The following is a 72,089-nucleotide window of genomic DNA, read 5'->3' on the forward strand; positions in this document are numbered from 1 at the left end:
TGAACCTACACATTTCATAAATGAACCTACACACGATAAAAAAATACACACACACAATTCAAATACTAGATACACAATACATATATGAACCTACAAAATAAATTATTTTTTAAATTTTTCATATTATACTACATATAATAAATAGCAAATCATGTTAATAGCCTATAATTGTAAAATACGCATTCGTGATTCCATCTTCACAATATGCATGTGTTTATAATACATAAATTTGTGTAGGCAATATATAATATTTAACGCATTTGAAGAAATATGATTGAAGATATTATAGTATTTTATTAAAATTATATTTGTTTAACATTACTTTCATTAATAACATCAATTAAAAAATAACAATTAAAAAAATTTAAAGGTAACTTTCAATTAGATAGTAATAATAACAAACTAATGTTATTAATGACTTAAGTTTCACTTTGAAAAGTCAAAAAAACAAAAACTAAACTACCCTTTTTAATTAAAATATTAGTATATTAATATCTTCATAATTACAAGTTTGTCATGACTTTTCTGACCCATTGATTAAACATAATCAATGGTCTAGATTGATTTCTCGCACTTCTCGCTGTAACTTCACTTCTCGCAAAATCCATCCCCTACATATATAATATTTATATGTTCATTATCGTAATTTCTTTGATAAAAAAAAGAGTGTATGTATGTAAGAAAGGTGTGTAGTGACGCATATATATAGTGTATAGATGTAAAATATAGTGATGCATATATATAAAAAGAGTAAATGTCGCAAAGATCGACGATTTTGACATATTCTGTGCCTATGTGTTTATGTGTTATTGATATCTTGCTTACCTTACTATTTGATTACGATATTAACAAATCCTTTCTTGTATGTAATTCAGATGTCAAATGAAGCTAGTTCTAATCACGAAAACAACCATAATCACGAAAACGAGTGCAATCAAGAAAATGAGAATAATCATGAAAATTCCAATCAAGAAACTCATCTGAATATGAATGCTATTGAAAATATGATAGCTTAGAAAATCACGGAAGCAATTCCTTTAATTGCCGATGCTATTAAGCAACCCATTTCTATAATTAGGCATAAGACCGAGAGTAATATGCGAAAGTCTAACACTGTGGCTAGTAACAGTGTGAATAGAGGAGGTAGAAACCCATTACCCAAAAAGCAAAAAGTTCGCGGTTGTACTTACAAGGATTTCTTGGCTTGTAAGCCAACCGAATTCTCTGGAAATGAAGGATCAATTGCAGCATTACGCTGGTTAGAAAAGACGGAAGCCATTATAAGAATCAGCAAGTGTGCTGAAGAAGATAAAATATTATATGCTTCTAATCTCTTCGTTAATGAAGCAATAGAATGGTGGAACACAATCCTCCAGTCAAAAGGAAACAACGTTGTTTATACTATGACATGTGAAAAGTATAAAGAAATAGTAGAAAGGAAATTTTGTCCTCCTCATGAAAGATAAAAGATTGCTACTATGTTCTTAAACCACAAGATGGAAGGGGTGAAATGTCGTGAGTATACGACAAAATTCTTCGAATATGCAAGAATGGTACCGGCTTTGGCTTCCCCAGAGTCAGTACTAATTTCTCGTTATATTTAGGGATTAGTAAGTGAAATCCGAGATCTGGTAAAGTCAGCTAGACCTCAGACTATTGAAGAAACAGTTGAGCTAGCAAATAACATGACAGACGGATTAGTCCAAACTCAGGAAGAAAACAAAAAGAAAGATCTAGCCAAAAAATTACATGGGATGTGACAATAACGCAATATGTGAAATTACATGTAGGTTCCCGGACGGATCACACGAGATATCCCGATATACACAGGTGCGGAATCCCTGTGTAGATCGTTACGGACGTAGAATATTAGCTCACGAACACACGTACACACGATACGAACAAAACTCACGTTATATTGATAACTCACACCGATATGCTTACAGACTCACGTCAATAGACTCACACGTAACTGAACTCGATCAACCAAAACTCTAAAATGACCAACACTGAAACAGTAACTCGTAGGTTACTTAAATACACGACAACTTCGCCTCAGGCGAAGTTGTCAATAACTTCGCTCGTTGAACAAGTTCGCCTAGGCGAACTTGTCAACAACTTCGCTTGATTAACAAGTTCGCCTAAGCGAACTTGTCAACAACTTCGCTGTTACACAAACAATTACATAAACAATATTACAGACTCGATTACAGACTTTATACATATGAACTACTGACATCTATGCACCAACAGACTCCCCCTTGGCAGTAGCTTCATATCTTGATCTTTCAGCTCTTGTCTTGTAATCCTGTATCTTCATGCGTGCACTCCTTCTCTCACACACACCGTCACAACTCGTTGATACTTTCTTGCTTCATCCTTCCAAGCTGGAATATAAAAGATCTTTTTCTCGTTGAGCATCTTCAGATCAGCTTGCGATAAGTTGACAAGATGCATCGGATCGTAAATTCTAAGTATCTCTTGTTCATCCTCATCTTCCATCACAGCTTCAGCAGTCTGGCAATCAACGTACCACCATTTTAGATTCTTCAACACATCTTGAGGCATATTTTTCATTGGAACCTCTTTGATGCATCGGATCGGCTTGTACTTCATCACCATCCATGGTTTGCCATCTGCTCTCAATCCTCTCTCTGTATCCTCCACGAGCTTTCCCTTCTGTGGCTTTAATAGTTCAAACTTCTTTTCTTTTACGCCTTCTTTCCACACAATCTTCTCAATCATTCTTGCCATATTGTTGTTACTTCTGTTTATCAGGCCCAACCTGCCCAAATCTTTCACCTCGCATTCCGGCAACGTGTTGAAAGATCTCAACATTCTCTTGAAGTATTGAATGCCATCATAACGTTTTACCACAAATAACTTAATCTGTTCATCATAAATCCAACAGATGATTCCCTTCTTCGCCTCAGCATAGCCTTTAATGTTATAGCTTTTCTTGAACATGGCTGGAACAGCAGGCTTCTTGGTCTTGATAAACCAATGAGCACAGCCTTCCTTCCACCTAGGCTGCTCCTCCCACTCAGTAGTCTCATCCATCTCAGCCCTCACATCGGCTTTCTCAACCTCAGGGATCTCGTGTTCGACATTTTCTTCCACAATCTCTCATTCCTCTATCACATCCTCAACAATAATTTCTGCACCAATCTTTTCAATCTCACTGATTGGCAGAACATCTTCATCAAATAATACATCGTCGCTGAACATGTCATCATCAAGTTCCTTCAGCGCATCGATCACGTCATCATCACCACCAGCCGCTTCGGTAGACTCCCCCTCAGCTGTGGAAGCCCCAAGAGCTTGTGAGGTTCTTGGCAGCTCACCACCTGCACCTTCCGGTGCATTGGGATCATCGTCTCGGTCTTCTCTACGCTTGGTCCTCAACTCATCTCCTCTACAGCTCATCTCCCCCTGAGATGCCAAGAACTCCTTCAAGGCATCTATTATTTTTCCGTGCTCAGCCAGGAGGGATGCCTGCAGTTGATTTGCTTCCACTAGGCTTTGAATAGTCTTTGACTGCTCAGCTACAATCCGCTCTAGTGAAGCTATCCGTTCCGAGTCAGAACCGGGCGTGTCCGCAGGTGGTACCGTACCCGATACTCCTGCAGCAATGGTGACCGTAGACTCAACAAATCGTGCTACTACCACCGGTGGAGTACGCGATTGAGGTGGTAGAGACACAATTTCTGGAGCCGACGTCTGGACGGCTGTGATCTGTGGAATGGCAGCCGACGATGTAGCCACTACGGGAACACCCGTAGCGCTTGTACTCGATACCTGCACAGAGGTAGAAACAAGGGACATACCAGACAAGGCAGGTGGAGCAAAACGTGCAAACCTTGAAGTCTCTCCGGCTCCAACACCCATACCTGTCGTTTCCCTTCTTGAGCGCTTTCTCACCAGCTGCACAGCCTCTTCTTCATCATCTTCCTCATCGTCGTCATCGACAATTCTCTTCTGCTTACCCACCGTTCTCTCATGTCTCACCATCATCTGTCTGGCCTCTTCCATCACCTCATCAAAATCTGCTTGTGGACCCGAGACTTGAATGTTCTCATGTGAATCAAACCGGTCCATATCAAACAACCCTTGCCCGCCGAACATGGCGTCAAGATCAATCTCAGAAGCTGGCACAGCAGCAGATACAGCAGTAGATACAGCAGGTGCAGCTGATACAGCCTGGGGTGCTGCCGCCTGTTGTTGTCTTGGGTCTCTGAACTCGTCCCCCGCCGCAGGCACATACTCTGGGTTTATAAGATACCCAAAAAGCGGAGTATGCCTGGGAAGCAGCTCAGGCTTGCTTCGTGCGCTAGACGTGCGACACTGAGCAAAGATACGTTTCGTCACACATTCCACGTATCGAATAGGGCGTCTTTGAGGTAGCGACAGAGCCACATGATTTAAAATCATCTGTAGGAATCGTGGATACATCGTAAACCGCTCACGCGCCAAAGCCCTCCTCTGACGATCGATCTCGTAAAAGATCATCTGACTAAAAGAATATCTTTTATTGTAAGTCAGGGCAGTCATAGCAGACTGCATCGTCGCACCCATTCCATCAGTGCCCGCCTTCCGTCCCGACATACAGACTATCATGACATGCATTAGGAAGCGCCACTGATCTAATAAGAATCCTTTCCTTCGCTGTGTATCTTCTAAGAGACCTGAATACCCCATCCTTAGGAACGCACCATCACGAAAAGGAGCAACAAACTCCGTGGGGTCATCTCTTGTTTCTTCTCCAAATTGCAACGCCACCCGTATGTGTTCAGAGGAAAACTGAACAACTTGACCATTAACGGTGGCTCGCATCACCGGGGGCTCAACCCGGCAATCATACTCTACCGTCTGCCAAAAGTCTTCAATATTCGGCAGTGAAATAGGCAGGGTAGTTGTGATTGCGTGAAAAATTCTTGAGCGCAGGAGAAAGGTGATTATCTCCCTGTAGTCCTCCACTCCTTTTGCATCTGGATCTAGAGTGATGAACTGGTTATGAGCTGGAAAGAATTGCCTCTGATCGTCACCGTCATCACCACCAGCTCCTCCAACAGCAGCCATATCTGCACTAAACGAACCAAGTTAGATAACCATTAAGCAACTCACAAGTTCGCTTTATACCATGAGCGAAGTTGTGATCAAATATGTATAGGCGAAGTTAAAGGTGAGGCGAAGTTGGGAACAACTTCGCTTCATCTGTAAGTTCGTCTAATTAATTTTAAGTAAAATGATCTAGGCGAAGTTGATGTCAACTTCGCCTCATCACAACATTGCCTAGGCGAAGATAAGAGTTAGGCGAAATTAAGCTTCAGGCGAAGTTGCGGATAACTTCGCCTCAAGCGAAATTAAGCCCCAGGCGAAGTTGTGGATAACTTCGCCTAAACCATAACTTCGCCTTCATCTGAATCGGCGACTGTTCAGATTCAAACGGCCAAAAATCCGATGATTTCACACGATTTGACGATCCAGGAGAGAAGAACACAACATATTAATGTTATTAAGACGAAAAGTTCGTCCATGAACACGTAACACAAGTTTGAAAAACTCGGTTTTGAAGGTCCGACGACCCGAGGTCTCGAACCGGGTAAAAACTTCTATGAAAGAACATGTCAGTGATGTATATCGACAACACGTACCCTCAACTGATAATCGAAACTGGAAACGAAGATCGAAATCGAATAGGAATCAAGTTCGCCGGATAAATCTTAAGTTCGCCGGAAAACTCGGAGCTTAAGTTCGCTGATAATTTTGAAAATAATGAAATTTACTGTTTGAAAGACCTTATATAGGGTCAGTGTAGTTCAGGCGAAGTTACGGATAACTTCGCCTAGGCGAAGTTAAGCACAAGTTCGCCTGATTCAACAACTTCGCCTATAATTTCAAAATCAAAACTTTAAGTTTGAACATTTTGCAATTAACATTTGAAACTTCCAACAAGAGTTAAACAAATATGATCATGTCTAAGTAACCAGTTATAAAATAATACAACTACAAAAATAGGAAAAACTTATAAAAATTTAACAAATAAGGGATCAAATTTCAGTCTAGTCAGGGACACCACGTTTTAGAAAAGATCCTAACAGGAATCATACTAACTACGTGACTGTTACATAGATCCGTGTTTAGCTGTATTATGACATATAGAGACAGGTTGTAAGCAGGTAATATACTTAAGATGGTTTTCATTGTTTCTGTGATACGAGTTAGGTTCAATTAATCCTTAAAATTTAAGTAGGCAACAACTCAGAAATATTGATGTCTCCTATCTATCCTCAAAGCGTATTTGGCTTTCCCCAAGTCACCCCGAATTGACTTCGACCCATAGTGTCTGATTAACTTGTAAGTATTCTATGTCTGGATCCCGTATTCATTCTTACTCCATGATTGAGAAGTCTCGATATCTTGAACTCTCTAATGTTACAATAACTTCATAAGTACTATATTTTTTTTTTTTTCGAAACATACTTATAGGCTTCAGAGTAATGAATAACTGCAAGTCCCGAATCTGGATCACTGCAGTGTCTTGAAACGCTTTCTTCACGGGAATCAGAACACTTACGGGCTCGTGTATGACTGGGTAATCACTTTTCTGCCTATCATTCGGAAAGATATACATGAAGACACACAAAACTCTTAAGGAGTTTCCACATAAAATCAAGTAAAATTTAATTTGTATCACATCTACTTTTACGCACCATAAAAATTACCATGACATACAATGATTGTCCTAAAGCCTTTTAAGCGTAATAACTTCACCAGTTACGCACACAAAGATAGTAAATATATCATTTTCCAAGGTTGGATCGATTTTCTGTTAAACATAGCAAAGAACTTCTTTACGAAGTATTAGACTTGAAAAGTAATTTCATTTCCCAAAAAAAATTTTGACTTCAGTCACCCCGATCATGTCAAAGTCTTCAGGTAAACGGCAATCCTGAAGATCCCATGGATCAACTGGACCGACCACATACAAGTATGTGTCCTTCTAACTATGTATGACCGACTAATTTTCAGCGACAGAAAGAAAACACATCATAACCGCCCCGGTCACTTTCAGTCATCTGGTTAATGGCGACCCTCATTCTCTAAGTAGAAACGAGGACCAAAACATATCCGAGGATATGTCCATCAATCTGAGGTAACCGACTAATTTTAAGCAATAGTGATGTCTTTTTTTTTTTTAACAAATAAACACAAAAACATGGTTACTCGGGATTGAACATCCCGTTCAGCTCAATTAGGTTTTGAAATCTGGATTTATCAAACGCTTTTGTAAATAAATCAGCGTAATTTTCCAGCGTATCGACCTTTTCGACCTTGATCAGTTTCTTCTCAGCACAATCCCGTATGAAGTGATGACGAATGTCAATATGTTTAGTTTTACTATGCTTCACGGGATTGTTAATTACTGAGATGGCAGCAGTGTTATCAATTAAAATAGGAGTGAGTAAGAAATTCAGACCATAGTCGCGCAATTGTTGCTGAATCCACAAAACCTGAGAACAGCAGTTGGATGCTGCCATATATTCAGCTTCGCACGTTGAGATTGCAACTGACGTCTGTTTCTTGCACTGCCATGAAACTAATCTGCCACCGAGAAACTGACATCCTCCTGTTGTCGACTTCCGACTCTGATTGCAGCCTCCATAATCAGAATCTGTATATGCTACCAGTTCTACGTCTCCTCCCTTCGGGTACCACAACCCTAGCTTCGGCTTGCCTTTAAGATACCGCAAAATCCTCTTCACACCCTTCATGTGAGATTCCTTTGGGTTTGCCTGAAAACGAGCACAAAGACAAACAGCAAACATTATATCAGGCCTAGAAGCAGTTAAATACATCAAAGAACCTATTATAGCCCGATACTGAGTTGGGTCCACATCTGCGTCACCGTCAATTTCAGCTCCCAACTTGTGGTTGACGCAAATTGGAGTGTCAAATGGAGAAGAGTCCTCCATCTTGAAACGCTTGAGGACATCATGAACATATTTTGTTTGATGAATGAACATCCCATCCTTCTTTTGATCAACCTGCAATCCTAAAAAGAACGTTAGTTCACCCATAGCACTCATCTCGAATCTTTTCTTCATAACGGCCTCAAATTCCTGACACATGGAGACTCTTGATGCAGCAAATATGATGTCATCCACGTAGACTTGAACTAGCAGGAAGTCACTTCCTTCTCTCTTCACAAACAAAGTACTGTCGATCAAACCCCTTTCAAAACCATTTTCTAGCAAGTAGTCCGATAACGTTGAATACCAGGCACGAGGTGCCTGATGTAATCCATACAGCGCCTTGCTCAACTTGTATACGTGATCAGGAAAGTCTGGGTCAGGGAAACCCGGAGGTTGCTCAACATACACAACCTCATCCACTTTCCCATTGAGGAACGCACTCTTCACGTCCAGCTGAAACACCTTCATCTTTTCATGAGCAGCAAACGCCAGAAACAATCTTATGGCTTCCAATCTGGCGACAAGAGCAAACACTTCGTTATAATCAATCCCCTCTTGTTGATTAAAACCTTTCACTACTAGCCTCGCCTTGTTTCTTATAATGATCCCCTTATCATCTCTCTTGCACTTGAACACCCATTTTGTGCCTATCGCATGCACATTCTTTGGTTTTTCAACCAAAGTCCAAACTTCCATCTTCTCGAATTGAGCCAACTCTTCTTGCATGGCCTCGACCCACGAGCTGTCCTTTAAAGCCATTTGATAATTTTTCGGTTCAATCTTGCTTATAAAGCAGGTATACAGGCATTCATCGATTATTCCTGTCTCCTTAATGCTTGTATAAACACAGGTGTGTTCATTCAAGCTGCTTCTCGTTTGTACACCTGAGGACACATCACCAATCACATTATCCAAAGGGTGATTTTTATGAATTCTCGTGGTCGGAACAGAACCAACATGCAAATTATCTTCCAAATTAGAAGAGATCTCATCAAAGGTTGTTTCATGCTGAGAGTGAAAAGGATTGATAAATTCTTCTTCAGTTGAGGCAGCAGGGGTATCGACAGTGTTTGATGAGGAAGGTTGACATTTTTCAATCAGCTGTCTTTGCAATAGATTTTCTTCCTCATCGAGCATCATCTTCGTCGCAGCTCTTTCTTCTTCTTCAGAAATCTCCAAATCCGGTACGTTAAACGACTTAAAAAGCTTAACATAGTCGAAAAGCTCAGCAGGTCCATTGCTTGGTTTTGGCGGTTGGTAACTTGTTATGTCAGTGTTACATACCACCTCCACCTTGCAAGTCGAAGTATTGAAGACACGCCTGTTGGGAGTCCCAACAACATAACCGACTAAGATTCCTTCATCGGCTACTTCTCCAAATTTCGAATTTGTCTTCAAGATCGAACAAGGAGACCCGAATGGTTCAAGACCACTCAAGTTGGGCTTCCTTCCATGCATAAGCTCGTAGCAAGTTTTACCAAGTCTCTTAACGGTTAACACTCTATTCAGAACATAGCAGGCTGTAGCGACTGCTTCAGCCCAGAACATCACAGGAAGCTTCGAATCTGCTAGCATAGTCCTGGCTCCTTCAATTAAAGTTCGGTTCTTCCTTTCAGCCACTCCATTCTGTTGCGGAGTATACGGAGCGCTGTATTGATGTTCAATTCCTTTCTGAAGACAGAAGATCTCCATTTCAAAATTCTTGAACTCTGTCCCATTGTCACTTCTGATGAACTTAACTGTTTTACTCATGACGTTCTCAACTTTAGTAATCAAACTCTTCACCATTTGAGCCGTCTCATCTTTCGATTTCAGAAAATATACCCACGAGTATCGCGAGTAGTCATCAGTGATCACCAAGCAGTAAGAAGTACCTCCTAGACTTTTTACATTCACTGGACCAAAGAGATCCATGTGAAGCAGTTCTAGAGTACTGGCAATAGAGTTGACCTTCTTGGCGAGATGGGATTTCTTGTGTTGCTTTCCCTTCTTGCATGCAATACATTTGTCTTCAAAGTTAAAACTTTTCAAGGGAACGCCCATCACAAGCCCATTTTTGACAATGTGGTTCATCTTCCGAAGATGAATGTGCCCCATTCTCCTGTGCCATAGTTCGGATTCTGATTCGCTTGCTTTCGTCAACAAACATGATTCTCCCAAGGCCATTTCAGTAGACCTCATATCCATCACATACGTATTTGTCTCACGTGGAGCTGTCATCACTATCCACTCTTCTGGTATCTGAAAACCAGGCTTCAACACGATCGCCTCATTCTTCGTGAAGTGAACAGTATACTCCTTATCACAAATCTGCGACACACTCAGCAGATTGTGCTTCAGCTCTTCCACAAAATTAACATTCTCAAGTGTCATCTTCCCATTGGACACCGTTCCTTTCCCGGTAATTCTTCCTCCACTTGCACCAGCAAAACTAACTCTGGCTCCCTGAACCGGTTTTAAGTCGTGCAACAAGTATTTGTTGCCCGTCATGTGCCGGGAACAGCCGCTATCTACAATACAAAGACTGTGGGCAGCCCTGTTCAACTGTTCCTGCACAATAAAGCAAATGATTAGAATCTAGGGACCCAAGACCAATTGGTCTTGGATCTATACATCCCGTACTTCTGCTTTCCGAAGTTAGCATTTGAATAATTCCTGTCAGTCCTAGTAGGAAATCTCATTGGAGATTGAATGTGAGGCTTTCCAAACCTATGTGTATTGAAAGTATTATATCTTACGGTTTGGTGATTAGCATTGTAAAACTGAGGTTTGTTTCTGTGAAAACCTGAATTAGTTACATTTTGAAATTTTAAAGGGTTTTCATTTTTAACAGTATTAAAATTACCAGTAGACTTATGCTCAGTTTTAATAGGCCTCCCACCTCTGAATTTCGGCGTCAGAGGACAATCTGCAACAAGATGTCCTACCTTATTACACCGAAAACAACACCTATACTCCATTTTCTTTTCAAATGTTGTTTTGGATGTAGAGGCAGTGTTACCAGCCGTTCGTCTCACATAAGGTGGGACATACGGGTTGAGTGGAGTACACTTTTTAGTAGTTTTATCTTTATCTCCACCAGTGGGTAACACTACCTTCTCTTTTGTCTTACCCGATTCGGACAACTTATCCATATCCGATGAGACTGGACTCGTAACAGAAATATTTACACTTGAAACAGGCGAACTCGTTTCGCCACTACTAACGCTTGAATCTTTACTTGTAACCTTGATAGGAACTGTCTGAGGAACTTCAAAATCAGCAGATTTCTGTACACTAGGGTTAAAAGTGTAATTGTGGTTATACGGTGGTGGAACCTCGTGATAACCAATTCCTCCTCTCTTTGTAGAGGTACCTTGATCACTAACAAGGTGATCAAGAATAGCTGAGGAATTTCGGAACTGCTCCAGTTTTCGGTTCAGTTCCACCACTTTCACCTGGTGGTCAGCAATCTGCTTTTCACGTTCAGCAATCAGTTTAGTCTTTTCTTCTAAAACCTCATAACTAAGATCGATAACTTCAATTTTCTCAGCAAGTTTAGTTTTTAAGCTTTTAACATCTTTTTCACATGCTTTAATTTTAACTTTGTAACTGTTTTCTCTTGCTTTCGTAAAGTGATGATCTTCTTTAAGAGTTTTAAATTCAGCATCTAAACGAACATACTGATCAGTCATGGTAGCAAGTTGCTCAGACAAATTCTTACATTTAGTACAAAAAGATTTAGAACTTACCTCGGAGATTTGATCATTATTATCTGCCATGAAAGCTTTTTCCTCACCAGTAGCTTTCTCTTCTCCGGTAGTCTTCTTACGTTCTTCATTCTCAACCTTAGCCATATTTGCATGTTCATTATTTTCATTCAAATGCAGGTTCCAGTTGTATTCACCTGCTTCTCTGGACAGCATGGCATTGACTTCTTTGGCACTTCCAGTGTGCTGTGGGGATCGGCCCTGACCACGCTCAACTCTCTCGTTTCTGCAATCTTTGGCAAAGTGCCCGTTTTGTTGACAGTTATAGCACCTTACCTTGGACTTGTCGAACCCTGGCCTGCCACCTACAAACTTTCTCCCCGTCTTCCTCATGAACTTCTTCACTCGCCTCACTATCATGGCCATCTGCCATTGTAAATCCATCTCCTCCAGATCATCAGCATCGATCTGGTCATAGTCTTCATCTAGCATCGCCGGATCAACCACCTTTCCTTGAATATAATTTTCATAAGAAGCAATAAATGAAGCATAGAGGCCAAACTGCTCTTCAGCAGATTTGACGCTCATTGGCATCTTTGAGTAATTATTGCTTGAGGAACTTGAAGATCCACCACTCTGGCTTGCTGTCTGTTGAGTACCACTAGATCCACCCGCAACAAAGCAAACATCCCCATTTGAATTTACTGACACATGCCCCTCCTGTGAAGAATTGGCACCCGACTCACCTTTCGAGTAGTAGGCGGCAGAGTCAGTTTTTGAACTTGTATTGGAGTTCACTTTCGCACCATACATGCTTGGATCTTGAACCTGATCCATAGATGTTTCTTTCCTCACCATATTAAGCTCAAAAGTTCTGAGCTTGTTGACAGCGGTTTCAAGATCATAAGTAGAGAAGTCCTTGTCTTCCCTCATTAATACAGTATACATCTCCCATTTTGGTGGGAGAGCATCGAGAAGTTTTTCTGCAATCTCTTCTTCTCGGTAGGAAATGGAGTAGTTACTCAATTCAGTCATGAGATGACAATATCGAGTGATAATATCATCAAGAGATTCGTTCTTTAAGTACTTAAAGACTGAAAATTGAGTTTTAAGCAGCTTTATCTTTGAGGCCCGAATGCCTACATTTCCTTCGAATCTGCTCTCAAGAGCTTCCCAAAGCTCTCTAGCCGATGTATACTTTCTGAATGTATGGAGGATCTCCTGCGGAAGAGCCATTGTGATTGCAGCATGAGCCTTGCTTTCAGCTTCGTACATCTTCTTCTCCTCCTCTTCCATTTTACTGTATTTCTTTATTTGGTCTCGACCCTCATACTGCATGATTGGTGGAATATATCCATCTTGGATGCATACCCACATTTTTGCATCCTGGTACTTAACATACTGTATGAACCGATCCTTCCACGCAACAAAGTCGGTTCCTTTTAGCAATCTTGGGGCCTTTGTGGCTGACCCCGCTTCAACTTCCATCTTGACAAGCTCTGAAATGTTGATTGACGACATCCTTCTTGAAGACTAAGAAACCCGAATAAATTCTGAAATGGGCGAAGTTAGAAAAATTTCTTCGAAACAGTACTGTAGGCGAAGTTAAGTATAACTTCGCTTAAGTAAAAACTTCGCTGGATCCTTTGTAAATTCGCGTAAATGGACGAAGTTGAGAATAACTTCGCTTAGGATAAGCGAACTTAGAAAGTAAGAGAACTTGAAGAGAACTTCGCTGAACGAGGCGAACTTGAGAAGAACTTCGCTGAGTTAGGCGAAGTTGAGGAGGTAGGCGAAGTTATGAATAACTTCGCTTCTCCTTATATCTTCGCTGAAACCCTACGAATCCTGACGGCAACTTCGCCTGATGAACAGCAACTTCACCTGACGAACTTGAACTTTCTGCAGATCTGAAAAACGGATTTTAACGACGATTTTGACGATTTGAAAGCTTAAACACACTGGTAGGAAGCTAGAATGAGCAAAAACACCACAAACTCATCCCGGTAACACCCGAAATGAAACGAATTCTACACCCGCGTGAATATCCCGAACCTCACAATCGAGCAAAAGCTCTGATACCAATTGTAGGTTCCCGGACGCATCACACGAGATATCCCGATATACACAGGTGCGGAATCCCTGTGTAGATCGTTACGGACGTAGAATATTAGCTCACGAACACACGTACACACGATACGAACAAAACTCACGTTATATTGATAACTCACACCGATATGCTTACAGACTCACGTCAATAGACTCACACGTAACTGAACTCGATCAACCAAAACTCTAAAATGACCAACACTGAAACAGTAACTCGTAGGTTACTTAAATACACGACAACTTCGCCTCAGGCGAAGTTGTCAATAACTTCGCTCGTTGAACAAGTTCGCCTAGGCGAACTTGTCAACAACTTCGCTTAGTTAACAAGTTCGCCTAAGCGAACTTGTCAACAACTTCGCTGTTACACAAACAATTACATAAACAATATTACAGACTCGATTACAGACTTTATACATATGAACTACTGACATCTATGCACCAACATTACATGTGATGACGTCACCCTATAAACTATGTAAAAAGTATATTCGCTAGCGATTAAAAAAATCGACTTCAACTGAATTTAGTAGTTTCGATATGGTCGTCTTTGCACCGACCCGGTATGAGTTTAAATTGAGGATATATATATAATTGTTGCTATTAAGGAATGAGATATATAAATAGTTTTATAAGTAGTTCATTAAGGTGAAATATGTAATATATATATATATATATATATATATATATATATATATATATATCTAACTATCTATATAATTGCCTACCATGAAATCCTACGTGTCACTCTCAGGTTGCTCCCCACATTCTCTAGAGCCACCAGATTGCTTGATTTCTAAATAGAGACTTCTCATGCATTTGACCCGAAATCATGGGTATGGGTCTTACCAAACCCAGATAGTCTTTAGATGGGTTATAACATCTCATTTATTTGTGAAACTCTTTCATAATCAAACAATAATTTTTGCGGGTCATGGGTCTCACCAAACCCGGATAACCCTTAAACGGGTTATAGGATCTCATTTATTTGTGAAATAACCCCTTAATCATCAAAGAATAATTTCCACTAGGTTATGGGTCTTACCAAACCATAATAGCCCTCAAATGGGTTATATTTCATCATCAGACCCTAATCTAATTTATCTCTTTTACATGTTCTCCGTTGCTGGTCTATCATCTCCATCGCAGATTAACTTCTGATACTACCCATCATCGTCAACGTCCCCTTTTTCATTAGACAAATATTTGCGTTCATGTTTGTTCATTTAAAAAAATCAACATGCTCGTGTTCGTTTATGTTTGTTCGTTAAAAATCTAAAAAACCTACACATCTCAATTGAAAATACTCAAGCGCTAAAAAATATAATAACAAACTAATATATATGTGTTAAATCAAAACAAAACTGCGTTAAAAATAATATAAATCATCATAAAATATCAAAATGATTAGAAACAAAAACTTAAATAAACTCCCGTAACACGGGAGGATCAAACTAGTATATATATATATATGGGAGGGTTATTTTGAGAACCATGGTGAATTTTAAGAACTTTAAGAACTCAATTTTGAACCACACATTTAATTAAATGATATGAAATATGTGGCTGAGATTAAATTTAATTAAAAAATAAAGCAGGAGAGAGAATAAATATTTTTGATAATTACACAAGTTTAAACGTTAGTTACACATGTGTAAAAAGTTGATTCGGTGTGTAAAAAATACCGTAATTTTTTGTACATAATTTACACTTACGTATTACACATGTGTAAAAAAAATTCGGAAAAAAAAATTTGTTACGTTGAGTTCTTTCGAGTTCTTAAAACTCAAAGTGGTTCTCAAAAGAAATCAATCATAGATATATATATATATATATATATATATATATATATATAAACGAAAACATAAATATCCTATGTGTCGCGATATGGTCGCTTCCCCTTTTTTTGAGTCAACAGATTTGCTTGATTTTTAAATGGAGGCTTCTTATGCATTTGACCCGAAATCATGGGTACGGATCTTACCAAACCCAAATATTCCTTAAACAGGTTATAACATCTCATTAAATTAAAAATTATTTTCACCAAATTATTGATGTAAAAATCCTATAAAATAGAATATACTAAAAATTAATATCTTATTTATTTTTAAAAAGATATACATATTATTTAAATTAAAAAACCAATTTTATAGTAAAAAAAATAAACGAGTCTTGGGTCTCATCAAACCATAAGTATATTATTAACTTTCATAAATATTATTTATAATAAAAAAAACAATTTTGTATTAAAAAAATAAACGGGTCTTGAGTCTCATCAAAACCATATAGTTTTTAAACCGGGTTATAACATCTCATTTATTTGTGAAACAATTTATCATCAAACCATAAGTATGTTATTAACTTTCATACAATAAAAAAATATAAATTCAAAAATAAATAAATATTAGAACAAACAATATAAAACAACCCCCGTAATACAGGGGTTAAAAACTAGTATGTATGTATATATATATATATATATATATATATATATATATATATATATATATAGTTTAGGAAGAAACATATGCAATTGACTTTTGAAGGTTTAATAAATATATAATAAAAAAAACTTAGAAATATGTAAATGCCCCTTTAAATAATAAGTCATTTTAGTTATTCAGCGTAAGTTTGACCATATCGTATATGCTTGTGTACCAAAACAGATGAATTGGTTCAATACGATATATAAATACTCAAAAAGTTGGTGGGAACTCCCGCTTTCTTCTAGACGTTCTTTAAATTGAATGAAAATTTACAAAAATGGAAAATTTGTTCGAAACGCCCTGCTTGCGGTGCGCGCATATAATGTATATATGTGTGAACCCTCAGGTGGGCAAAAGTAAAATTGCACTAATTTTGACATTATTTTACTAATCTCATGAAAATAACGTTAAAAGTGGCGGAAGGTTAATCAGGCATCATATGGTGGCGTTGATAGCCGAAAGACAAGGGCACATGCACCAATCAGCCGGTGTCCCGATGATTGAGTGCTATGTGCCTTATGTCCAAGGCTTGATGCAAAACTACTATCGAGCCGGGGGTCTCACCGGAAGTAGTCTCTATATCCCTATGGGATAGAGGTAAGGCTGTCTACATCTTACCCTCCTCAGACCCTACCATAGCATTGCTATTGGTGGGATATACTGTGTACGATGATGATGATGATGATGATGAAAATTTGTTCGAATGAGTAAAGAAAATCTAGCTTAGCTAGTTGCATTCCATTTCTTATAAAGCATTTCTATGTTATTTTTTTCAAATATACTGCAAAAGACAACAATTATTACTGTATATAATTAAAGAGTTTGGTGCCGCAAGTGGCATACTAGGTCACTTTGCGGCACCGTATTAGTCGGTGATTTTTTTAGTTCAGTTCCAAAATAAACGTAATCAAAACCGACGAAACGTTAATTTTTTTTGTTTTAGTTATGGTACCAAAATTTTTTTGAAAAAAACCGACCGAGTTCGCGCAGACTCGCCGCCTTATATAAAGTCCATGACCGACAACGCTACCGACCGACACCCCCCCCCCCCCCGCCTAAAAAAAATGGTCGTTGGTTCACCTCAAGTTTTATATTTTTTCGTATTTTAGTTCCGGTACCATAAGGTACGTAATCAAAACTGATCGAATTAGTGTCAAGTTACTGCCTCAATGCTCAAGACCGACAACGCCTGAGTTTACCACCGTCCAGGTTTGCCAAACAAATAAGCATCGTCTTAATTATTTTATTTTCTTATATGTTAATTTGACGAATTAATTTTTTGGGTTATAACCCTCAAATTTTACCAATGGTGTCTATATTATAACAAACGCAACACCGACCGAATTCATGTTAACTCATCGTCATAACGCTCGGGTTTCAACGATGGGGTTTTACCAGCTGCCCCGGCGCAACGCGCCGGATTGAAAAACTCGTTTTATATATAAAGCATTTGATCTAGTGGTACTAATGTACTCTGATAAGCATGTTTATACACAAATGATAAACGTTTAGTACATATGTAAACAAAATGTATATTTAGAGATACACAAGTAGAATTGGACGGTGTAGGATTTTACCGTTTTAGAAAATTAAATAATTTCATATGAATTTATATCTTATATTTTTTACTATACTAGAAAAATGCAACAATATAACCTTCCAAAAGTTTTAAAAATTATATGAATATATAAACTTATCTAATACTTAAAAGGAGTTAAATACAAAATGTAGATAGGATGATTCAGTACCAAAGCTGTGCCCCGGTTATTTTTTCTAGCCGTTGGTTTGAGTTTCGTTCGTAACAAAATGTCGTGCATGAGCTGGGGGGTTTTACAGTATAGGGGGCCTTCAGGCGGTGGGTTTCCCTTGGAATTGATGGAGGGCCGGGACTTTAACGTTATGTAAGGCCCCGAACCCGGTAGCCTTACTTTAGCGTCGGATTTACTCATAAACACAGTTCTTACAAATCAGAGTTCATTAAAACTTTTGCGGAATATAAAAACTTTCATGAAACGTTACAACAATCCAAAACTTGCCTTAATTAAACATTCTTGTCTTTCAAAATAAACGTCAATTACATTAAAACATCTTGAGTCTTCAAATGCCAGTCTCCTATTCGCCCACCATGTGCCCGCTCAAGCTAGTTGTCTCATTCTACTCACCTGCGTGCATACTAAAAGTCAGCTACGCTGAGTGAGTTCTAGTTAATCGGACGCCATACAATACATACACATACATACATATCCGAAGATACATATCCATACCTAACTAGTTACCCTTCTGTTCTACATACATACTTACTACCATACATACATACATATCTACAATCACTGACCTCAGTCTACCGAGAGTACGTTCATAGTCCGCCATCTATACCTGTACTCAAGGTCGTGAACACGTAAAAGGTCCGCAGTCCTTACCTATGTTCACCATTTATGGTACGTGCAAGGTCCGCAGTCCTTCCCTATACCATCCTACATCCACAATACGTACAAGGTCCACAGTCCTTCCCTATGTTGCAACCTAAACCATAGCACGTACGAGGTCCGCAGTCCTCCCCTATGCTACCACAATACAAATACAGCACGTATAAGGTCCACAGTCCTTTCCTATGCTGATGCATATCTATAATACGTATAAGGTCCGCAGTCCTTAACTACGTTGTCGTCTATTATCTGTAACACGTATAAGGCCCACCGTCCCTATCTACGTTTACATCTATCATCTACTTTACATATAAGGCCCGCAGTCCTTAACTACGTTGTAGTCTATTATCTGTAACACGTAAGGCCCACCGTCCCTATCTACGTTTACATCTATCATCTACATTACGTATAAGGCCCGCAGTCCTTAACTACGTCATCACCAGCCGAGTCTATGTCCGACAAAAGCTAGAGGGATTTGCCATCCTAACTTACTATGTCGAACGTAGAACTCACATACCATTCGTGTACCTGTATACACATACTTCACATATACCATAATTACATTATAGCATAAGAACACTCTAGGCGTTCTTTACATCATTCATTTAACAACCATACATCTTGTCGATACGTGCAATATCCGAAGATCGTTCACGCCCCGACAAGTATTCATTTGTAATGTTCATACATCTTCGATATATAATATTCGTACCTTTATTTTTTACCAGACAGTACGCGCAATATCCGAAGATCGTTCGCGTACCGACAAGCAATCATTCATATCCATCACATATATCACATATGGCATACACTTATCACTTAGGATAAATGTATTAACAACACATCGAGTATGCACACAGTCCCGAAAACATAACACATAAATTGGGCTAGAAACTCACCTGAATCCTGTTACGCTCTCCGTTAATCGTTATTCCCTTCTTGAGCTGTGCACGGTTAACTGTATAATATTTACATGTATCAATTAACTACTACTACTCATGTTGTATTTCTATCTTTATACAACCCACAACGAACGGGGGTCCGGGGGCAGCGGGGTCTAGGGGCGGCAGCCCCTAGCAGGGTCCAAGGGGCAGAGCCCCTGGCTGGGGTCGAGCTGCCAGGTCAGCTTGGAAAAATTTTATTTACATTAACTGTCTTAACACATTTTCCATTAGGTTTTTAATTTATTTTCTAATCGAACTTGACTTTAGGCGAAGTTAAACCTTAGGCGAACTTAGCTTTAGGCGAAGTTAAACCTTAGGCGAACTTAGCTTTAGGCGAAGTTACCAGCTAGGCGAACTTGGCCGTAGGCGAAGTTAAGCTTTGAAGGCGAAGTTACCAGTTTGCAGGCGAAGTTATCAGTTTGCAGGCGAAGTTGCCCAGTTCGCAGGCGAAGTTGCCCAGTTCTGCTACGGGTTTGGTTTTTATCAAGCATTTTGGCGATTTTAATACCCTTGTTATGGTTCGACATCACCCACTAACGTTCCCTAACCATTTCGTTCGTATATATATCCCGTATATACTATAAAGCTTGGATCTTTAAGCTTAAGGACATTCAATAAAACATAAACTTTAAAGGTCAAGAACATACCTTTTGTGCTCGTTTGGATCTCGTTTAACTTGTTTAATCACAACTAATCGTTTACTCTCTCTCGGATCTTGCTCGTTTATCTCCCTCGGCCGCCGGCCGTATATGGCGGTGTGTGGTGTGTGTGTGTTTTGGAGTGTGTAGAGATTATGATGGAAATGAAATGAGGGTTTAGGGTTTTAGGTTGGTTTAGGGGATATTTATATCCCTTAAAGCCCATGGACCTAAAGCCCATTTTCATTTAACCCATCTCAATTAATCTAAATCCATGATCCGTTCTTTACTCGATATTAATTAATTAATAACGCGGAAATCACTAAACATAACTTTCTTTATTCAACATTATAAATTTTAGGATGTTACACGTTATCTCCGGTCATGGAAGTACGTGGGTAACCTTTGACAATTAGTATACCGGGATGACCAGACTTTGCTGATCGTTAAATAAAAAAGATTGAGGTGATTCAGTAAGTCAAATTTATGAATACATCCATTTTTCTGAATTATGGATTCGATACAAATGATTTGGTGCACTATGTTTGGTCCATAATATCAAGTCACTAACGAAAACTAGATATGGGATGTTAGGTCGATCTGAATCTACTATTTAACCTTTTTACTTATAAAATACGCATAGATGATCGAAACTTACTTTTGATTTGTAGTGGAAGTATGCTAATCAATGACGCAAGTTTAATTGTGTCAAGAACAAGATCGATGAATACGAGTAATTAAACATTTGACTTTGTTAGTTACAAATACCAATTTTTTTTCTTTACTAAAAAGGATGTACATAGCTAAATAATCATAGAGCTAATGACCCAAATTGCTTGTAAACATATGACAAAGTTATATAACATGTGACAATCATGTCTGTAGTCCTCAACGAGTTTCTTAGTGAGATCGCATATGGGTTTTATACTTTTATACATGAAACTACATATCACACACCCTTCGCAAAATATCATTCAATAAGGGTTACGTACCCCCAAAAACATTAATTTAATGGCATAATTAATATATAAAACTAGGGTTAACATATAATTTGATTTTTAAAAGACTAAACCCTTCATTATCAAGTTAACACATAACCATGGGTCCTTTCAATGTGGTATAGACGTATAGTGGTAGGAAACATGAGTTTCTTAATTAACGGTGTCTTTTTAACATTGGGCCGCCCCGTACGAAGTACCTATGCATTCTATATTTGTTGGTGGTTAAAAAAACACATGACCATGTGGTTATAATTTATACTCTCTAAATATCGTGAATTTGTCAACAAAACCCCAAATTCATTTTTTTAATAAATAAAATGGATTTCTGAATCTCCTACTCTAATAAAAGAATACTACTATGTGTCACTTGTCACTCTCTCAATCATCCTCACATTTTTAAACCCATTTTGCTATTTGGATCCCTTGTGGGTCATTACCCAACCCAAAATAGTCTTATTCTTATTTATACATAAAGCAAGTGTGTTAATGTTTATTTATTTCTTTATTTTTATTTTTATATTTTATCGTCATGTTTATCCTTAAGTAATAAAATGAAACAATTTAGCTATAGAAAAAGAACATTCCAAATGGGATTGAAGTGGTCTGAACATTGCTTTATTATTATTTTTTTTAGTATTTTCAGGTATATAAAATAAAAGTCAATTAAAATACTTTCTTCTTTAAAAGTTTTCATTATATACATTGACTACAATATCATAAATTTGTTTATCGACAAATTAACCATTTAAATTTATTCTTTTGGTTTGTTTTGGAAGGCTTGAATCATGTTCTTCTTTCTTAGCTATCATATATATATAAGTAGCTTTTATTCCTTGTAATACGGGATTGTTTTATATTATTCATTTCTAATATTAATATATTTTTTTGGATTTTAATTTTATTTATTGTAAGGAAGTTATTAATATACTTAGGATCTGATGATGAAAGGGTTCACAAATAAATGAGATGTTATAACCCGGTTTAAAAAAGCTATATGGGTTTGGTAAGACCTATGACTCTGTTTTTTTACTATAAAATTGTTTTTTAATTATAAATAGTATCTTTAAAAAAACCGGATACTAATTTTTAGTATATCACTATTTTATATGATTTTCATATAAAATATTTGATGAGATTAATTTTTAATATAATGAGATGTTATAATCGTTTATATATATTTAAGATTAAGATTTAATACATAATCTTGTTTTGTTATATATGGTTGGCTTGTACTTGAAAGAACCCGTGTTTTCACACGGACATCTATATCGTTTTGTCAAGATTTGCAGGCAGACATTGACTAATTTTGATTATTGATAAACTAGGTATATTGACCAACACAACCGCAAACGTATTGTACAAGTATTTTTTTCTTATTAGTAAATATTTGCGTAATGTTTTTTTAGTAATTCATATAATTTTAATATAAATTATAATTTTATTAACAATATATGATAATTGTGTTGTCGATTGTATTTTGATTAATGTTCAAATTTTAAAATATTCATCAATTTCCCGTGTAATACACGGGACTCAAACTAGTATGGATTATATAGTTGAATATACTAGAGTTTTTTTTTTATTTTTATTACATAGATAGCACAACTATAAGATTAGAAATGCATAGTCGTGACTTTTATGTTCTCAAAATTTTCCTCACAAAAATGCTATCCTTATAAGAAACATCACACGACCATGTGATTTGTGTTTCAAAATTTTAATCCACAGCCATGACTATATATAACTACAGTTACATATGTGTGTGTTTTATATCAACCAAATATATTTACACTTGTTTATCCGGTACCTAATTTTCAAACATTTTTCGTTAGATTTTTAGCACGTTTCTTTTCGGTCTAGAATCTTTGTAATTTGTAAACATAAGTATTTAGAACTAACTTTTGATCAAAACACACACCATTTATAGTTTTAGCTCCTTTTCCTTTTTTAAAAAACTTTAGTTACAATAGATTGGTTTTTTAATCCATATTTTAGCAACGTTTTCTTTAAACTATACCCGTAATATTCTTTTGACTTGTTTCGCTAGCCCAAGATCAATTGGGTTTGGTCCGCTACTTTCTATATAAAATGTCTTTGTAACTTTGTTGTTATTTCAAGAAATCGAGGTTAAGTGGGGATGTGTCCTATAATTATTATTCATCATTTTGCATAGACAAGTGCATTTCAGTTTCTTCATAGTATTCGTGTGACCCAAGTCAAACTCGGATTAGCCCGCTACTTAATCAGTTAATCATTCCAACAATTGCACATTTGCACCCATCCATGCAGTTTCATAAATGAGTAATTTCACCCGAATTAAGAATCACCAATAATCCAACCAGGTAACCCCATTATATATCAAAAGCTGACAGCGTAAAAGATTCGTTACAACGGTAGCTAACTAGGAAAGAAGAGAATGGGCCACTTGATAAGTTGAAGCTCTGTGTAGCTTCAATTGACCTTTCAAGGTTAATTGATGTGAAATCGCTAAAACTAAAACAAAACTACAAAGATGGAGCGCATGTGATGTGATCAACCTCTAAATGGAGATTGCTTAGTGTAGCGGCTGATTAGAGAGCATGGGGCAATTGGCCCTGAACTTTGCAGCCCTAATCTTACTTTCAACCAAAATTAAAGTTTTTCTAGCATGTTGCCAAATTACCAGCCAACCTATTCTTGGGGTGTTTCTTTGACCCGAGTTTTTGAGTGGTGTAAATACACTTTATGTAATTATAATTCTCATCACCCCCAAAGTAATAAGATTGTCTCGTTGGTTGTAGTTGTATACGTAGGTCAGTTTAGACAATTACACATAAACTATTATCAACTGATAATCAGAAAGATAACGAAGAACAACTGTAAACTGTTTACAGAATTAAGAAATTGAAACAAATAGAATACAAAATCAATACCAAAAGATTAGGGTTTATTACGAATGAAAAGAAATGTTTACAATGAATCAAGAACAAAGTGAAATGATACGGAAACAAGAAAGAATTGAACTAATTGATTACAAGCCCTAATCTCTCTTTTTAACAAACACAAACAGGCCGTTAAAAACTTCAGCTACTTTGTACAGATTTAGTCCTTCAGGTTGCACGAGATGTTCAACTTCAGGCATAACTTCTATAACATTCTAGTGAACTATTACCAAATGTTATAACTAGTCCCTGAACTTATTAATCACCTGTTGACTTTGTCTCACCAAGCTCATAACATCAACAATCTCCACCTTTATGGCTTGGACACACAAAACTATCAATCACCAAACTGTAATAGCTCCAAACAAAGATCAAACTTAAATCCAGGAACTACTTTGGTTAACATATCAACAACATTTTCATCAGAATCCACCTTTTTCACTTCTACCTCTTTAGAGCTAATGACTTATTTAATAAAATGCAACCTAACACTAATGTGTTTGGTTCTTTCATGAAACACATGATTTTTAGACAATTGCAAAGATCCTTGACTATCACAAAACACAATAGTCTTGTCCACTTTGAGCTTCAATTCTGCAACAAAACCTTTTAGCCAAATTGCTTCCTTAATTGCGAGCAATATACTCTGATTCAGTAGTGGATAAAGCAACTCTGTGTTGTAAGTTGGACTTCCAATTTACCAAATTACCATAAACATATACGCCTTTATACAAATCTTTAGCAAAATCAACATCTACATAACCTTTTATCATTACTTCTAATCTTGGATTATTCCCTAAAACCAACCCCATCTGTTGACTTCCATTCAAATACATCATTATCCATTTGACTACTTCCCAATGTATTAAACCAGGACATGACAAGAACCTACTGACCAAACTCACAAAATAACCAAGATCATGCCTGGTACAAAATTATAAAGTACATCAAACTTCCTACTACATTTGCATAAGACAGGTTTTCCATTATTACCCTTTCTTCATATATGTTAGGAGAATCACCCTTTGACTATTTAAAATGTGCACCCATAGGAGTAGTCACTGCCTTTGATTTATTGAAAACTTTGCAAGTATCTTCTTCAAATAAGATTCTTGTGACAACTTTAGGACAATTTTGCCCCTATCTGTAACATCCCAAATTTCGTTTAATATTTTAAATGAATCGGGGTTTAAATAATTATAAAACATAAATGTAATTATCTAAAGTATGAGGGTGTTAAGTAACATTAGATGAAAATTTTAAACATGAAACCATACCGTCTTCCTATAAATATAGCTATCATCTCATTTATAATCATCATAGCCTCTAAACTCCTTCTTTACCAAAATTCTATTTTTGAGAGAACAACCCACGAAGATCCAACGATTGCCGAATATCTAACCGTCGGATCGGTCTCAAGTTTTAACTGAGTGTTCAAGACAAATAAATGAATATTTCCACCGATCAGAGATTGGGAATTCCGGTTTTTATTAACAAAACCGTAACATCTAGAAATGAAGATTTCAGCAACTGTTTTGGTTTTTCGGCAACTGTAGTGGTGGTTTCCGGTGACAGAGAGATGACGGGTTCGTAGATCAGGGTGAGAAGGTTCTGTGGCTGCTTGAATCAATCAATTCCGAATTCATTTGATATGGTTTTGGTCTATTCGAGTGATTTTGAATATAAAACTCAAGTGTACGTTTTTGTTAAAAAAGTTTAGTTTTCGTGAACGGATTTGCATGAAAAATTGTAGGATGATGGAACGGGTCAAGATTATTGATAAATTAATGAATTTGCTAGTAAATGGGTTAGTTGGTTCGTTTCGGGTAAAACAAGTAGTGTTCGGTTCATGAAAATGACGGGAAAACGAAGTCGGTTTTGCATGAAACTTGGTAGGAATCATTTATCTCAGCTGACCCAACATTATAGAACCCGACACCGCAGCCCCGGGGTGCCGAATGAGCCGTTTACATGTAGATCTAGCTTTAACCGGGTGTTTAATCAGTCAAAAACGAGCTTAAGGATCATGTCACACCCCGACCAAAAGAGGCGAAACATGCCGAGGTGTAACGATTGCCCATAAGCGCATGACACTATTTAAAGAGACAATATTTAACAAACTCATTTCATTTCACAACATCGAAAATGTCACATAACAATATTCATACGTTGAATACAACAACATATCACAAAATGTAACAAATCAAATATTGTTCATTGTTACTAATATGCTAAAGGTATTTGTGACGTTGTCTCCAAGCATCCAACATCAACCTAAATGCAAACCTGTAACATTTCATAAAATAAAGTTTGTCAACACAAAGCTTGGTGAGCAATTCATAGTTTTTGAGCATATATGTATATAATAAGAAAAGCCACAATCTTGTATACGAAACAACAAATAAATAGCAATAATTTGGATAATATGAGGTCGCTAATAAGAATACATTAGTGGCACCGTCTATAAGAGAATACCAAATAGATTCGGATTTCATGAGGTCGTTAAAAAGATTACATTAACGGCACCGTGCTATAAGAGAACACGGATTTATGATTCAACCTTCCAAAAGCGGTAAACACATAAACATATATTCATGTAAGCATAGAACACCAAATCGAGCATTTATTTAAGTAAAATATACATTAACGTTTGTGGTTTAAGACTCAAGTATAAAGCATTTGATTTGAATAAGTATGAAATGTCACCCCAAAACAAAAGATAGAAAACGGGGTATGAAGTTACTCACGTTCAAGTAATAAACTTGAAAAGTTGGTAATTAGAAGATTTGACGGAACGACGAGTTAACGTATGAAGCCTAAATAAAAGAAAGTCTTGGATTTAGAAAGGTTGTCTTGAAGATATTTAAATAAAATAATTGTTGCAAAAAAAGTAAATAATTAAAGTTCAATGTTTAAAATGTAACTATTTAAGAATTTATAATAATAACTCTTTAAAAATGTAAGTTTACTCGAAACCGGGTTAAAGTTTCTAACCTAAATATTTACTTAATCTATGTTAAGTAATAAGGTGAGAAAATGCTAAATGCAAGTTTCTTTGGGACAAAGATACTAAAACGGGCCTTTAACGAGTGTTCGGGTTGTTGGTTCGGGTCTTGATAATTGGTCAAACCCAAAGTCGACTTTCCAAAATGATGAATGTTATGAGATAACTCAATAAAACTTTATAAGACTTAACCAAGTATGTCGATCTATTGTTTTAGAACTAACAACGTATGTTAAGCGAGTGTTCGGTTTTGTCGGTCCAAACTATGTTATGAGATCAAGTTGGATCCAACAATTCCAAGTACTTAATAAAATAATTAAAATTTGTTTGTAAACTATTTTTAAAGAAATATGCAAGTCTTGATAGCTAAAAACACACTTGTGTGTCTTAAGCGAGTAAAAATCGGATTGGTTCGGTTTCCATCTCACAATATGTTCCTTGATGGTTTTCACATGCCCAAATATCATAAATCTTGTATAATAATTTATAAATGAAAATATTTAAGTTTTACAACCAAAAAGTTAACAACAAGTCTTTTAAGCAAGAGTTTCGGTTTGGTTCGGTTTCCATCTCCCAATGAGTTCATAGATGGATTCCATATGCTTAATATCAAAGACCTTGTAAAATTGATTTTTGAAACTCAAATCTAACATTAAACATGTTTAAACAACTATTTTAACAAAAACTAGTAAGCTAAAGTTCGGTTTCCGGTTTGGACTATTTACAGTTAAACCGAGGTTAGTCTATACAAACCCACACCATGGAACTTCATAAATATGACAAATAAACTAAAAGGAGTAGAAGTTAGTCATGGTTAGCATGTGCAAACAAGTTATATAAGTGTATATATATCAAGGACCTTGAAAGTCCTACATGAAGCCTTGCCTTACGAAGTCTGAAGCTTAACCAACCGGAGTTGGAGAAGCAACTACCAAAGGTAACAAGGGGTATGTATCAAATATATGTTGTACCACCATATTTGAAGTGTTAGTAATGTTAGATGAACAAGTTAGAATGAAAGACTATGGTTAGTTTGACTTGGGAAGTCAAACCTTTAAGAATACATAAGAAATAACAACCTTGAATCTATGGAGTTTAAGAGAGAATTTGGAGAAGTAGCAAGAGTAAAATGAAGAAGATGGGTGTGTATAGTATATATAGGGAAGGGGTGAAGGGTTGGGTATAAAGATTCTTTTATAGTTTGCATGAAAATGGGTATGTTTAAATGGTCAAACAATGCATAATATAAAAATCCAATATTTTATATATTTTATATATTATAATTGACAAAATCCAATATTTTATATATTTGAAATGTTCGGGTTACAAACGGGTCGGGTTTACATAACAAAAGTGACCCGAAATTGACGAATGTCACAGATCACCTTAGCTTGGATCTGGACCACCCAAAGCTACCTGAGGCATAAACAATCAAAATCCGGCCAAACGTGATGGTTAACGGTGTCACACCCCGACCAAAGGCCGCGGAATATGCCGAGGTGTAACGATTGCCCATAAGCGCATGACACTAATTAAAGCGACAATATTTAACAAACTCATTTCATTTCACAACATCGAAAATGTCACATAACAATATTCAAGAGATAGTCAATACAAAATATAACAAAATATAGCAAATCAAATATTGTTCATTTTTGCTAATAACTTAAAGGTGTTGACATTCGTTTTCACCACAAGCATCAAATCAACTGAGATGTAAACCTGTAACATTTCATAAAATAAAGTTTGTCAACACAAAGGTTGGTAAGCAATTCATAGTTTCGAGCATATATGTATATAATAGAAAAGCCACAATCTTGTATACGAAACAACAAATAAATAGCAATAATTTGGATAATATGAGGTCGCTAATAAGAATACATTAGCGGCACCGTCTATAAGAGAATACCAAATAGATTCGAATTTCATGAGTTCGTTAATAAGAATACATTAACGGCACCGTGCTATAAGAGAATAGCAGATAGTTCACGGATTTATGAATCAACCTTCCAAAAGCGGTAAACACATAAGCATATAATCATGTAAGCAAAAAACACCAAATCGAGCATTTATTTAAGTAAAGTATTCAATAACGTTTGTGGTTAAAGACTCAAGTATAAAGCAATTTAATTTGATTATGTATGAAATGTCACCCTAAAACAAAAGATAGAAAAACGGGGTGTGAAGTTACTCACGTTCAAGTAATAAACTTGAAAAGTTGGTAATTTGAAGATTTGCCGGAACGACGAGTTAACGTATGAAGCCTAAATAAAAGAAAGTCTTGGATTTAGAAAGGTTGTCTTGAAGATCTTTAAATAAAATAATTGTTCCAAAAAGTAAACAATTAAATTTCAAGGTTTATAATGTAACTATTTAAGAATTTATAATAATAATCCTTTAAAAATGTAAGTTTGCTCGAAACAAGGTTAAAGTATCTAACCTTAATATTTACTTAACCTATGTTAAGTAATAAGGTGAGAAAATGCTAAATGCAAGTTCCTTTGGGACAAAGATACTAAAACGGGTCTTTAACGAGTGTTCGGGTTGTTGGTTCGGGTCTTGATAATTGGTCAAACCCAAAATCAGCTTTCCAAAATAATGAATGTTATGAGATAACTCAATAAAACTTTATAAAACTTAACCAAGTATGTAGAGCTATTGTTTTAGATCTAACAACGTATGTTAAGCGAGCGTTCGGTTTTGTCGGTCCAAACTATGTTATGAGATCAAGCTGGATCCAACAATTCCAAGTACTTACGAAAATAATTAAAATCAGTTTGTAAACTATTTCTAAAGTAATATACAAGTCTTGATAGCTAAAAACACAATTGTGTGTCTTAAGCGAGTAAAAATCGGATTGGTTTGGTTTCCATCTCACAATATGTTCCTTGATGGTCTCCACATGCCCAAATATCATAGATCTTGTATAATAATTTATAAATGAGAATTATTTAAGTTTTACAACTAAAAAGTTAACAAGTCATTTAAGCAAAAGTTTCGGTTTGGTTCGATTTCCATCTCCCAACGAGTTCATAGATGGATTCCACATGCTTAATATCAAAGAACTTTTAAAAATGATTTTTGAAACTCAAATATAACATTAAACATGTTTAAACAACTATTATTAACAAAACTAGTAAGGAAAAGTTTGGTTCACGGTTTGGACTATTTACGGTTAAATCGGGATTAGTCTTTGCAAACCCCCACCATGGAACTTCATAAATATGACAAGTAAACTAAAAATAGTAGAAGTTAGTCATGGTTAGTATGTGCAAACAAGTTATATAGGTGTGTGTATAACAAGGACCACGAAAGTCCTACATGAAGCCTTGCCTTACGAGGTCGAAACTTAACCGATCGAAACCGGAGAAGCAACTACCAAAGGAAACAAGGGGTGTGTATTATATATATGTTGTACCACCATATTCAAGTGTTAGTTATGTTAGATAAACAAGTTAGAAAGAAAGATTAAACTCAGTTTGACTTTTGGAAGTCAAAACCTTCAAGAAAAACTAATAAAACAATCTTTAGATCTTGAATTTGAGAGAGTTTTTGCTGTTGTAGCAGGGATTAATGGGTGGAAATGGTGCTGTATATGTAGGGTAAATTGAAATGGTCAAGTATAAAGTGTTTTGCATGAAAATGTGATGGTTTTTGTCACATGTTTTCTTAAAAATACACAAAAACGAGTTCTGGTGCAGACCTCCCTTAGCGCGGCCCTAAGGTCTCTGCCCCTGGACTTTAGCGCGGCGCTAAGGTCACAAAGGAAAAATCTGATCTTTCAAAATTGGCAGTTTTGATCCCCGGGGTTGTTTTTAAGCGTTTTAAGGCCATTTTAAGGACCGAAAAAGATGTTTTCAAGACCCAACAAGTGTAAAACAATATTGTAACATAAAATCCATCATTTTGATTATATTCAAGGTCTTGGTTTACAAAACGGGTCGGTTTACAAAGTAAAACAAATACAAATCAAATACAAATCATTTTGACTTCTTTTTATTTCATAATAAAAAATTAATATTTAAAGAAAAGATTCTCTTTTATTTGGCAATCAGAAACACAACACAAATTATGAACACGAGATTTAAACAACCAGAAACTGATAAAAGGGATTTATTTGATAATAGATAAATCTTGGTGCCGAACAATGGTGTCGGCACTCACCAATCATAAACATAAATTGGCGGGTAGCCGTTTTTGTTGACAAAGAACTGCTTTGGAAATGATGTCATGTTGAAGCCGCTGAACTGGTTACCCGACAAAATACTTATGATAAAGTAAACATAAACCTAATCTAAATGTTACACGACGATAATTTTGCTTACAAATTTAATAATAATAATAATAACAATAATAATAATAATAATAATAATAATAATAATAATAATAATAATAATAATAAAACAATTACGTGTCATCATGAAATAAGTTAGAAAAACAGGAAAAATAAGGATCTTTAATATAGAAACAATGAGATAGCAAGTTCAGTCCCTTCTCATCTGTGATCGGTTTCATACTTGCTAGTATTTCTCTTAATGTTGTGAGATTTAGTGGCATCTAATAGGTTCTTGTAACATATAGGCATCGCATTTTAGTATAAAAGAAAAAAACGCCGATGTTTACATTTTTGACAGGAAATACATATTTATATTGAATTATCCTCAACCTGTTATATCTTATACCTTCTTTAATCCTCAACCTGCTATATATGTTTAACTTACTAATGTTTACATTTTTGACAGGATCTACTAGCAGTTAGAGTGAGGTTTCTGGCACACCTTATTAGCCAGCGGGTAGTAGGGGAGACGATTGCCATTGAGCTAATCAAGACACTTCTTGACACCCCAACGGACGATAACGTTGAGGTGGCGGTGTTATTTGTGAGAGAGCGTGGTTCCATACTCCAGGCTCGCACCCCGAGAGCCTTGCGCGGTAAGTTTATTTATCTATTAGTATTCAAACTAGAGTTCGTTTTGAGCTAAAAGCAAATCAAGAAACAAAACTTCGGTTTAAAATGTATTTGAAAGTCATATAGTTTTGGTTTTAACGTTTTTCTATTGCTGTCTAGATCTGTTTGATAAGCTTCGCGATATTCTTCATGAAACGGCCGTCTGCAGGAGGGTGGAGTTCCTGCTTGAGGCTCTGTTTGGCCTCTGGAGGCTCCAATTTCAGGTTAGATCCGTGCTATCTGTTGGCATTTTTATACGGCGGATATGTGCAACACTTATACGACGGATATGTGAAGCTCAACTTATACAACGGATAAGTGATCCTAACTTATACGGCGGATATGTTTTATGCATATACGGTCGTATAATCCACACTTATACGACGGGTATGTATTATGCATATACGGGTGTATATGTATGGAAGCATGTGGGCGTATATATACGCAGGTATCCGACGTATGTAACCTTATGCGTTGGATACATATACGCTGAGGACATATACACTAGATAAGTGGATTTTCAGATAAAAGAAAGATTTACGGAAAATAAGTACGTATACGGCGTGTATGAACTTATACGGTGTATAAGAAAAGAATAAATGATTTATAAAAGTAATGATTAAAATGAGAACGACTTAGAAAGAAAGACAGAGGCTAGAATAGACACATAAGAATACAAAAGTAGTAGGTTAACTCGTATGTGTTGAACAGTTAGTTGTGCTCAGTTGAAGAGAGGTGTTACCATGAATTCCAAAAGAAGCAAGATGTCTGTGAGTTTCTAGCCCCATTTCCTTGTTATGTTTTCGGGGCTGTGTGAATACTCGATGTGATTAGTTAATACACTTATCTTACGTGGTAAGTGTATGCTATATGAATGTTTTATCAACGATATGTGAATGATATAGAAATGTTGAATGAATGTAGAAAGAATTAGAAGTACATATATAAATAAAAGAAATGTGTGTATCGTAGTATGGTTGTATGCATGGCGGTATGGAAACATAGGGACCAGACCCTTATAATATCTGTGATGATAGGGACCAAACCCTTATCTGTGATGATAGGGACCATACCCTTAAAATATCTGTGATGGTAAGGACCACACCCTAATAATATTTGTGAGGTTATAGGGCGAAATGCTCTTTAAAACGTAGAGATAGTTATGTATGTATTAAATGACTTAAAACCAGAAAGTATGAAAATATGAAAGTATGAAAGTAAGAAAGTATGTATGCATGTATGTATGTATGTATGTATACATGAAAGAAAGAAAATAAGTTTAGTATGTAATATGTATCTTCGAATACGTATATGTACGGATGTAAATGTAATGCATGTTGCCTGATTAACTAGAGCTCACTCAGCGTATCTGACTTTTAGTATGCACGCAAGAAATCAGGATGAAGGAGCTGGCTTGAAGGAGGCACATGGCATGAACTGAGCTCACTGGCATCTCGTGAAAACAAGTTATGATGTTTTATGTTAAGACAATTTGAAAGTTTTAAATCAATTTTTAATATTTTGTAATGAATGTTTGATGTTTTTATATCCGCGAAAAGTTTTAATTCACTATGATATTTAGAACTGTGTTTATGAGTAAATCCAATGTCAAAGTAGGACACCCGGGCTCGGGGCCTTCCATTGTCTCTCTTGATCTCCATTCCTAGTATTTCCTTTACCTCTCCTAGTTCCTTCATCTCAAATACTTCTTTCAAAAGAGCTTTTGTTATTGCAATCTCTTCTTTATTCTTGCACACAACCAACATATCATCCACATACAATAGTAGATACAACATGTCTCCATAATCACATTCTCAAAAAATAGACACAAGAGTCATAACAGCTCCTAGAGATCCATGATTGACCATGTGTTCATCAAATCTAAGGTACCCTTGTCTGGGTGACTGTTTAATCTCATACAAAGACCTTTTTAAACAAACAAACTTTCTCATTCTGCCCATCCACCTCAAAACCAAAATATTGTTTCATGTAAATCTGTTCATCAAGATTACCGTGGAGAAAATTTGTTTTCACATCTAGTTGCTCAAGTTCTAGATCTTCACATGCTACTAATGACAATAACACTCCTGTTGAAGTATGTTTAACAATAGGACTGAACATTTCATTATAATCTACACCCACTTTCTGTGTGAATCCTTTTTCAACTAGTCTAGCCTTAAACCTAGGTGCTTCACCTGCCAATCCTTCTTTAACCTTATAGATCCATTTACGATCTACAAGTTTCATATCAAAAGGCTTATCTACTAACACCCAAGTTTCAGCCTTCATAAGAGAATACATCTCTTCTTTCATAGCTCTAACCCATTTATCCTTTTGCTTTGAATGAATTGCTTCTTTGTATGTAATAGGCTCACATACATATTCATGTTCTGCAATGATAAAAGCAAATGCCACACACTATTCACATATTCATCTCCCTTGTACATGATGGTATGTGCATTCATGTTACATATTTTGTAAATTGAAAGTTTTTCATTATTTAGTCTTTTATAGCTTTGTTATGGTTAGTTATCATCAAACCAATCATTAATATTTCACCAATTGAGTTTTTCCAACTTTACGATTATTTTGTTATCAAACAAAATCGTTAATATTTCATAAACTAAACTTTTTTCAGATTTGAATTATCTAACAGCAAATATTTCACCAGCTAGCTAATTTATAGAAATTTATTAATTTTTCACCAGCTAGCTTTATGGATATTTATTATCAACCAAAACTATTTTTTTATATTTTAATTACTTAACATAATTCAATAGTGATTATGGATATTTACTAATAACCACTATCTTTAATGTTTCATAAAATAAAACTAGTGGGATAACCCCGCGCTATGCGGCGGGCACACTGTCTGTACTGGTTGGATTCGCCACGGTATCGCAAAAGAAAGAGAAAACCCAATTAGAAGTTGTGTATCATAAGCAAAATCGGTGGGTGTTGTTAAAAAAAGCGTAAGATTACTATATTTTAGAAATAAGTCTAATTCACATTTGACCACCCCTAGCACCACTGCCACTTATTCCCATCACCAGCATACCCTATGTTTTATTCCTCGCCTACATCCTCACCATTGTGCACACCCATTGTTTCTTTATTACTATGCCTAAAAGAAATAGAGAAACTGGCGAAACAGTTGTGAAAACAACACTAATTCCTTCCTTCATAAAGTGCATGTTTAATGATAAGCAACCTCTTAAGTGATGATGGTCATATTGAAACTTTACAAAGCATAAGATGATGACCTGTATTCAAACGGGGTTAACATAATAATTTAGTTTATGTTAGAGGACTTTATCACTAACAAAGAAAATGATACGCGGAACCGAAAAAACCAAAAAATCCAAACCGAAAAACCGATCCGAAACAAAAAACAACGGTTTGGTTTTATGTTTTTGTAAAAACCGAACTAACGGTTCGGTTTTGGTTTTGCATATAATAAAAACAGAACAACTGAACCGATTCCTATATTTTTGTTTTTTTATATTTTATATTAAGTAAATTTATAAGAATTCAATATATATATAACTCAAATATTTTTGGTAAAATGTTTAATAGTCTATTATTTTACAATTAACAAAATTATTTATACCTAAATTCATTATTTTTTGAAAAAAAAATTTAACCTAAAATTTTCAAGATCAAATGGCAAAAAACGAAACCGAACCGAAACCAAAATGAAAATCGAAGAACCGACACCGAACGGTTTCAAATACTCCAAAACCGAAGTTTTGGCTTTCGGTTTGGTTTTAACCAAAAACCGCACCGAACCGCAGCACTACCAAAAATTTATAATAACGGATTGCCTGAATTAATTAATTTGTTTATGTTTTTGTCCTTGGGACATTGAAGTTCTTTATGTATATCGGTGCATACCTTGACATTTTGTTTAGTAGCATCTAAGTATGATTCAACACTCTTAGTTTGGTAATGCAGGCCTGGGTGAATTCATTGTTCAAACATTTCATACATCTATAAATCTTATTTGTGTTTTAAAACTTCATTATTTCAAGCTACTGTTTGTAATGATTTTATATTTACTTGACCAAATTTTGTCCATAACACAATGAAACTGCAACATTATGTAATATATATATATATAGGAATTATGAGACTTAATTACCTTCAATTTGTAAGATTTTATGTGAGCTGGACTTTTTGGTTGAGTACCATGAACTGGGCACATCTATTGAATAACCAAAACTTCAGAGGCATCTTCTTTGTTACCCACAAATGCATCAAATGTCTTCAACGAATACATACATAACATCTATATCGCCATGTACAGTCGTAGTCGAAGGTAACAGCAACGCTAAACGGAAATCTTCAAAGCCAGCCGCCATACACGGCATGAGCCGGTGGCAACAGGTCTTCGTTTCTTGCTCTCTACAATCACAGCCGACCTAACAATAACAACAACATCACCCACCGCAGGCGTCTGTTGAAGCGTTCGTTTCTCTGTCTATGACCACCGTCAATCGTTCGTGACTGTAGATTAGCTTGGAGAATAACAGAACATAATCTCAAGAGGAAGGTTGCTTCGCAATTGCAGGTGTACAACATCGGGAGGGAGGGTATCACGTGTCAAGAATACTTGTAACTTACGCATAATTAACTGTAGGAGTACAACAGTACCCTCACTTTCAACAGCTAGTCGGCAAGTTCATGGCCTTCGACCGCCACATGAACCTCGTCATCGGCGACTGCGAAGAGTTCCGTAAACTCCCACCCGCCAAAGGATCCAAAAACAACCAAGAACGCGAAGACCGCCCTACTCTCGGACTCGTATTATTACGTGGCGAAGAAGTCTTCTCCATGACCGTTGAAGGCCCACCACCACCAGACGAAAACCGAGCCAAAGCCGTTGGAGCCGGTTCCTTACCCGGTCCGGGTCTCGGCCGTGCTGCCGGCCGTGGGATTCCGACCGCGCCGTTAGTGCAAGCGCAACCCGGGTTAGCTGGACCGGTTAGGGGAATCGGTGGACCGGCGCCTGGGATGATGCAGCCGCAGATTTCTAGACCGCCTATGAGTTATCCTCAACCGCCGGTTATTCGGCCTGGGCAAATGCAGTTTCCTGGGCTAGGTGGACCGCCTCCGTCTCAGATGCCGGTTCAGTTTGCGCAGCGCCCGCCTGGGCAGTTTCCGGTTCCGCCTCCCGGGCAGTATGGGCAACGGCCTATGGTTCCGCCCCCGCAGATGATGAGGGGTCCGCCCCCGCCTGGGGGAGTGAGGCCTGGGTTGCCAGGTCCGCCTCCGCCTGTTCGTCCGGGAATGCCGCCTCCTGGTGCGCAGATTCAGGGGTTTGGACCGCCTCGCCCTGGCATGCCGCCTCTACCGAATAATCAGCAACAGTAGTGGGAGTGATTGGTATGTATATCTTTACGATATGTGTTTGATTATGTTTACTTGCTTAGGACAGTGATACTTGATAATCTGATAGGCACTAATAATATTAACTTGTGACATAGTTTTAAGTAGATAGTCTGCATTGCCTATTTGCCTGTGCAACATTTTGAATTGACCCTATGGATATTGCTTGATTCTTTAGCATAATTTTTGTCTGTAATTGTTAGTAAATTGATTACAGTTGCAGAAACAAATGTTTCTTCAATCTTTTTTACCCACTTTTATAAGTTACAGTGTTACACATGCCCAATTCAACCATTTTATTAACAACCAACCATAGTTATCAATGGCGCTAGTCGCACTTACGGCGCATATGTCTCCCTTGGGGTCTAGCGCAAAAAATTTGAGGGCCTGAGAAAAAAACCGTGCACCATAAAAGAAATTTAAAAAAATATTATTTTTCTTATATTTTTTAACTAAAATAAACAAAAGCTATTGTATCATGTTTAATATCATCAAAATTTCTAAAATATTAGTGTATTAGTGTAGCAAGTAGTACTAAATTGACATATTTTATTGTATATTATTACGTAAATTTTCTTCGTATTAATATTAGATTAAATGACATATAATAAATTTATGGTCAGATGTATTTTAGATAAATGTGTGAGAATTTGGTATTTAATAATTTTTGGGAATTAAAAAGTAATAGAGCAATTCGGTTATAATTTTTTTTTCAAAGTGTTTAGTGTTGATTTATAAACCTAGGTTAGGCCTAAAAAATAATAAGTCTCTTCAATAAATAGTCTCCCCCGCACATCTCTTGCAGTCTTGCAAACCCTAAAAAGTAATTGTCTGAATCTACACCTGAAACACCACCGGAGGTAAAAGCGCAATTACCTGGTCTTGCTCAAAAAATGTGCCTAGGCGCAACAGGCTGTCACCTTTAATAACTATGTAACCAACTATGATGAAGTGTGGTGTATCAAGTAGACATGAAAGCTATATATGCTCTTGTTAGTTAAAAGAAATTGTTACTTATCCCTGCGTACTTATCTAGTTAATATTCACCTGCATTTACGATAGACAGTTGCTTGTTGGTCAATTATTGCATTATCATTGTGTGTGTGTTATTCAAACATTGGTTTAAGTAAAGAATGCATGAATATAACAATGATGACGTTACTGCCAATGCGTGATCAACATTGCTAGTTGTTTGTGTAAGATCCTTGCTTGATTTATGATTGACTGGGTATAAACGGGGCAAGGTTGCTGATCTTTAAAAATGCATTTTAAGAAACAGCTAGCATTATATATGGACTTCTACCGTTAGTAACTATGCCTTTAACTCCCTTGAAAACCGTCGCCCAACGCTAGCTGCATTTTTTTACCTGATGTTTTTGTTTAGTTGGGTATCGGTTGGGTTCCTTGAGTTTTCTGGTTATAGGTTGTCACTGTTACAAAAAGAAAATGGCCTTCGTTGACCATTGATGCATAGTTCAACTTTTGTTTAAATTAGGACTTTTGTACCGGGCTACCTGCTATTACTGTTTTCATGGCATGAATTTTAAACATATAGACCTCATCTGCATCTAACAATGTGATTTCTTTTATGTTTGCACTTTGCAGGTGGTTATTCATTTAGGTCGCAAAAGAAACAAAGTCTCCACCTCGAATTTTCTATGCCAGTAGTAAAGAGCCTACAGTCTTTGTTATGTTGGATTGTTGGTTTAGCACATGTTAAATATTGTTCTGCACAAGAGTTTAAACCTGAGTTTAACTGCTCAATCATGGTTAGCTTTAATGGTAGTTTCTGATCTGTCGTGTAATTTCTCTCTTTCTTCCAAATATCTTTTGATCGGTTTTCTGAATGTTGAATATTTTGCCTATTTGAGAACTAAATTGAGAATTATATTAAAGTTGGTGTGTAAAAAGTGGATTAAAAATACCGCATGGCTGATTTAATCATCCTTGCAATGTGACCTGTGACACTACTGACTTTTACCCGAACTCTGTCTTAACGGATATGGAACTTCTTTTGCTACCAACTCGCAAAAGGCAATTTGCAACATTTTGATTTACGATTGGGATAAAAGTCAGTAGGTTGTCCGTTGTTCATCAGGGGCAAACAAAGTTACTTTTTCGCTAGACTAGGATTGCCCTTGTTTACCAAAGTGAAAGCGAACGTTGAGAGTTTAAACAGAGTAAAATGTCGGTTCATACCTGTTAGACCGCGCCAACTGCCATGTTTCTTTTTTTAGTTTTCTCTGAAAAAATAGATGACTGCAAACTATGAATCATTGAAAGAGAAGACCTTAAGAAGTAGGGATGGTAATATGTCGGGCTATATATTGGGTTTTGGTGACCGCTTTATAACCAGTGTTGAATCATTAATCGTCAGTCGTCACCCCACTAATTTGTCGATGATTATCCCAATTTGTCCAAAATTATTCAAAATTAAAGAATTTTATACATAAAATTTAAAATATATATGTATATTCGAAAATATACATATAAATTCCAATCCGAGTAATCCCGACTAATCCATAGTAATCCTTATTAATCGCTAGTTCACTACCTCCACTGCTCGACTAGTGCTAGAGATTTTTACAACACATGGGTATTGTCACTCGTTGGGTTTTTTGTGTGTTTGGTATAAAAATACTCAAAAGCTTTTGAGTGTTTGGGTATAGAAATACTCATCTATGTATAAACCTTTTTGAGTGTTTGGCAAATTCCCACACACAATGCCATTCATTTTAGCGATTGATCTTGTAAAAAAACTTTTGTAATCTTTGATGATTTGTCATCGATAAAATACCAATGATTTATGGATTGTGGTGATCTATGCATTGTTTAGATTAGTGTTATGCACCAATTACAAGTTTACAAAATATGTGCTCGCACATTAAGAATATTAATAAGCCAGCTACGCGACATACAAGATGCTTATTTAAAAAATACCATTCATTTGTGATGAACTACATGACACCCAATGCTTATAAAGTATTATTTGAATTTATTAGCAAAACTTATGCTTATTGATGATACGTGACGAAAAGGTGAAACATGATAGATGTTCCTCTACTGATAGAGATTTAATCCTTTCACATGATGTGTGAATAATAGTTGGCGTGCATCACTTTAGTCAAGTAACTCTCAACTATCGATGATCAATTTTGACGTAGCTATATGTGGGATACCACTTCCAAATATAATGAGTTTCATTATTTTTTAAACTTGAATGTTGTTTTTCTCCCTACTCGAAACATGTTTTAAAACTCATCTCAAAAACAGACTCAAAATACAAATACTTAACCACAGTTATTTTCAATAACAAACAAACGCATTTAACAAAATCTTACTCATAGCAAAAGTATTGGTAGAATCTATGGAGGATGAGATGAAGACAAACTTTTCCTCTATACTAGGGCATATAGATTATAGAGCTTGCTCTTACTAAAAGCTCCGGTTCTAGAAAAACCAACTTTCTTTACCCCCCCCCCCCCACACACACACACTCTGCTTGCACACTAAAGACTATAGTAATAAACAACTACTGATATATGTAATTATTTTCGTAACTTAATTTTGTTTGCCTCGCTTCTTAAGATCATTGACTTGTGAACTAACATTGGAGAAAGGCCAGAGTAGCTAGGGATAAATGAATTTCTACAATACGGATCGAGGTAAAAATTCAATTTCAACTGGTTTTTCTCTCATTACCGTCCAGGACCATCGATCGTGCGCTCAAGAGACAGTAAATGTTATCTTTGATTCGTATTAAACACAATAAAAACTAAAAAAAACACTGCATTGTCTTGAATTTCATAAAATCTAGCAAATTCCATAAAACATAACTCAGAATTTCTGATTGAAATATGTAACAGGATATATAAAGATAACCTTTGGCAGACATCACCAACAGCACTGGCTACACATGACTTGTCAGCGTGATCGTCTCACATTGCATACTTGCAATGCATACATTATACGGGTTTGAACCCATCATGAACTGTAGGGTTGTAATCTGTTTGAGAACCCCTCTGTCAAAACCGGTTATATCAAACCAAACCAAGGCCAGCTAAAACCTGTTTCAATCCCGAACAGATTTGGAATCAAGCTGATTTTCTACTTTCAAATCGGTTTCAACCCAAATTTGGGCCAAAAACCAACGTTGACCGCGTTTAACCAAACCAGTTTGGGCCAAGAACACGATTTGCGCACCTCTACATATATACACCAGCTAGCTGCAGTGCCAATGCTGCAAGTAATATGATTTATCTCAAACATGACTTGCACTTTAGGTGATCTACAGTTTTCCTATAAGCCTGTTATTAGATTAAAACCTGTTGTGACAACTTACATGATATTGACCATATGAATGGATCAAGTTGGATAATACTATTTAAGAGACTCAACAAGCAAGACACAACAAATTTGAAATAAAACATGAGGTTGCATAAATCTTCAAAGTACTTCTGGTCAAAAGTTCCAACCACCACAAAATACTACTAATTATAATGTCTAAAATGTCCCATAATATATTTCACTACATCCAAAACTCAAAAGTTGAACATAAACATAAACTCCTAACAAATTTTCAAGCTTTTGTCATACCAACCAAATCTTCAAGTGTAAGATTCAAAGTGTCCGAATTCCCCTTCTTAATTTCCTCACCTCGAGCCGCCAAGATATCCTCAATGCTACATTTATCACCGAACATCCCCAAGTGATCAGCAATCAGGTGGTGGTTATTACAACCACCACACCGAGCCACCACCACACCCTTCTCATAACATTCCTTAGAAATCGTCTTGACGGATCTCGTGTCACAGACTTTGCAGGTGAACATCATCGCAAGATCATGTCTAGGTGATACCTTCAATCCAGATTTAGCAGTGAATGCAAAGTCATTGTTGTCATTGATTGCAGGGTGATTCATAGTCACCGTGTTCTCAACTGATTTTGAACTTGAAGCTTCATGTTTAATGGCTGTTTCCGCAGACATATTGCTGGTTTTTGAAAGTGTTCGAGATTGTGTCTTCTGGAATTGTTCGCCATGAAGGAATGAGGTAAGTGAAGGAAGGACGTACGGTGCTGAATCTGAGCAATATTACATGAGACATGATAATTCAACTAAATTAGTATCAATGCTTCTTACAATCAGTAAATAGTGTATTAAAAAACCACTGAAACAACCTAAACCGAATTGGTCAGATCGGCCTGATTAGAGCGAACTGGTTCTTACACGCTTTGTAGTTTGGGAAACTGGGTTTCAAAATTTGGAACCCGCCACCAAAACCGAAACCGCATAAACATTAATAACATAGCAAAAACATATTTTTTTTTAATCTATAAAAAATCAGTTAAAATAAAATAACTCTACATAATGTTTTCTGGATCTTTTGCATATAAAAAAATGCAGAAGCCGTTTTTTATCAAAACAATAAAAATATATAGAAAAGTTAAAAAAAAATAGATAATTTTCTTCCTTTTTCTTTTTTATAAAAATGAGTTTTTTATCAGAACACTTTCTACTTGTGTTTACATGCAAAATCTTTGAAATACATTATGTAAAAAATGGATTTTTTACATATAAAAACAAGTTTTTTACATGTAAAACTTATAGTTTCCGGTTCTCAACTTTTTTGCGGTACCCAATGAGCCTCCCTCTTATTACATTAACCGATCTTGTGTTTCTTACAACTATTTTTTTCCTAATAACTTTTAATACTCTACACTAAAAGGTTTTATACCTTTTCAAGCTTACCATTCACTAAACTTTAAGACATATGATTCCATGTTAAAAAAAAACCCAACTTTTACCGAAAAATCGTTAAAACCGAACCGTTTTCACCGTTTTAACTGGTCCAGCCTTCCGGGCCTGTTCGGTTTAGTTCTTCCATTTTTAAAAAACCACAAACCGGACCGTAAAAACCCCACGAAATCACAATTACAACCTAGAATCCAACAATTGCAAGAACATAATATCCCAAATCCAGCAAATACGAAACAATTATTACACAATCAATTCTTCAAATTTCTACCAAGAAAAATGAAACTGAAACCTGGGTTTATTAGTTTTTATTGAATGAAAACAAGTTCCATTTAAACAAACTGTATGAACAAGATAACATTGTGTGGTAGCTAGGGTTTCAATGTTGGTTGATAATAATAATAATAATAATAAGAGAAGTGAGTGACCGTTACGGAGAGAGATGTTGGGTTGCCTGGTGGTGTTTGCGAAGAGAGAAAACAATCGCCTCTGCATCCTCCACGCTGACATGACTGCTACACTCAAATGACAAGTAATGCTCCAATTTAATTTAAGGGGTTTAGGGGAATAATTAATTAATAAGGCCGACGTATCTTGAGGACCAAGTTAAGAGGAAAGAGTAAGTTTCATTAATAGTCCCTTCATTATATCAAATTGTAATGTTTCTACTTTTCGTTACATTTGTTAAGACGTTATATTCTACACGTGTTGATGCGTTTAGGTTACAGGCCCTTTGGTCGTTAAACTTTAGTAAATTATGGAATTAATATATAATAATTTAGCATTTCAAAAGTTCCTAGTAGGATTTGTGTAATTAATTATGACTGTAGTTGCCATTCTAAATGCTTAGTAACATCAACTCAGGTTTTTTTTATTGATTAGAGCGGTTAATAAAATTAACGCCCTGTTCTTGAGTTTTTTTAAATGATAGAAAGGAAAGGAAAACTAAGGATAGTTAAAAAATGGGTGTTCTTGAGTTTTTTTAGGATGAAAAGGAAATGAGTAGGAGGAGTTAGAAGGGATTAAATTGATGTTTTTCTCAATAAATTATCCTCTCAAAAATGGGCTGATTACTAAGGATAACTATTTTTTAACATAGTTATTCTTTCCTTTCCTCTAATTCCCTTCCAACTCAAAAACACCACAGTTTTTGTTATGAGCGGGCTATGCACCGATTGAATAGAGTGAAATTGTGTTAAAATAATAGAAGTTTGTAAATTTTCGAGGTGTAGGTGTGACACAAACATAAAACTTAGACTAACTTGAAATTTTTTTAAAATAAACCATTAGAAAATTTAAATAGTGAGAGGTGGTTATTAAGTAATAATTAAATTTTATATTCACTTCACTTAGGTAGTATTTTGTACATAAGAATGTGAGACGAAATAGAATTACTCATGTGAAATAATGAAAAATATAATGTTTGGCTAGTCAAGAGAATAAAATCATATATTATCTTGTTCATTTCATTCATTTTAAAACATCACAAATTCATTTCATCCATCCTTTTATTTTATTTTTTTCTATTTAATTTTATCTTTCGCTCTACATCACTTCCACTGTCACCACCACCACCACTATCGTCAACCACCCACCCACCGCCCCCGGCCATCGCCATCCACCATCACCACCACTACCACCCACCGCCGCCTACCACCACCGTCGCTTGTACCTAATCTATTTTAGTTTTCGTCTTTTCCAAACAAACACAAAGTAATGATTCCTTCATCCGTTTTATCTCCTCGTCCATCTCACCACTCCATCCAAACAAAATATTAGTTTTTTTTTTTTAAACAACCAACTATCATTAAAAGATAAAGGGAGAGTAGCAAGAAGCTAACCCCAAAATACAAACACCGATCAAAACAAACACCAAAACAAAAAAAACACCTAAAACAAACTCAAAAAGAGAACATACATCATTCTTCCCAATCTAATCCGACCATCTTCCCCCTATGTTTCACCCATAACAAAATATTAGTTATTATTCATTTATAATTCAACAATAAAATAATAATAAACTTTTTTGTTTTAGATCTAAAACAATATTGAATGTTTAATAATTAACAAATTAACATTAACAAAACAATAATAAGTGATAGGATATTACATTTACATGAAAACGGCTAAACTAAACCCTAAATAAGACCCTTTACGAAAATCGGCACATCACTTGAAATAATAATACAAAATCCCCAAAACTATACTTGACAAAAACATAAGATCCATCCGCCCCAATTGTTCAATTCGCATCACAATCCATAAGCATCTTCAAAGGTATGTATGTATTCATTCACCAATCAATCAATCAATCATTACTCTTCTGTTGCCCTACATTCTTCAATCTCATTGATTGGTTCAATTGCTACAATTAATCATTCTAGGGTTAGGTTTAACTAATTATCCATCACTTCAATTGATAAATTGGGATGCTAGTTGAGTTAGGGTTTCTAATTGGTTTGTATATTATTGGATTTCTGCATAACTTTAGTTCTCCGTCTCTGCAATTGGAGGATTTATGAATTTGGATGCTAATTGACTTCAATATGCTAGGGTTTCTAATTGAATATGTGCATAGGGTTACTGTCGGTTGGATCTAATTATATGGAGTAAAAACCTAACACAATGACTGTTACTTGGATAAATTAGGAAACTTGTTATACACACTTGCTAACTTTTTTTTAATAGATTTGATCATTACACTATACTTACTGGTATTAAGGCAGTAGCAACAAGTTAGACATTTGAAGACTTATTTCTTTTCATAATAATATTAGTAGGTTTACTTATTGATCTCACAATTCGAGTCATCCCTCTTACATATTCTTAAAAATGTACTTTTTTTTCCTAGAAATATTTACTTTCTTATTTTAAACTCTTTTAGAGCGATTAGTTCTTACCTGGTTCTATTTTCACTTGCAAAAGGTACATTTTTTATGGATTTATAAGAGAGTTGGTTCAAATTCGTAGATGAGAGTGATTCATTTACTTGTAGGTTGTTTTGATGATAATAATAATAATAATAATAATAATAATAATAATAATAATAATAACAATAGGTTTACTTAATGATGTCAGAGTTCGAGTTATCTCTTTTACATATTCCTGAAGATGTACCTTTTTTCTAGAAATATTTGCTTTCTTATTTTAAAATCTTTCAGAGTGATTAGTTCTTACCTGGTTGTATTTCTCACTTGTAAAAGGTACATTTTTTTATGGATTTATAAGAGAGTTGGTTCAAATTCTTAGATGAGAGTGATTCATTTACTTTTAAGTTGTTTTGATAATAATAATAACAGTAGGTTTACTTACTGATCTCAGAATTCGAGTTATCTCTCTTACATATTTCTAAAGATGTACCTTTTTTGTTAGAAATATTTGCTTTCTTATTTTAAAACTCTCTCAGAGTGATTAGTTCTTACCTTGTTCTATTATTCACTTGTTAAAGGTACATTTTATGGATATATAAGAGTGTTGATTTGAATTCTGATAAGGGAGAGATTCATTGTTTTACTTTCAGAAGACTTTTTCATTGTGGTGTTGTTTTAATGTTTTACTCTGTATTGTATTATAGATTGAAGGGATATTTAATGGGCTCACCTGAACGTGTAAAGGGTCATGCGAAAAGGGATACGGAAGATAGTTCTGGTGGCAGAGATGATGAATCATGGGAAGCAGATGAGAGAAGAAAACGGAGGTCAGGAAAGTCAAAGCAATCGGGAAGTGGAGAGGAAAACGAAGGAGTTGAAAATACTGGAAGGAAGGAGAAAAGCGAGAGCAGGAAGAGGCAAAGTGGCGCCAGCAAGGCGGTTAGTGAGGAGGATGATTATGAGTCACGGAAAGAATCACGATCTAAACAAATGAAAAAGAAACATGAAGAGAGTGCTTTGGAGTCGTTAAGCAGTTGGTATCAAGACGGAGAAGGTGAAAAACGACATGATGGTGGAGAGAGAAGTGAGAGGAGAAAGTCAACTTCCAAGGTGAGTACCTGTGAGAGTTCTCAAAGCAAAAGTAAGGTTAAAGATGAAAGAGGTCATGACGTGGAGTCGCAGGAAAAAGATTCAAGAAAGGAAGGAAGAAATCCAAGAAAAAGATGGGATGATTCAAATACTGCTAATAAGATAGATGAAAGTAATAACCTTAAACATCATGAAAAGGATGAAAAAAGAAGTGAAATTGACAAGAATAAAAATAATGCAAGTCCAACTAATCATGGTGATGTGCCAGTTGAAAGATCTTATAATGCTGACGAGGATGGTGTCACACGAACAAGAGACCGGGGTAAAAAAGACATTGACCGCGACCGCGATCGTGACCGCTCTACAAGGTCTAGAACACCTGACAGGAGTACAAGACGCCATCATGAAAGTGAGTACAGTGAAATGGATTCAGACAAAAGTGGTGGTTACAGAAGGAAAAATCTAGAAACTGACAGCTATAGGGATGAAAGGTCAAGATGAAGAGATGACAGTTGGAAAAGAAGGCAGGAAACAAAAGACGGTGATGCCCCTTATGACTACACTCGCGATTGGGAGTTACCGTCACAAAGACGCGGTCGTGATCGTGATCGGGTCGAACCGGAAAGGCATATGGTCCGGCCTAGTGGTAGAAAAGATGGGAACAGAACCTAAGATGTGATAGAGATTGAAACTAAGTCTTATGATGTCAATGAGCAATCTGATATTAAACCAGTGCCAAATGATGATGATCAATCTGTTGAAGATTCAAAAGATCGATATGGAGATGATAGAAACATAGATGATGTGGATGGTGGGAAAAGTAAAGGACAACGTAGTAATTTTCCCAGTCGTCCAGGTGGCGGCTGGCAAGGACAATCCTCAAGTAATAACAGAATGGGGAGAGGAGGAAGGATACGACCCACCGGGAGAGACGGTCAACAAGTCAACATGCAAGTGCCAATGATGGGTTCGCCTTTTGGACCACTTGCTATGCCACCACCTGGCGGCATGCAACCACTTACTCCCACCATGTCACCTGGTCCAGGAGGGCCTCCCATGTCTCCAGCTGTCTTTATCCCACCATTTTCTCCACCTGTTGTTTGGCCCGGAGTGCCACCTGGCGGGCCATCAGGCCCTACATTCCCTCCAAATATCGCGACCCCACAAAATCCTGCTATGTTTTTCAACCAACCAGGACCTGTAAGAGGAATGCCTCCAAACATACTGGGTCCCGGCTTCAACCCACTAGGACCCATGGGTCGTGGGCAGCAACCGGACCCTAAGGGACCTGGCGGGTGGGTCCCGCCTAGAAACAATGGGCCGCCCGGTAAAGCTCCGTGTAGAGGAGAACAAAACGATTATTCTCAAAACTTTGTTGACACGGGTATGCGACCTCAGAATTATATTAGGGAGCTAGAACTCACTAGTGTTGTTGAAGATTATCCAAAGCTTCGGGAGCTTATACAGAAAAAAGATGAAATTGTTGCTAACTCCGCTTCTGCCCCTATGTATTACAAGTGTGATCTTCGTGAGCAAGTTTTATCACCTGAATTTTTTGGCACCAAGTTTGATGTTATTCTTGTGGACCCACCTTGGGAGGAGTATGTTCATCGGGCTCCCGGCGTTACAGATCATATGGATTATTGGACTTTTGAGGAAATTATGAATCTGAAGATCGAGGTAGTTTTATTAATTGTAACTATTATATCTCTTTTTTTTTCTTTTCTTAAAGAACATAAACATTTTGCTTATTCATTATTTATCATACTACAGGCAATAGCAGACACACCATGTTTTGTTTTCCTCTGGGTTGGTGATGGAGTTGGCCTTGAACAGGGCCGGCAGTGTCTTAAAAAGGTCCAAACCGAACCATTTTTTTAAAAAATTTACAGCATTTTATATTTTGATTATTAAACTTTCAATCGTTTTTCTTTTATTGTATTATTGCAGTGGGGATTCCGTAGGTGTGAGGATATATGTTGGGTGAAAACCAACAAAACCAAATCGACACCTGGATTGCGCCATGATTCACATACTTTATTTCAGCGTTCAAAGGTTAGCTATTTTGTTCCCTTCATTATAAAGTTATATATAAAATATTGATTACAAATTTATTCTTTATATTTGTCAAGGAGCATTGTTTGATGGGCATTAAAGGAACTGTTAGGCGCAGCACTGATGGTCACATAATTCATGCCAACATTGATACCGATGTAATAATAGCCGAGGAGCCTCCATACGGTCAGTATTTTAGATATCTTTTACTTATAAATTATAAACTATTTTACTTTCACATATATGGTAAAGCTGAATTTTATAAATTGAAATGCAGGCTCTACTGCAAAACCGGAAGATATGTACCGAATTATCGAGCATTTTTCACTCGGTCGACGTAGGCTTGAGCTTTTTGGTGAAGACCATAATATACGAGCTGGATGGTTGACAGTCGGTAAAGACTTGTCTTCTTCAAATTTCAATGCCGAGGTACTTTTATTTATATGTTTTGTGCTTAAAATGAGTAAAGAAATAGTGAAATGCAATGATGAAAGATGCCTACTCCTGATATAATAATCAAAAGAGTTGAATTAGATTACCTAAGTAGAGATCGATTTATAATCTTGAATCCTTAACAATTAGCATTGACTTTACCATCTACCATGGAAAAAGTCAAAAGGAGCCATTAATCTTGGTCAACCAAATTTGCTCATAGTTAAAAAGAAACGCGTCAAACGGAAGCCATATTGTTGGTGATAGACGGGTTAGGGTCAAAACGTGTATTTTTGGTAGGGGACGGGTCAGGTTGGGTTGACCCGGTGCACATTTTGTTCATTCCCTTTTATACAGATAATTGTGTTGTAAATTTAACATCATCATTATCATACTCATTAATTTACAAGTTGTAAACCCATTTGACCCATTTTCTTTATAACTAGTTTTTTCGTTTTGGTATATTTGACTATAGCTACATATCAAACATATCTGCAATTGACCCATTCAAAAGTCACATCACTCACATGGTTCAATATGTCATAAGCACAATAGAATAAATGATATAAATATATATATTCTTCTTTTGAAACTGTAGGCGTATATTCGCAATTTTGCTGATAAGGACGGGAAAGTGTGGCAAGGAGGCGGGGGAAGAAACCCGCCACCAGAAGTGGGTCATCTGGTGCTGACTACTCCCGACATTGAAGCCCTAAGGCCAAAATCACCAATGAAAAACCAACTTCAAATGCAGCAGCAAGCTCAACAATCTAATAATACCATCTCTCTTACGCCAGGTGGTGGTGGCAACAAGAGGCCAGGTGGCAACGACCCGTTGATCCACAATGGACCAGGAATGAACCAAGAAGGATCTAGCTCCAATATTACTGGTCCAGTCCCGTGGGGACCTCCTCCGATGGGTGGTGTTATGGGTGTTCCGAATGAAGGGTTTTATGATAATATGTATGGGTATAATGGTCCTTTTGGACCCATGGGTGGTGAGTTCATGGATTTTGAAACTCAGAGAGCCATGAACAATATGATGTAGCTTAAAACAATTTTTAAATCTTATTATTAATCTTGTATTCATTTTATTGATTTTAGATCTGACCAAGGAAATTCCAAGTAGAAATCTTGAGATGATCCTCACTGTGGTTTTAAATACTATTAAAATTTGTTAAATGCTAATAGAAGGAACTGGATTTGGAGATTGAGTTGACCTGCATTGCCGACCAGACCTGCCGTGCCCGATTCACACTCATGGCCCGAACCTACTTGGTCCGTCGACCCGATCCGCAAATAGCGTGGTTCTTGGTGGGCCGGTTAGGGTCAAAACAGCCGGGTCGTCGGTGGGCTTGTTCGGGTTGATTCGTAATTTATACCCGTCAAGTTAAAATGCCAGGTGAAACGCTGACGCGACCTAACTCGGACCGCTGATCCAGGAGGTTACGTGTCGGAAGAGTAGGTTGAGTCGAAAGATTACGGATCGGAGGACCAGGTTGAGGTGCTGCGGGTTGACGATAGGTCTGGTTGGTTGCAACATCGGTGACCGGTCAAAGATTACAATGATGTTACTTGAATTCCTCCACATGTTAGAAGGATTTTGAATTAGTTTAGTGTAAGGAATTTGAAGGAGGATTTAATTTAAAATTCTAATTAGAATTCCTTTGCTAACAAAAAAATAATGCAATCAAGATTACAATTCAAACAAATTCCTGGAATCAAACAATTTGAGAGTTGAAAATCAGATTATGATTCCATTGAATTCATGCGAATCAAATGCACCTTAAGAAGTTTTAACTAAACTGAAACAATATCTTTCGGATCTTTCAAACAACAGATAATGTTAGACATTAGGCGACGTGGAGAACATATCACTTTCTGCTCACGCACCTCTCTACAACCACCAAAGGGATCCGAGTGTACACCTCATGGTTGAACTCCTGAAATTCGATAGCAACCACTTTAGACCTAGGCTCTGTTTACTCATGCAATTGATGCTACACTCATCAGAAAATGAGTATTTAGATTAGGACATGTAAGCAATGACGGGAAAGAAGAAACACGACCAGAAGCGGAAAAAACTGCAGTTGGGCTACCCAACCCATGGCTAAGGCATCTCGTAGGCCTTGTTCTGGACAAATGGCCATCAAGGCCGGGACCCCTAACTATGAAAATTACCCTCCCCGTCGACTTGAATTGAAAAGAGGGCCCATTGTTATTACCATCATTCACTTACCCTTACAGTATCATCACCGAGAATCCTTAAAAATTTCAAAGACCAAGGGAGTAAAATGGGTTGCTAGATTTTTTGTTTTGTTTGTTTTTTTTAATGTTACTCCTAGAATTATTTTTATAGAAAAATGCCACTCTTAGGATTTTTTTTTCTAATCAATGACGATAGTCGGTAGTCAGTCAATATTAATTAAAAACCGGTAAATAATGGGTCAATTTTGGGGAAAGTAAGTTTGTTGGGACATAACAGTTGTATTTGTCGCAAGCAGGTTCGAGCCTATTCGTCTTCCTCATATTTCTTACGGTTCTATCAATGGTTTTATGTTCCCAGGAATCACCATCTCCGTTTCCGTTCGTAGCTGCATCTTTAGTTGCCGAGATTTAATCACTTGTTTCTTCTTCACATTTCTTGTCTAGTACAACAATACGTGAAATTGAAAATAATCATGATACACATTTATGATTATATACTATATGTATAGAACTTGAAATAAAAAGAAAAAAAAATAGATGCACATATGCTAATGTTTGTATGTCAAATAACAAGTCCAAGTGAAAACAAAGTTATTCCTAAAAATAATTTGTAAACTGACACTTTTGTATTTATGATTATATACCGTATGCTCAAAACTATGTGAATTTAATTTACATGAAATGGATCAAACGACCCCTATAACTCTCCTGAAGGGTTCACATTCATATTGAAGACCAAAGTAGTGAAGTGTATCAAAGGTTAGCATGTGATGACTTTAAGAACACAACTATAGGATATGTTTTAACAAGTTGAATGTATCCAACATACGCAAGATGATCCAAACATTATTCAAGAAAAATCTTACAAGGTGTCCAGACTCTCGGTAAGGCGTGCGTGTGATCACAACTAGCTGCTCCCGGGTATACCAACATATTTGCGACCCTTGCTGTGGTGATTAAATCCAAACTCCCCATCGTATGAGAGCTTATGTTGAAAAGGCTTGCCTCGGAAATTCAAGGAGCTATTAGGACTAACAAAAAGGTAAAATGATCATTTTGCCATTCATGTTTTATTTCTATCTTTTTTTCTTTTTGAATACAAAGATTAGTGAGAAGCATAAAAAGATTGGTGAGAAATTATAAATTTCGTTTATTAATGAGTAAGATTATAACTGTCATTTACATAAAACTAACATATATATTTGGTGAAGTTATATTTTATACATACAATTATTTTCACTTTTCACAACATCTATTGGTAATTAAATCAAGGTTCGCACACCTAGTTATCTAGCGTGTCAACACCTGAAGTTGACCTATTTTTTTATGCTATCTAGATGTATTTGATCGGCTTCGTGATATTCTTCACGAGGCGGAGGTCAACAAAAGAGTCCAATTTCTGCTCAAGGCTCTGTTTGGCATTTGGTGGGTGCAACTCCAGGTATGCCAGTTCTTTGTCAGGAGTTGGACACGCTTGAGTTGGACCAAACGATTACACATGGCGCCTATTGGTAGTCAGATTGGAGGTTTCTCGCCCACCTGGTTATCTCGCGTGCCAACACTTGAAGTTGACCTATTTTTTCCATGGTATGTAGATATCTTTGACCGCTTTTGTGATATTCTTCAGGAGGAAGAGGTCGGCAGGAAAGTTCAGTTCTTGCTTAAGGCCCTCATCGGTATATGAGGGGGTACAATTCCGGTAAGTTTAGTATTATTTGTGGACATTTATTAATGTTTGGTATCATTGCTTACCCACACAAATGTTTGATTTACAAGGTATGCCAGTTGGACCTGCTTGAGTTGGACGACATGACTACACATTTTTCATTATGCATATTAAGATAGGTTTTTAACAATATCCGTCATTCAGATGTAGCCTTTTAATTGAACATGACTACGTAACACGCCCTTAATTTATATATTAGAATAAAATGTTTTTTTAAATAAATAAGTTAAAAGAACCAATTTGCCATTATGTGCAAAGCACACGACCTTATTTAACGTTTAAAACAAAATGTTTGGCTAAAAACGTAATTGCAAGATTTGTAAACATAAAGTACAAATCTCATCAATTTTAAAAGCGAAAGACAAATTTTAAAATTTGATATAAACATAAAGGACAAAGTTTGTAATTTACTCTTGAAATTTATTGTCCTCAATTTCTACTTGTCATTTTTATTTAAACTAATTTTTTAACATTTGAAGAAACATGAACCCAATACAAATCAGATATAGCACAACCACACATCGTCGTATCTAGCTTGCATTAGATCAACAAAACATAAAAAAGCGAGACCGGAGTCTCGGAACTCCACCCTCTAATACTCAAGTTAATACTCGATTATGAATCTTTTGTATTAAGTACAAGCACGATAGTTTAGAGAGAGAGAGAGAGAGAGATATGTTGTGAATATGGGGCATAATCTTGTATTTATTGTTAGAAAATGAGTTTAACCATAATGGGTCTATCTCAACCTTAGCTTGTCTATATCAGTATACATGGAGTCATGGACTATGGATTGAGCTTAACATGTTGTATGCTGGGCTATTCTAGAGCGAATATTCACAGTCACAACATCTATAGTGATAAACAAATAAATAAATAACTTAAGTTCTAAAATAAAACTTTCCTTCCGTGGTTAGTTTCTGTTTCGCACCTAAGTTTTTCTCTCTTACCCATTTGCTTAAAATGTATATGTACATCTCTATTAATCTTTTCTCCTATGATATTTTATTTTTCTAGCTTTCAATGGAATTCACATTTCTATAAAACATAGTGAACACTTATTACTTGTTTTTGAGCTTTAGCATCTGAACTTTAAATTATTTTGTCTTCTGTATCAATGTAAACATCTAAAAGTAAATAGATTTTGGTTCAACTCGATTTGAGGTGCGATATTACTATATCAGAACTAATGGGTTTTGATGATTTATATAAAGTGGACTTCGTGTTTTAAAGTGTGTTAAATTTATGTTACTATATATTTATACCGGTGGTTTGGTGCCATGATTTAATGAATATTTTATTAGATTATTATTTTCTGTATAAATATGTTCATATTTTATTTTTCATATTTATTTTTCTTATTTTATTCTTGAATATGTTTTTATATTTTGTTTCTTGTTTTTTTTGGCTTTTCATTTTTTTATAAATATGTTGATTTTACAAATTTATTTAGTGAATGGAAAATCTAATCTAATAAAAAAAATATTGAGGATGATGTGGCATTCTCATATTCATTCTTGGCATAATTTCTCCTCATTCATCAAGCATATCCATGGGTTATGGGGCAAAACCATTTTGACAAATACAGTAGGTTATAATTTTCTAATATCTCATCTTATTCATCTTATCTATCTATGGGTCATAGGTCAAAATAATTGTGACAAATGAGTTATAATTTTTTTTCTAATTCTTTATTTTTTCATCTTATTTATCCTATCTATACTTGGGTCATGTATCAAAACAATTTTGACAAATGGGTCTAATTTCGCTTTTAATTCTCTAATCTCTAATCACATTCAACATAGTTATCCATGAGTAATGTGCCAAAACAATTTTGACAAATGTTGTATATAAATTGTTTTTTTTTATCGAAATTGTAAATTTGAGATTCTAGACTTCTAATTATTTGTATTGTATATTTTATTTTCTTTTTACCTATAATTTTATTCATTTATTTCAAATAACGTACCTTATTTATTTTTATTATTTAACCAATTTCGTATAATACACGGTTTCAAAATCTAGTTATTCATATTTAAACAAGTTCTCAAATGTTTGATTTGAAATCTTAAATTGAACTCTTTTTGATTCTCTCATGTTCATCTAAACGGCGCCCATTTTTAAAGATAACGCCTACTAGCCATATTTTTGACTATTGATATTTACGTGGATAAGAGTCTCATAATTAGTGACAACAACTTATTTATTTTCATGAATAAAGAAAGATCTTGATATAGTTTTGCTTTCTGCTTACCCAAAACTGCTTAACTATATTTCTTCATCAAATATGAGAAAGATAGACATAACATAATGATAAAATTGGATAAAATAATATATTCATAAACTTTTACACCGGGACAATTACAGACTAACGACATATAGACGGGCAACAACCTGCGCTGCTAAGAAGTAGAGAAACCATGTGTTTTGTATGATAACAAGTAGTTATGACATATACTTTTTGTGTTGCATTGGTGATTGTAGCGTGCTTTGTTGAATGATAGCATTCACTCATTCGTAGTCAAACCATTCTTGAGTATAACGATTTTATAGTTCTAGAGAACCATATACAAAAATCTAAGATATTGTTTATGAAAATGTATAAAAAATGCAAATGAAATCTCAATATTCTTTTTAAGGAGACTTAAATTTCTCCATGACATTCAATACCATTTTTTATCCAGCATTCTAGACTAGCACGTGATATATTTAAAAATTTTAATTACTTCAAGTCAAGATAATTAATAACAGACTCAACTAACGAGATGACCGATGACGGTCCCATCTTTCAACATGTTTATTCCTAAATCTTAACGAGCCGCGACTAACAGAAGCTTAACTCCGCTAGTCTCTAGTCGTCGGATTTTTTTTTTGGCGAGAAAACTCAACATTTTCGTTCCAAACCTCTTTGTAACCTTATGTCAGACCTTTAAGAATCTTTTTGTAGTAAAATCCTAATTATTGAGGTTGCCGAAATCCTAAAACCATCGTCGGAGCCAGCAGTGGTAGAAGAGAGGGGTGCACCACTTATATGTTTACCAGAACCATATACCCGAAATATTTTCCATTAACCCTTGTCTGTTAATCCTAATTATACTAGGTTCATTATATGAAAAGTTAAATTTTCTTACGGGATATTTATTCTTTGATATCATTTATATTTTGTATGGTTGTGAAATAGATAAATAAAATTATATTGATATTATTTATTTATGATAACATTATATGTATATAATGTATCATATTTTAATTTGTAATAGTTATATAAATTAAAAGTAAAAAATAATTATAAAGGTAAAAAAGGAAATGCACTTGGAAATCCCAAGGGGTATGTTTTTCTAAACAAACTAATGGGCATATGCAATATCTTTGGGTACATCTGGCGAGTAATTACTTTATAAATACTTGACAGGTAACGGACCGTGTACAAAACACAATTTTACAAATAGGTACATGACTCCCATTGCCATCAAAGTTTCCTCCTCTTATGATAATTAAAATAGTTGAAAAAGAGTATTGAAAGAGATCGATTAATGTTCTTGAATCAATGAATCTTAACAATTAACATTGACTTATCTAGATGAATGAACCGTGTATCTTATAGTTATTTCTATTTGTGTTAGATCACTTTTCCATGATTCCATCTACCATAGAGCAGGTCAACGGAGCCACTAGTCTTAGTAAACCAAATTTTCTCATAATTTTGGGGTTGGTTCCAACGTGAAGTCATATTGTTGGTGATAGACGGGTTAGGGTCAAAACATATACTCTTGGCACATGCCAGGTTGATCCACAATGAACCAAGAAGCATCTAAGCACAAGATCTCTGACTCGGTTCCTTGGGGACGGGCCCTTGGATGGACGGTGTTATGGGTCAGGGCCGACTGGTGGGTTGGGAAACCCTGGCGGTCGGTTGGGCACTTAATTTTCGAGGGCAAACATTTATATATATATATATATATATATATATATATATATATATATATATATATATTTAATATTTTTTATAAAATAGATACAAATTTTAATTCTTTAATTAGGTATTGGCCCAATCTTTATTTTACCCGTAATCCATATGAGGTATTGACCCTACGGGAGTTTTAATTTCGTTACTCTTTAGGCATACAAGTCTTTTTATTTCGGCTCGGCCAAGACATTTAAATTCTCGAAGACGACCATGGTATGGGTGGTTCGCATGACATTCCGATAATATGCAGGGCCGGCCCAACAGTATATGAAACTGAGCCCTAGCTTTAGGCCCCCAAAATTGTGAGGCCCATTTTAGAAAAAAATTATTCCTTTAACTTTGATATTAATATACAGTTGCATTTATCAAATAATCAATCTGCAGTGCACTGGTATTCCCGTCTATTTCCTTCCACGAAAAGCATGGGATTGAATCCCCTCCATGTCCCTTCATTCTTTCTTTCTTACAACTTATTTTTTGTGCAACCAATTTTTTATTTATTTATATTTTTTTACTTTCTAAAATGTGTACTTTATATTTCTAATACTTGTTCCCTATTTGATTGAAGTATATTAAATTTGATTTGAATACATGTTCGCTATTATATTTAAAAAAATAGTTTAACATGTTGGTCGGTTTGATTGTTTCTTTTTAAAGAGTGTTATATTATATTATTATATGATATACGTAATTGACCCTTACTATCAACGGACTTTCATGGGTTAATGTTTCTAAAATTTGATTATTTTCATCAATCTTTCATGATTCAATGTTTCATTTCATAATTCAAGATTTTTTCTTAGTTGATTATTGGCGTAATTTTTTCTCATTCATTAAATCTACTAAGTTTGTTAGTTGGTTATGTTAAAGTTCTTTCTATCTGTCTTATAGTTGTCGATTTTGAATCGGAGTAGCTAAACATATAAAATCTTATTAGCTAATTTCATCACGTTTCGACGTGTTATGACCGTAAGTAAAAAAATTATATGTTTTGGAAAAAAAGGCCTCATATATTTTAATTCGCTTCATGCCACTAAAAAGGTTAGGCCGTCACTGATAATATGCATGGGTATAACAGTACTTTCGGACTCATGGGTGGTGAATTCATGTATTTTGAAACGTATAGAGCCATGAACCGTATGATGTAAGCTTAACTCAATTTTTTAATTTGTTTTCTTAATCTGTGGTACAAATCTTGGGATGATCTTTGACTTTGTTAAAGTCAAAGTTTCTTTAGTTGACTGAGCTTTTTGTAGGCATTGTTAGCATTAGCATTAGAAATTAGAAATCCTCGACGACGATGTGCCCAACAGAGAACATTTCTTGGACTTCCACAAGGGAAAATGACGGTCTTGCACTCAAACTTCTATGTATATTACGGTTTTGTCCTTTAACAACAAGGTTGTTGGGTAGTAGTGCTAATAAAATTTGTGAGCAATCATATAATTAATAAAATTTAACAGTTTTTTCAAGTTCTTTTTTTTACTTTCCTATCATTTTTTTTGTTCATAGATCACATTTGGAGTTGACAAAAGTTTTTTTTTAATTATCTGTTCGATTATTACTACAAAATCCATGCACGTAATTTAGTTCATGCATGAAATGTATATTAATATATATATATATATATAGTTGTTGCAACCAATTATTTTCTTTGAATATCGTTCAATGAATCATGAGGATTGGGAAACTATTTTGTTACAATTTTTTTTTGTGGTGGAGACTGCGTCAATTACATATATATTTTTTGGTAGTGAGTATGTCAAGTTATCTGAATACTATTTTAGTTAAAAGAAAATACAACTTAGATTTGAATACTGATTCATGAGAAAAGACCCAGATACAGGAACATTTCAAATGCTTATTTTAACAATAAAAACACAAATTAAATTTGTATTTCGTAAGAAAAATGATATATAAATGTTTTACAAGGTATTGTACAGCTAATCTTAGGCTACAAACTCCTGTATTTTGTTCTTAACTTAAAAACAAATTTTAAATATTTAATTATTGATCAAGTTTTCTAGTTTAATCAATTGGTGGACAAATTGCGTATATTTTCAATGTTGTACCGTGACCTTCGTTTTTAATTCAACACAAGTTTGATTTTACAGTTGGTGCAAGAGTAGTATAACTCACGTGCGACCAATCATATGTTACAAAAAAACAAAATTATTTTATTTGTTTGACCAATGATAATTAAACTTCAAAAAATCAATTTAAATACCACGGCGTCCACAAATAAAGAATATCGTTAATGAGCTACTTTCTTGGCTTAAATGTTAATAACATATATATTGTTTACGTGTTTAAGGTATACTTTGAAAAAACGTTTGATACGAATTGATAATCCATGATTCAATCCATAGCAATGGGTTTTCAGTTTTCCTAGTCCGTGGAGAAAATATTTTCTTATTGTTGGGACACAAACGAGTTTAGAGTCTTTAGAGGGGTGAGGCAATATGATCCTCACTCAACTTTCTTATTCATAATCACCATGGAAACTCTTCATATAGCGTTTAAATTAAGTTTACAAATTTCTCATAGTATACTTACTTCAGATAACAATCCGATGTTATCGCACTTATTTTACACATTATACTTATTTTTTCCGAATGACGTTACGTTATTATATAAAAGGAATAGGTGGTTTTGCTTTCAAAATTGGTGAAAAGGTTGAAACGATTTAATTAGTCAAAGCTAAGCCTAAGGCTTAGTTATTGAAAAAAGCAATGCAATAATGACTTACTAGGATAAAATCCATGTAATACACGTGAGGTTACAAAAAAATTAAATTTAATAATATACATAATAACATACCTTATGAATTCATAAGATATAAAAAATTTCTTAAATTACATATATTAGTAAGAATAATTTGTATTTGTATATTAAAAAAATCAAAATAAAAGGTTGTGAATCTATATCAATTAAGAAAAGGGGAAGGCTAACATCAATTCATCATAATTGAGTTTGTAAGCCACATACATTTTAAAAGCAAGGTAGTGAGTTCGATTCCCACCAACAACATACTATTCATTTTATCATTCATGAAAGAAAAAATTATAAAAATGGAAACTTGTACACTTGACAACCCATATGGAGGGTCTAATTGAATGACATGTGAAATTGCAAAAGAAGTTGTAACAAGTCTAGATACATTGCATAACGTTTAAACGAGTCAAAGACGAGTAATCTGGAGGAAATCGGCCAAGAGGAAGACCAACCCTGAGATAAGCTTGTAATCGTGTATTTAGGCATGTGTCGCGTGTCGCGAGAGGCTGAAGCCTTGTGCTTCGCGACGTCAAATAGGTCTTGTGTGTTCTTGGTGATTTTCACTTGTCGCTAAGGGTGTTCTTCGGGTTCGTTTTTCGGATTTCAGGTTTTTCACGTTGGGTTCTTTGGGTTTCAAAGTTTTAAATCTTGACTCGAAACCCAACCCGAATCTCTCACGGGTTTTTCGGGTTTGGGTAATTCGGGTTCGGGTTTTTTCGGGTTGGGTTAATCGGGTTTCGAGTATCCTAGAAAACAAAATAAAAAACAAAAAATATAACAAACTGCAATACTAAAATTAAAACAACATATTATTCTTTGCTCATAAACAAATAATCAGATAATAAACCAACATAATTTGATAAAACAATCCAAAAGAAGAGTAAAACTAACTCGAACCATAATCGTCTTCTATCGGGCGTGATTTGGTTGTTCGATTACGGTTGCTGTTAGTAATAAACTAAAAACATAAATTAACAATAAACAATGGATCTATAATAGCTGTAATGACAATAATCGATTAGGACCAAAATCTGATAATGTTAGTGGCTAACACTAAGCCTATTATACCTAACAATATATTTAATTTCAAACTAGAAGTTTATTCGGGTTGACCCGAAACTTATAAATAAAACCCAAGAACCTACCCGAATTACTTCGGTTCGGGTTTGGGTTAGTCTTTTCTCGGGTTATTACGGGTTCGGGTACGTGTTTTCTCGGGTTGGGTTTCAGGTTTCGGGTAAAAATGACATCCCTATGTGTCGCGAAGAGTGAGGAAGGTGGGTTTTGCGTGTCGCGACCCAAACGAAGATGGTTTGAAACCCTATGATTGTTGCGTGTCGCGAAGGCAAGAAAATGAGCCATTCGCAACAAGTGGCAGGCGAAAGAAAAGAAAGTTTGGTTTTTGACACATTTAACCCCTGGATTTTGGTTAAATAAAATTTGAGTATAAAATACATGAAATAGAGTTTGTAGCATCACAACAATATAAACAATGTAAAATAGTATAAATGAACATGTATAATCAATACTTTAACTAATCAAACGAGGATTCGAATTAGGATAAACAAATATATAAAATGAGGATGTCACAATGCCGTACTTTGATAAAATCTAATTTGAATAGCCTTCCACTATACTATTTGTAATTGTTTAAAGCACTGATGTATATAAAGTTATACATCTTTTTAGCATCAAATAATCTCTAAAACTGCAAATTCTATCAAATAATATAGCTCAAAAGGCTACTTATCATATTATAATGTATTTTCAGGTAAACCCAAGCCTTAAACAAATAAACAAGCGAAAAGCCGAAAAAAACGAAAGAAACCCCATGAAAACACCTGAACACGCCCCCGTACCCCCTGAACACGCCCCCATGCCTTTAATGCAAGAAAAGACAAAAATTTGCAAGAAAAGACAAAACACTGGACACAGAAGCACGGAGTTGTGCCTCATAAGGCATGGGGTTGTGGTCATCTTTCAGAAAAAACAAAAGAAATATAACAAATCACCAAAAGCACGAGGCCGTGCCTAAGAGAGCACGCCCCCGTGGTGAGTCATCATGTACGATCTGACATAGCATTGAATGCAACTGGACACCTGGATACGGGGGGCGTGCCTCAAGGAACACGGGGTCGTGCCTACCTCTCCAGACTGCCTATAAATAGTGGAGCATGTTGCATTGATCAAGTGTGCTTGAAGAAAAGTTCCATACGGGTTCTATTATAAAAACACTCACATTACACCCATATTGAAGATCTTGTGAAGAGTTTGAAGGCTTGAAGGTTACCATCATCCATTATCATTATCATCATCATCATCATCATCATCCATCACCATTGAAGAGAGAAGATTCATCCAACATTGGTTAGATTATTCTAGTTTAATCATGTGTTTGTTATTCTCATCTCTTTTAATGTTCTTAACTATTCTCATTATGAGCTAACCTCCTTTTACCATATAAAATCTATGAAGAAGCTTTGTTTTACTTGATAATTATGTTGAACATGTGATTTAGTTTGGTAAAGTACATGGTTATTTTGCAATTATCCTTTGATGAAGAAATGTTTTATCACTTTAACTCAATACATCAAGGTTTATGACAAAAAATCATTCATGTTCACTCATGTTCTTGGAGACTAGAAATGGTAAAAAGAATACCTTAATAATTTATTCAAGATAAAACATGGATCCTTATGTTGCACTAAGAAATTATGAGATATAAGTTATGATCTATTTCTCTAGTTTTGATAATTCTAAAATAACATTGTTAACATGATTGCTTAGGTTATCATGCTAGTTAAAGAAATCATATATTAATGGAATGTGTAACTATAACCTAATCAAATCAACCAAGGGGAGGTTGTGTGAGTTAACTACAACTACTCGAAGTTGTTAGGATTGGTATTTGAGAAATCGAAGTCAATCCTAATTGTTCTACTTTACCAAATTAGTTGTCTACTTAAATTAACATTCTCGTGGTAGCATGATATTAAGCATAGGATGGACTTGAAAATACGCATGCTACTTTCTTTTATGTCATTGAATATGTTCACATAGAAATGAGGGACTATTCTATCATATATTATTAGGACAAGTTTATCACATGTTTACTTAATAATCATCAAGGAAGAATGAAGTGGATTCTTGATCTTAGATGGTAACCTTCATATAATTGAATTACTCATTTGGAATTTCTCTTCTTGTCACCAATATATTATATAAGTATTTCTATTTTATAAAAAGTTTAAAAATCAACCCCAAAATTATTAGAACTCTCTGATTGAACTAAAACGAAGTTTCATTATTAGAAACATTTGTGTCCACGGATCGATACTTGGTTCTTACCAATTGTAAGGCCCCGTTCCCGGTTCCTCACTTTAACATCGGATTTACTCATAAACACAGTTCTTAGAAATCAAAGTTAATTAAAAACATTCGCGGAATATAAAAACTTTCATAAAACATTACATAACTTGTCTTAAACAAACATCTTTGTCTTTTAAAATAAACAAAATATTAAACATAAACTGATAAACGTCTCGAGTATTTCGATGCCAGCTCTATTCAATGCCACGTGTTCCCCTCAAAGGAGCTGCTTCATTCTACTCACATGCGTTGATGTGCGTGCGCGTGCGTCTTAAATATGATAGATTGGATATGTAGCTTTTGCACAAGATCGTGTTTTAAATTTATAAAAATGATTTCTATAAATACTAAACACACACAAAATAGGCAAGTGTACCTATCGCATATGTAGAATAGTATTGATAAGAACCAAGTATCGATCCGTGGACACAAATGTTTCTAATAATAAATCGTTGTTTTACTTCAATCGGAGGTTTTAGTCATTTTGGGGTTAATTTTTGAACTTTTTTCTTGAATGTAAATACTTATATATAATATATAGGTGACCAAGATAAGAAATTCTAAACGAGTTGTTCAATTATGCGAATGTTACCATCTAAGATCAAGAATCCACTCCATTTTAGCATTGATAATTAATATGTAGACATGCGATAAATTTGCCGTAGCAATATATGATAGATAGCTCCTTAAACCTTAAGTGAGCATCTTTGGCACTAAGGAGATGATATGCGCATTTTAAAGTCCACCCTTTCCTAATGTCATTGATGTGTAGTAAAACACACTTACTTTCCTTATGATTTTATCATGGTTTTTGTGCTTAATTGTTTATTTTATGAAAGTATTGGGGGTTAAGTGCAATAATTTACAAAGTTTAAATGTTAATTGTAGGTTTATGAAAGATGGTGAAAAAAGAGTTAATTTGGAAGATTCTAGAGGCCTTGTTGGTCAAGTTTTAAAGCTACAACTCAAGGCCCAACCCAAGCCCACAAGTTAGAAGCCATACATAATATTATATTAAGATAATTAATTGAGTTTTAAGCCATTATCCAGCCAACAAACCCGAAAATAAAAAAAACCCTAACCTATTCAATAGTTCCGATCGGAATAGCTGCAAAAGAAGAAGAAAAAAAAGAAGATTTGGCGGCTGTGGTGGCTGTGACGGCTGGAGAGGAAGAAGAACATCAAGGAGACTCTTGTGCAGCTGCTAGGCATCAAATACATCCATAATCTCAGCCATATAACCCTAAGTAATCATCTTTAAACTTTGTTTTTGTTCAAGAACCCTAACTAGTTGAATTGATCTTTTTCTTTGGATTGTTTTGCAAGTAATTGATTGTTTGACTTTGATTTAGTTATTCTTGGATCTTGAATGAGTTTGATTATGTTTATGTTGATGTTTATGATGATTTACTTGAATGTTAATGGCTGTCCAAACTTAATGAGTAGCTAATCTTGTTTGTTCTACCTAGGTTTGATGAATATTGTTAGGTTTTGACTAGTAATATGGATTGTTAATGATCATGGCTTAAATTGTTAATGTAAAGTTTGATTTAATAGTAAATTAGATTGTGTTTGGTGGCTGTGTTTTGTTTGATTATACCTATTAATCTTCTGCTTTAATTAATTGAATCGGTTTTGATTAGTTGTTGCATGTTTAAGGCTCTTTATTTTGTGTTTAGGGTTTATTTGCGGGGTGTACAACCGTAGGATAAGTGGGTAAATTAATTAAATAAAATCAGTTGTGAAACACCTTTTTAGAGACCGAGAAGTGATAAGAAGTAAACTCGTCTCATTACTTTTACTTGTTAGAATTAAGATCGTGCGAGAGCGGGTTTTGTTCTTGTCGGGTTTGGGTGTTTGAGCTATTAGTTGGTCTAGTTTAAGTTAAGTTGAATTGTTCCTCTATCCTTGGTTGCGTATTATTCGTTTCCATTAGGCTAGTGTGTCGGTGAGACCGATAGGTGAGTCGGCATTAGAACACGTTAATAATTTGTTTTCCCGGTTTGTTCTTAAAATCAACTAAGATAAGTTAGAGTTTGTTAGTGAGACCGAGAGCTGACCTGACCTTCTTGAACGAACCTTAGTTGTGTCATCCTTTAGAACCGGTGTCGTGAGAGTTTTTAATCCATTGTCTTGTCATCTCCTTCAATATGATTCTTACCTAGGTAGACGTTTTTATTATTGCAGTCAGAGTTTCCGAAGTTTTGTCAAAAGTTTTCATTTAGTTAGGTTAAGTAGTTAAATTAAATCTAAAAAAAATCAATTAAATATTTAGGTGAGTCTTGGTTAGAGTTTAGTGATTATAAACGTTTTCACGTGTCTTCGAGTTCGATATCCGGACTTTCCTCATCTGTGCTATACGCGATCGGTACACTTGCCGTTTGTGTGAACTAGGATAGATTGTTTGGTTTTTAAAGCTTAGTTGCGACTTGTGTTTTATTTTTATATATATATTTTCACACATCAGTCATACCATCTCAATGATGTCAATTTAATTTGTCAAGTAGTTTCGTAAAGTAGAAAGATTAGGATTGACTTCAATTTCTCGAATACCAATTCTAACAACTTTGGGTGGTTGTAGTTCATCACACAACCTCCACTTGGTTGATTTAAGTAGGTTATAATTACACATTCCGTTAACATATGGTTTCTTTAGCTAATTTGATATCCTAAGCAGAGCCATTTTCTGATTTCCAAGGTTTAGAAAAATACACCATAACTTATATCTCATCATTTCTAAGTACAATATAAGGATCCATGTTTCGATAATGTATCAAAGTATTTCTATCTTTCAAGAATATGAATCGATCATGAACGATTGCCAATGAGATTGACAACCACCAACTTTGAATTAGTGATTTAAGATGGTGAAACATTTCTCATCAAAAGATAATTGAAATATAACCATGTACTTTACTAGACTACATCACATGTCTTGATTAATTATCAAGTAAAACAAAGCTTCTTCATAGATTTTAGATGGTAAAAGGAGTTTAGCTCATAATGAGCATGATGATAAACATTAAGATGATTGATAATAACAAATACATGATTAAACTTGGAACAATCTAACCAAATGTAGATGAATCCTTCTTCTTAATGATGGTGATTTTGGTTGATGATGATGATTAGTGGTGATGACCTCCAAACCTTCAAACTCTTCACTAGATCTTCAAGGTGAGTGTTAGTGTATGTTTTTATAAGTGAAAACCGGAGAGAATTCTTTTCAAGGCACACCAAATGAATGCAACATGAGCCACTATTTATAGGCAATCTGGATGGTGAGGCACGGCCCCGTGCTTGATGAGCACGCCCCCGTGCATTTTTATGACATGTGCCAGATTTGTTTTGTTTTTTGTGTGAGGTGGCAACGGCCCCGTGGTTAGTAGGCACGGCCCCGTGGTTTTTAGTGACATGTGCTCAATTCTTCTTTGTCTTTTCTGCATTCCCGTCCACGGCCCCGTGCATGCTGAGCACGGCCCCGTGCTTTTGTTCTCAGATTTTGTCTTTTCTTGTGTCAGAAGCATGGGGGCGTGTTTCTTGAGACATGGGGGCGTGTTTCTTTGTTTTCTTGTGTTTTTCTTCGTCTTTTTGCTTGTTTCTTCGTTTGGGGTTTGGTTTCACCTGAAATTATGTTTTATTATGATAAGTAGCCTTTTATGCTATGTTATTAGATAGAAATTGCAGATTTTAAAGATTATTTGATGCCGAAAAGATGTATATTTCTATGTACATCAAACATCCTCACACTTGAACATTGCTTGTCCTCAAGCAATCGTCTTATAAATATCCTCTAAAAACAGCAAATTTAGATTATAGCCATCCTTAAGTGAGCTCCAAGAAGACGAAACAAAATAACCAATCTTTATGTTAGTGATAAAAAAGAGAGAACTTTTGTTTTTATGAGCTTCCGTTTATGCAAACCGTCACGTTCTCACAATGTTCACTCACACTCGGTTTTATATCTGATCATACCTGTGATGTATGTATGTGAACACTCTTAGCCAAAATGCAACCTGTGATAAATAAGCTTGTAACAAGTTCAAATCTCCACCTTTTGAAGGGTTGCATAGATCAGAAGGTAAAAAGGGGTTTCGGTTTTAGTGTGAGTAGCTTTTGGTATTTTGTGGCAGTTCAAGGGTTAATGGTAAATACAACTTCCACTGTTCATCGGGAGTTTGAGATGTCTTCATAGGTAAGCTCCTTTCTTCTTCGTTTTTTTAGATACTTTATACCTAATGACTCTTTTATGGTCAGATCGTCAAGACCGGTTTTATCGAGGATGTGGATCAATTCTTCCTCAATCCTGTTCTGAATATAACTTTCAACTCTAATGGATCGTTCGGCTTTGAGCCTAATAGCCCCCACTCTCATTAGCTCAGTATATTCATGCTGAGACTGAGTTTGACTTTTTTTACATCTTCCTTCGTAGGACCAGTTTCCGCAACCTAAACATCGTTCATATCTTCTTACTCTTCTCTTCATTGCGTTTTTGGAAATTCCACAGAATGGTGGCCTTTGTTCATTTTGGCGCCACTTTTTCCTCACCTCATTGCTAAAGAGAAAGATTCTCTCCCTAAGTTCTGGAGGAAACCTATGTTTTGTGAAGTGTATGCAGCAAAGGAAGTTGAAGTCGAAAGAATGTATTTCCAGTTCTTTAGGGTCTGCCGGTAAAAGACCAGTGTTGTATTTTACCGGTGAAAGTGGATAAGGTGATCAGATTTTTGGGTTTTATAATTTGATAATGGGTTTGATGGAATTGTGTAGATATTACCTTCTTCTTTATACAACGCTTCATGCGGTCTTGAAATGAATAATTGCGACAAGTTCTAAATCACATGAAACATATAACTCACTCAAAGCTTCCGAAAAAATATTTATATGGCATGAGGTTTATCTCACAGTAACGGAGGAATTGGGTATTAACGCCATATTTTGCATAAATTTATTCTCAATATTACAAAACTTCTTCTTACATTTTCACTTTTATGTAATGATTGGTTGTTTGCAAAAAATTTTCTTTGTTTTCTCTTTAGGTTTTCAAGTAATCTTTGTTTGCTGCAAAAATAATTGTTTTAGAGAATTTTTATAATTAGTTGGACAAACAATTGGTCAAGTAATTCCCCTCCCCACACTTGAATCTCACATTGTCCTCAATGTGACAAGATTCATGCAACAATAAAAATTCTAATTAAGTATCTTGGGTAAAAATGGAGAGTTACTTCCCTACGGGTTAACGAAATTTCGACAGAGCGTCCCCTGTATTTTGTCCGTTTTTCTGTTTTTGTACCTGTATAATGTAAAACTGCAAACAACCACAAACAACCAAGCATAAACTGCTGAAAATTGGGTATGGAATCATCCACACCTTGCCCTATCGGGATAAATTAGTACCTAGCATAATGTCTTTGGCACCCACGGCCATAAAAATATCCAAACCAACATAAAAAAAAAACAAGTATGACGAAAAGTAAATTGTTCAAAACACACATAATAAGTTCATAAAATACTACCAACCCGTGCCCGTGCCCGACCTACCAGTGCCGCCAGTCATCAGTTACCCGTGTCCGGGTCAAATGGTCCCCACTGCCTGTCCATGCGATAGCCCAAACGATCAATCTCTCGCCTCGTCTCTGCATATTCGGCTGCTCGCTGTGCATCGGATGCAGCCATCTGCTCTGTAATTCTGTTAAATGAGGCGGTAGTGTTAGCTGAGAACTGATCAATAAGTCCATAAATACCGTCGAAAGAGTAACGGCTATCGTGTGACGAACTGGGGCCGGCCCCTGATGAAGATGGGCCTCCTCTCTGATGGTAAGTTTGGCGGCGTTGTTGTCTGGGCGGTGATTGTCGTCTCTCATGCACATCCTGTATCATCATCTCTGACGGGTCTTCTGGGTCCCAAACCTGGTTGTTCTTGTCACAAAATCTCCACACACCCGGGCTGATTTGCTGAACTATCTGCATGCTCTCACAGTAATCAAGGTTGAGAGCTTTCGAGTCTGGGCTCGGGGTTCCTTCTGTGTCTGCACCATTGGCCTTGTAGAGGTTGTAGATCCAGGGACCACTGAAGATTGGGGAATTTCCTCGGGCAGTGGCATTTGACATGAAAAGCTTGCAGAATAGCATAGTGGTATTGCATGGTATTTCGATTTTCATGCAATACAATGCCCAAAGATCCTTTAGGTTGACAACCCCTTCGCTCTGTCCTCGAGCTGTGACGGTATGACTCAGCAAACGGTGGATGTACCTCATGAGTGGGTCACGCAGTGCTGTGCTTTTAGAGACGCTTGGCCTATACCTTGTTGTTCCATTTTCAATTGTTCCCAAGCTTCTTCCCTAATGGCACCTGCTTCAGCTTCATCATATTCACCCTCATCTGTAAAGGTTGTTTTGGCCTAGAACCAGATGTTTGTGTCAGTTTCCTCGGCCGTGTAAATACCCAAATCAACTCCCAATTGGGTGACAGAAGTTGTATGCCAAACACCCCCACATCGAAACTCGATTTCCTTGATATCCCACATGTCGAACTTTTTCTTCTTCATGTTGAAAGAGGCTAGGAACTCCTTTGTAAGTTTTGTTACTGAATTCCCCGTTTGGCTAAAAACCCGTCTCAAAGGTATCGTGACAATTTTCTGATAGCGGTCCCATTGGTTAACTTGTCTGAGGGTTTCTTCGCATGCATGGAAGTGAGCTTCAGGATATCTGTTATTGAGGTAAGTTAATCTTTCCTTTGCAGATCGGTCCCTTGTCTTCCAGTTTCCGAAGACTAGGAATGCATGAAACTCTTCCTCATACTCAGCCATCTGCAATTTTACACTTGAATTAGTCAAAACTTATGAAAAATTTTCAATTTGCTGAAACAGAGAGCAAAGCACGGCGGCGTGCTTTCAGAAGCACGGTACCGTGCTGCTGCTTCTGGTTTAGTTTCTTTGATGTTTGACTTTTGGTTGACCACGGCTCGTGTTTTTAATACCGATTTCTAACTTACTCAGACTCGAACCCTCGTTTCTAACCGGTTATATCAATTGGGTTTAATGGTGTGTCGGGTTTTTATGCTAACATCCAAAACCCGAATTGTTTCTTTCAATTAAACCCTAACTATCAAACTTTCAACAATCTATTCATCATAATCAAGCATAATAAACCATATCCTTTTCGGGTTTTGACCCGATTTGGCCGATTTGAAAAATTTTAGGGTTAATATAAACCTAGAGTGATGAATTTGAGTAATGCATTCGTTAAATTAACATACCTTAGGTTTAGAATCGAAGATTTGATGAAGAAATTCGTAAAATGGTTGAAGGTCGGCGGTTTTCGGTTCAGAGTGCAGTGAAAATAGGGTTGGATATGTGAGAAAGTTATTTTATTAAGTTAAAAACTCGTAACTGCCCTGACACCAAAAACACGGCCCCGTGCTTTTGTAGCACGGTACTGTGCTGCTAAGTGCAGACAGTACTGTTTTGTTTATTTGTCGAGCTGGTTTGTTTTTAACTGGGTTTTTATTTTCTGGTTATTTTAAACTTGGTAAAAACATCCTAAATTTCATTAAAAAATAAAACTAAAAACATAATTAAAGATATTTTAAACTTGGGAACAATCTTAAACACGAAACGAAGTCAGAACTTCAACGGCCACCACTCCCGAACAAGTCCTGGATGTGTGGTGGTGCTCGCTTGGCTTCCAAAAGTTCATCAAGCTTTCTGTTGAGCTTGACGATTTCTCGGTTGAGAAAGTTAAGTTTGGAAGTCACATCCTTGTGGTTGCCATCCACAACATGGAAGTTCTCGAACCTAAGCAGGCCGACTTTGTTAATCAACTCGACTACTCGAGCTTCGGTTTGCATGGTGCACTCAACTTGATCTCTTACGATGCATTGGAGTCTCATGACTTGTTACTCGAGGAAGGAAGATTCATGTTGTTTCCTCTTTTTCACTGGCTTCCATTCAACCCGTTTACCTTCCATTTAGGCAGTTTTTTGTTTGGTGTGAATGGAATAGTGAATTTATGCATGCATTATATAGAGACTGGAAAGTTGAACACGGTACCGTGTTTCTGGAAACACGGCCCCGTGCTGCTAGAGGAATAAATGTTTCTGAGTCATAGAATTGTACGGAGTCAGCGCGTATCATGCTGAAGATTTTGGGGTGACCACGGCCTCGTGCTTAGGAAAGCACGGCCCGCGCTTTTTGTCACAGTGATTTTCTTTTTAAATTTTCAACACGATTCAAGATCCGGAATTTTTAGATTGACGTTTATTGTAATAATTTGGAAGTTTGGTCATCTAAAATTTACTTTTCATTAAATAAAGATCCT

At 35.9% G+C, this 72,089-nt stretch overlaps 1 protein-coding gene, 1 long non-coding RNA gene and 2 pseudogenes across 4 annotated transcripts; 3 read left to right on the top strand and 1 right to left on the bottom strand.

Annotated features, from left to right (window-relative positions):
• Nucleotides 1-31,905: 31,905 nt before the first annotated feature.
• Nucleotides 31,906-33,417, top strand: LOC143613433 (uncharacterized). The gene is made up of 2 exons (XR_013150116.1): nt 31,906-32,123; nt 32,309-33,417. It is a non-coding gene; the product is annotated as an uncharacterized LOC143613433 (long non-coding RNA).
• A 3,393-nt stretch (nt 33,418-36,810) lies between these two features.
• Nucleotides 36,811-39,422, top strand: LOC143613430 (uncharacterized; annotated as a pseudogene). The gene is made up of 2 exons (XR_013150115.1): nt 36,811-37,524; nt 39,133-39,422. The product of XR_013150115.1 is annotated as an uncharacterized LOC143613430 (transcript).
• A 2,520-nt stretch (nt 39,423-41,942) lies between these two features.
• Nucleotides 41,943-43,840, bottom strand: LOC143613431 (uncharacterized). The gene is made up of 2 exons (XM_077087139.1): nt 43,711-43,840; nt 41,943-42,609 (listed from the first exon to the last, which is right to left on the bottom strand). The coding sequence occupies exons 1-2, from the start codon at nt 43,790-43,792 to the stop codon at nt 42,107-42,109; spliced, it is 585 nt and encodes a 194-aa protein (XP_076943254.1). The 5' UTR covers nt 43,793-43,840; the 3' UTR covers nt 41,943-42,106.
• Nucleotides 43,841-45,488: 1,648 nt separating this feature from the next.
• LOC143613435 (N6-adenosine-methyltransferase non-catalytic subunit MTB-like) lies at nt 45,489-50,867 on the top strand (annotated as a pseudogene). Its single transcript, XR_013150117.1, has 7 exons — nt 45,489-45,559; nt 46,857-48,921; nt 49,015-49,098; nt 49,192-49,296; nt 49,374-49,482; nt 49,574-49,725; nt 50,327-50,867. The product of XR_013150117.1 is annotated as a N6-adenosine-methyltransferase non-catalytic subunit MTB-like (transcript).
• Nucleotides 50,868-72,089: the final 21,222 nt, after the last annotated feature.

The sequence above is a fragment of the Bidens hawaiensis genome, unplaced genomic scaffold, assembly GCF_021521415.1.
Source record: "Bidens hawaiensis isolate Kalapana, Puna unplaced genomic scaffold, B.hawaiensis_p1.1 tig00037473_1, whole genome shotgun sequence".
NCBI classification, from domain to species: Eukaryota; Viridiplantae; Streptophyta; class Magnoliopsida; order Asterales; family Asteraceae; genus Bidens; species Bidens hawaiensis.

What these genes read in the sequence shown, in the direction of transcription:
- LOC143613431 (XM_077087139.1), bottom strand. Translation starts at nt 43,792, where the DNA reads ATGTCAGCGTGGAGGATGCAGAGGCGATTGTTTTCTCTCTTCGCAAAC. An exon ending in CAACATCTCTCTCCGTAACG is followed by an intron (nt 42,610 to 43,710) that starts GTCACTCACTTC and finishes AATATTGCTCAG; the next exon opens with ATTCAGCACCGTACGTCCTT.